The following is a 72,089-nucleotide window of genomic DNA, read 5'->3' on the forward strand; positions in this document are numbered from 1 at the left end:
GTGGACAAAGAAAAGCTGTTCCCATTCGCTGATGGAACAAGGACGAGGGGCGTCACCGATTTATGGTTTTGGGTCAGAGATGCAGGGGAGGGATGTGAGGAAGAAAATTTTGATGCAGCGAATGGTAATGACCTGGAACTCGCTGCCTACGAGGGAGGAGGAAGTGGAGACAATAAACAATTACAAAGGAAATTGGATGGGCATTTGAGGGGGTTTCAAACAGAAATAGTGACTCTTAACTTCCTAACACCCTGTCACTCTGTGATCTGTGTGAAATTTGAAACCAGGTATTCGCAACAAGTCTCAAAGAGCATCAGCTCACTGGAGGCAAAGTCATGAGACCGGCCAGTCCAGCAGAAAGAAACCCTCCGACCCTCCCCATTGACCAACTGTGAGAATGAACAAAATGCAGTCCTGGCTGTAATTGAGAGCAGAAACAATAACAGCAGAATCCAACCCCTCGAATCACTTGTGAACTCGCTGGTGTCTCCGCAGGTGGGATGAAAGACTGAATCTCTTCTCACACACAGAGCAGGTGAACGGCCTCTCCCCAGTGTGAACTCGCTGGTGTATCCGCAGACTGGATGAATCACAGAATCCCTTCCCACACTGAGGGCAGGTGAACGGCCTCTCCCCAGTGTGAACACGATGGTGTTTGTGCAGGTGGGATGACTGAGTGAATCCCTTCCCACACTGAGAGCAGGTGAATGGCCTCTCCCCAGTGTGGACTCGCTGGTGTTTCTGCAGGTCATGTGACCGAGTGAACCCCTTCCCACACTGAGAGCAGGTGAATGGCCTCTCCCCAGAATGAATGTGCTCATGTGTCCGCAGGTTGGAAGGCCGAGTGAATCCCTTCCCACACTGAGAGCAGGTGAACAGCCTCTCCCCAGTGTGAACCCACTTGTGTGCCCGCAGGTTGGATGAACAAGCGAATCCCTTCCCACACTGAGGGCAGGTGAATGGCCTCTCCCCAGTGTGAGCTCGCTGGTGTGTCTGCAGGCTGGATGACTGAGTGAATCCCTCCCCACACTGAGAGCAGGTGAATGGTCTCTCCCCAGTGTGGCTGCGCTGATGAGCTTCCAGCTCTGATGGGGCTCTGGATCTCTTCCCACAGTCCCCACATTTCCATGGTTTCTCCATGGTGCAGGTGTCCTTGCCGCTCTCTTGGGTGGACAATCAGTTGAAGCCTCGTCCTCACTCACAACAAGATTACAGTCTCTCCCCGCTGTGAATGTTGCGATACTTATTCAGACTGTGTAACTGGTTAAAGCTCTTTAGTCAGTGCATTGGAACACTCTCACTCGAGTGTGGCAGTGTGTTCGTGCTTTTCCAGTCACACTGATGTTTGAAATCTTTTCAAATCAACAGACTGGACAATCATTTCTCCTTCCAGATTCAAAGGCCGATGATATTCAGCTCCCAAGGAATATGACTCTGTCAGATCTCGATGTGACGTTTGAGATTTCAGTCTGTGATTCCTCTTTCAATATCCTGTAAAACAAGTTTATAAAAGTCATCAGTGTCAGTACAGGATAGAAATTCAGAACAGACAATTCCAATTTCTATGGAACATTCTTTCCTATTTCAGTCCCAAAAAGCTGTAAATCTCCATCCCACACACTCTCCCTCCATTCTCACTCTGCTGTATCTAATATTCACCCTCCCAATTCTCCTGAAGGTGCTGATTGAGGCTGATTAACAGATCCATGCTCACTGCTTCCTGTCCTGGACACAGAGACCATTACAAATAGGAGCTGCAGTCGGCCATTTGGCCCATCGAGCCTTTTAAACTATTCAATGAGATAATTCGTTCATCTACCTCAGCATCATTCTCCCCACACTAAACCCATATCCCTTGATATCTTCAATATCTAGAAACCAATCAATCTCTCTCTTGAAAATAGTTGATGACTGAGGCTTCACTGTCCTCAGGGGTTGAGAATTCCAAAGCTTCACCAGATCCTTGAGTGAAGAAATCCCCTCACATCTTAGCTTTTGCTCCATCTTCTTGTCTGTTCCCCATAACCCTCAACACCCTTGTCAGTCAAAAATCTGTCTAATTGGAATATATTCAATGATCCTCAGCCTCCACTGGTCCCTGTGGAAGAGAAATCCAAATGACTAACAACCCTCTGAGGGAAGAGATTTCTGGAAATATATAACGGAGCTACAGTTCCATATTACAAGATATTCAGATCCCAAGGAATATGACTCTGTCTAGACGTGACGATTGAGATTTTTGCCTGTGATTCCTCCTTCAAAATCCGATGAAATGAGTTTGTAAAAGTCATCACAGTCAGTATAGGATAGAAATTCAGAGCAGACAATTCTAGTTTCTATGGAACATTCTTTCCTATTTCATTCCCAAAAAGTTGTAAATCTCCATCCATATCTATGGATTCTATTTAAAAATGAAAGTGGATGGGCACTTGAAGGAAATAAACTTTCAGGAGAATGGGATATAGAGTGAGAATGGGACTGGAATGTTATGCAGAGAGTCAGAATGGACTCGAGTTACCAAATGGATTCCTTCTGTGCTGTAATGACTTTATGACTGGAAATGTATAACATCGCTGCAGCCTTATATTACAATGCAAGAAATAATAATAAATGTATTTTATTACAGCAACATAAATATCTAATCTGGGTACCATATACACTAGACATATAGAAACATAGAAAAACTACAGCACAAACAGGCCCTTCGGCCCACAAGTTGTGCCGAACACATCCCTACCTTCTAGACCTACCAACAACCCTCCATCCTATTAGGACCCATGTACTCATCCAGGAGTCTCTTAAAAGACCCTATTGAGTTCGCCTCCACAACCACTGACGGCAGCCGATTCCACTCGCCCACCACCCTCTGTGTGAAAAACCTACCCCTAACATCTCCCCTGTACCTACCCCCCAGACCCTAAACCTGTGTCCTCGCGTAGCAGATATTTCCACCCTGGGAAAAAGCCTCTGAGAGTCCACCCGATCTATGCCTCTCAACATCTTATACACCTCTATTAGGTCTCCTCTCATCCTTCGTCTCTCCAAGGAGAAAAGACCGAGCACCCTCAGCCTATCCTCATAAGGCATGCCACTCAATCCAAGCAACATCCTTGTAAATCTCCTCTGCACCCTTTCAATCTTTTCCACATCCTTCCTATAGTGAGGCGACCAGAACTGAGCACAGTACTCCAAGTGGGGTCTGACGAGGGTCTTATATAGCTGCATCATTATCCCCGGACTCCTAAACTCAAACCCTCGATTGATAAATGCCAGCACACCTTATGCCTTCTTAACCACCTCCTCCACCTGTGGGGCCGATTTTAGAGTCCTATGGATCCGGACCCCAAGGTCCTTCTGATCCTCTCCAGTACTAAGAGTCTTTTCCTTTATATTGTACTCCTTCATCCCATTTGACCTACCAAAATGGACCACGACGCATTTATCTGGGTTGAAGTCCATCTGCCACTTGTCCGCCCAGTCTTGCATCCTATCAATGTCCCTCTGTAACTTCTGACATCCCTCCAGACTATCCACAACCCCACCAACCTTCGTGTCATCGGCAAACTTACCAACCCATCCCTCCGCTTCCTCATCCAGGTCATTTATGAAAATGACAAACAGCAAGAATCCCAGAACAGATCCCTGGGGCACACCACTGGTGACCGACCTCCATTGAGAAAAATACCCATCTATACCCACTCTCTGCCTCCTTTGGGCAAGCCAGTTCTGGATCCACCGGGCAGCAGCCCCTTGGATCCCATGCCCTCTTACTTTTTCTGGAAGCCTTGCATAGGGGACCTTATCGAACGCCTTGCTAAAATACATATAAACCACATCTACCGACTTCCCTTCGTCAATGTGTTTAGTCACATTTTCGAAGAACTCCACCAGGCTCATAAGGCACGATCTGCCCTTGACAAAGCCGTGCTGAGTATTCTTGAGCATACTAAACCTCTCTAAATGCTCATATATCCTGTCCCTCAGGATCTTCTCCATCAGTTTACCAACGACTGAGGTTAGACTCACCGGTCGGTAATTACCTGGGCTATCCCTATTCCCCTTCTTGAAAATAGGAACCACATCCGCAATCCTCCAATCCTCCGGCACCTCTCCCGTCTCCATCGACGACGCAAAGATCATCGCCAGAGGCTCTGCAATCTCTTCGCTCGCCTCCCACAGTAACCTGGGGTACATCCCATCCGGACCCGGCGACTTATCTATCTTGATGCCATTCAAAGATTCCAGCACAACCTCTTTCTTAAAGTCCACATACTCAATCCTTTCAGTCCACCGCACGCCCGCAGTGTCCTACATCTGTCCTATATTAATTTACATAGAAAGCCACAGCACAAACAGGCCCTTCGGCCCACAAGTTGCGCCGATCACATCCCCACCTCTAGGCCTATCTATAGCCCTCAATCCCATTAAATCCCATGTACTCATCCAGAAGTCTCTTAAAAGACCCCAACGAGTTTGCCTCCACCACCACCGACGTCAGCCGATTCCACTCACCCACCACCCTCTGAGTGAAAAACTTACCCCTGACATCCCCCCTGTACCTACCCCCCAGCACCTTAAACCTGTGTCCTCTCGTAGCAACCATTTCAGCCCTTGGAAATAGCCTCTGAGAGTCCACCCTATCCAGACCCCTCAACATCTTGTAAACCTCTATCAGGTCACCTCTCATCCTTCGTCTCTCCAGGGAGAAGAGACCAAGCTCCCTCAACCTATCCTCATAAGGCATGCCCCCCAATCCAGGCAACATCCTTGTAAATCTCCTCTGCACCCTTTCAATGGCTTCAACATCTTTCCTGTAATGAGGTGACCAGAACTGCGCGCAGTACTCCAAGTGGGGTCTAACCAGGGTCCTATAAAGCTGCAGCATTATCTCCCGACTCCTAAACTCAATCCCTCGATTAATGAAGGCTAGTACGCCATACGCCTTCTTGACCGCATCCTCCACCTGCGAGGCCGATTTAAGAGTCCTATGGACCCCAAGGTCCCTCTGATCCTCTACACTGCTAAGAATGGTACCCTTCATTTTATACTGCTGCTCCATCCCATTGGATCTGCCAAAATGGATCACCACACACTTATCCGGGTTGAAGTCCATCTGCCACTTCTCCGCCCAGTCCTGCATTCTATCTATGTCTCGCTGCAACTTCTGACATCCCTCCAAACTATCCACAACACCACCTACCTTGGTGTCGTCAGCAAACTTACCAACCCATCCCTCCACTTCCTCATCCAGGTCATTTATGAAAATGACAAACAGCAAGGGTCCCAGAACAGATCCCTGGGGCACTCCACTGGTCACTGACCTCCATGCAGAGAAAGACCCCTCCACAGCCACTCTCTGCCTTCTGCAGGCAAGCCAGTTCTGGATCCACAAGGCAACAGCCCCTTGGATCCCATGCCCTCTCACTTTCTCAAGAAGTCTTGCATGGGGGACCTTATCGAACGCTTTGCTGAAGTCCATATAGACCACATCCACCGCTCTTCCTTCGTCAATGTGCTTGGTCACATTTTCAAAGAACTCAACCAGGCTCGTAAGGCACGACCTGCCCCTGACAAAGCCGTGCTGACTACTTTTGATCATACTAAACTTCTCTAGATGATCATAAATCCTGTCTCTCAGGATCCTCTCCATCAACTTACCAACCACTGAGGTTAGACTCACCGGTCGGTAATTTCCCGGGCTGTCCCTGTTCCCTTTCTTGAATATAGGGACCACATCCGCAATCCTCCAATCCTCCGGAACCTCTCCCGTCTCCATCGACGATGCAAAGATCATCGCCAAAGGCTCCGCAATCTCCTCCCTCGCCTCCCACAGTAACCTGGGGTACATCCCATCCGGTCCCGGCGACTTACCAACCTTGATGCCATTCAATAGTTCCAACACATCCTCTTTCTTTATGTCCACATGCTCGATCCTTTCTGTCCTCCGCAATCCAGCAGTACAACCACCCAGATCCCTTTCCACCGTGAATACCGAGGTAAAGTATTCATTAAGCACCTCCGCCATTTCTAACGGTTCCGCACAAACTTTTCCCCCTTCACCTTTTAAGGGTCCTATGCCTTCACATCTCATCCTTTTACTCTTGACATATTTGTAGAAAGCCTTGGGATTCTCCTTAATCTTACCCGCCAAGGTCTTCTCATGACCCCTTCTCGCTCTCCTAATTTCCTTCTTAAGCTCCTTCCTACATCGCGTATACTCCTCTAAATCCTTAACACCTCCTAGCTCTCTGAACCTTCTGTACGCCTCTCTTTTCTTATTTACCAGGTTCATCACAACCTTCGTGCACCACGGTTCCCGTACCCTACCAACACCCCCCTGTCTCATCGGAACGTTGTCATGCAGAGCTCCAGACAAACATTCCTTGAAAATCCTCCACTTTCCTTCGGCACTTTTCCCCAAGAATGCCTCCTTCCAATTTACCCGTCTAATTTCCTCCCTGATGACACTGTATTTCCCTTTACTCCAGAGAAACACTTTCCTAGCCTGCCTGACCCTATCTCTTTCCAATGCTATCGTGAAGGAGATAGAATTATGATCGCTATCCCCAAGATGCTCACCCACCGAGAGATCCTCCACCTGTCCAGGTTCATTAGCCAGCACCAGATCAAGAACAGCCTCTCCTCTAGTAGGCTTATCCACATACTGTGTCAGGAAACTCTCCTGGACACACCTAACAAACTCCTCTCCATCCAAACCCCTAGCCCTAGGGATATTCCAATCTATGTTTGGGAAATTAAAATCTCCCATCACGACAACTCTGTTATTCCTACATCTCTCCAGGATCTGTTTCCCCATCTGCTCCTCAACATCTCTGTTACTATTGGGCGGCCTATAGAAAACACCCAGCAAAGTTACCGACCCCTTCCTGTTCCTAACCTCCACCCACAGAGATTCCATAGTCAGTCCCTCCACGGCGTCCACCTTCTCTACAGCCGTGACACTATCCCTGATCAACAGTGCCACTCCCCCCCCTCTCTTGCCTCCCTCCCTGTCCTTCCTGAAACATCTAAAACCCGGCACCTGAAGCACCCAGTCCTGTCCCTGAGACATCCAAGTCTCCGTAATGGCCACCACATCACAATTCGAAGCAGCAATCCACGCTCCAAGCTCATCCACTTTATTCACTACACTCCTGGCATTAAAATAGACACATCTCAGACCTTCAGCCTGAGCACTTCCCTTCTCCCTCACTCGTCTAACCTCCCTCTTACCCTGTCTACATTCCTTATCTATTTGCGAGCTAACCTCCTCGCTCTCAGTCCCCTCATTTCGATTCCCTCCCCCCAACCTTTCTAGTTTAAAGTCTCACCAGTAGCCTTAGCCAACCTTCCCGCCAGGATATTGGTCCCCCTGGGATTCAAGTGCCACCCGTCTTTTTTTTTTTACTGTCCCCTTAAATGTCATGATGTGGAGATACTGGCGTTGGACTGGTGTAAAAACAGTAAGAAGTCTCACAACACCAGGTTAAGGTCGAACAGGTTTATTTGGTAGCAAACGCCACTAGCTTTCGGAGCGCTGCCCCTTCGTCAGGTGAGTGGGAGTTCTGATTACAAACAGGGCATAAAAAGACACAAACTCAATTTACAGAATAATGATTGGAATGCGAGTCTTTACAGGTAATCAAGTCTTAAAGGTACAGACAATGTGAGTGGAGGGAGCGTTAAGCACAGGTTAGAGATGTGTATTGTCTCCAGACAGGACAATTTGTGAGATTTTGCAAGTCCAGGCAAGTCGTGGGGGTTACAGATAGTGTGACATGAACCCAAGATCCCGGTTGAGGCCGTCCTCATGTGTGCGAAACTTGGCTATCAGTTTCTGCTCAGCAACTCTGGGTCTTGCCAGAACTGAGGTCAGGCTGTTGAGGCTGGCGTCTCCCAGAATTGCGGGAACATACAAACAGTGAGGGATGGGGTTGTGGTCGGTGCAGACTCACTGGGCCGAATGGCCTCCTTCTGCACTGTCGGGATTGTATAACTTATTGTCCCCCTCCCCCATCCTCTGATGTGAACCATCCTCCAGTGGCTGAGCCAGGATGGGGCCGTTAACCTGGGCCTGTTCCCGGGAGGGAGGGAGAAGCCCCGCAGCTGCAAACCAGGGAGCTGACAATGATTCTGAAGGGTTTGTTCCAGCTCACAATGCCCGGGGACTGATTGACGGCGGTTCTGACCAATAGGAAGAGGGGGCGGGGCTGGAGGACCGAGCTGGAGTGGCTGGTCCTCCGACCAATCAGACTGAATGAGGGGCGGGGCTGAGCCTGGAGCTCCCTCTGTCTGCGCGTGCGCTCGGCGACACACTGTCAAGATGGCGGTCGTTCACCCGGGCCTGAATCGGGGAAAAAGCCCGAGCAGTTGTCAACGGTTCAAATATCGAATCCGAGCTTCCTATTGGGGACTTGAGGCGTACACGGGATTTTTATAAAGCCTCCAAGCCCGCCCACCCACCGGCTCCATCACTCATTCCTGATTTACCCGTTTTATCGCGTGGACTGAATATTTCCACAACCGCCTCAATCCTCAGTGATCGGCACTGCGCATGCTCCAGATCACCACAGTGCAACTCGCCGTCAGCCCCGCCCCTCATTCACTCCGATTGGTTGGAAGACGAGCCGCTCTCGCTCGGTCCTCCAGCCCCGCCCCTCATTTACTCCGATTGGTTGGAGGACTCGCTGCTCGCGCTCGGTCCTCCAGCCCCGCCCCCTCATTCACTCCTATTGGTTGGAGGACCCGCCGCTCTCATTGGTGTTCCAGCCCCGCCCCCTCATTCACACTGAATGTTTTGTCATGTCCCAAAACCCAAGGCCATCTTTCCCAGAACTCCATATTTGAATTCTTCAATCAGGTTTCTGCCTTGCCACATTACTGAAACAGCTCTTATCAAAGTCCGCACTGACATCCTATGTGACTGCGACAAAGATAAACTCTCCCTTCTCATCCTCGACCTATTTGCAGCCTTTGACAAGGTCGCCCACATCATCCTGCTCCATCCCTCTCCACTGTTGTGCAGCTGGGTGGGGCTGCTCTCTCCTGGATCTATATGGGTGGTATGGTGGCTAGCACTGCTGCCACAAGCACCAGAGACCCGGGTATGATTCTCGGCTTGGGTCACTGTCTGTGCAGAGTCTGCACATTCTCCCCTTGTCTGCGTGAGTTTCCTCCGGATGTTCTGGTTGCCTCCCACAGTCCAAAAGATGTGCTGGTTAGGGTGCATTGACCATGTTAAATTCTCCTCAGTGTACCTGAACAGGTGCAGGAATGTGGCGACCAGGGGATTTTCATAGTAACTTCATTGCAGTGTTAATGTACGTCTACTTGTGACACTAATAAATAAGTAAACTTTAAAACTATTCTCTCTTCAATCAGAGTCAGAGAATCACTGATAATATCTTCACTTCCCATTCCCACACTTACCTCTGGTGTCTCCAGAGGCTTGGCCTCTTATTTCTCATGAACATATTCCCATCAATTACATCATCTGAAAACAGTGTCAGTTCTCACATTTACTCTGTTAAAGAGACAATAAAAATGTAGAGTGCTGTTATTGTCTGATCAAGAATATCACACAAACATTTTAAATGTTCATTCCACATTTCTATTTATTTTCAGAGTCTCAGTCTGGAACAGATCCCAATTTAACACCAATCTCTGACTTGACATCACATTTCCAATATTCACCGTTGTTCTTCCTGACTCTAAACCCAGTTGTAAAGGAGTTTCTGTTCTGCCTCCAGGACCACTGAATCATGGAAGAGCGTGGCTGGGACACATTTCTTACACACCTCAGCTTACACAGCCACATGTTCAGTCCTGGATGTCTCTAAAAGCAACAATGACAAACTCCAAATTCTACAATCATTTGTGAACTCGCTGGTGTCTCAGAAGGTCGGATAACTGAATGAATCCCTTCCCACACTCAGAGCAGGTGAATGGCCTCTCTCCAGTATGAACTCGTTGGTGTCTCTGAAGAGTAGATGACTGAGCAAAGCTGTTCCGACACACAGAACAGGTGAATGGCCTCTCCCCAGTGTGAACCCGTTGGTGTACCAGAAGGTCAGACAACTGACTGAATCCTTTCCCACACTCAGAGCAGGTAAATGGCCTCTCCCCAGTGTGAACTCGCTGATGTCTCAGAAGTTGGGATGACTGAATGAATCCTTTACCACACACAGAGCAGAGGAATGGTCTCTCCCCAGTGTGAACTTGCTGATGTGTCAGAAGGTGGGATGACCGATTGAATCTCTTCCCACACACAGAGCAGAGGAACGGCCTCTCCCCAGTATGAACAAGCTGATGTGCTACCAGATGCTTCTTGCTTTTAAACCTCTTCTCACAATCAGAACATTTAAAAGGTCTCTGATCACTGTGTACAAGTTGATGGTCAGTGAGATGGGATGACTGAGTGAATCGCTTCCCACAGACAGAGCAGGTGAATGGTGTCTCCCCAGTGTGACAATGGTAATGTGTTTTCAGCGTTGGGTAATTGAAGCCCTTCCCACAGTCCCCAGATTTCCACAGTTTCTCCATGGTGCCAGTGTCCTTGTGACTCTCCAAGTTGGACAATCAGTTGAAACCTGTATGGTTTCTCCGTGCTGTGAATGCTGTGATGTTCTATCAGGCTGTATAACTGGTTAAAGCTCTTTCCACAGTCAGTTCACTGGAACACTCTCACTCGGTGCTTTTCCAGTCAATTGTTTCAAAACTTTCAGTTTGAAATCCTCAGACAGAAACAGAGAAACATTTCTCATTCCACATTCAAAGGTCCACAATATTCAAGCGCTGATGAATCAAGTGAGTAGATGTTGGATGTCATGTTTGTTTTGATGTTGTTGTTTGGAATTCCTCCCTTTCTCAGAGCCTGTAAAAGGAGTTTATAAAATTAATCCTCGTAAGTACAGGACAGAAATTCTGAATAGACAATTCTGATTCTGTGGAACATCTTTTCTTCGCTTGTTCCCTTATGGGCTGAAGGATCTCTTTCTGTGCTGTGTGACTCTATGACAGCAAGTCCAGTTAGCCCCAAGATCTCAGTGCCTGCTCACCTACATTGATTCCCAGTCACAACAAAAGCAAAAAATGCTGGAAACTCTCAGCAGGTCTAACAGCATCCATGGACAGAGAATAGAACCAACTTTTCGAGTCAGGATGACCCTTCGTCAGATTTCAGCATCTGCAGTACTTTGCCATGATTTCCAGTCAAGCGGAATCTTGATTTTGAAATTATCATTCTTATTTTCAAATACCAGACGCATTGATAGCTGAAATCATTTCCCACAGACAGAACAGCTTCTTTGCACATTCAAAGGTCAATGATCTTGATGAATCGACTGAATCTAGATGCAATGTTTTGAATTGTGAATTCTCTCTTTTGCGTATCCTGTAAATGCATTACTGTCAGCCAAGGGTAGCAATCCACCATTTTCGGTTTTTATTTCAGATTTCTAGCACCCTCAGTATTTTGCTTTTAACATAGAAATGCATAAAGTTCTCTCCTGCTACTGGTATTGCCCCCTATAAAGATGGCAGCGTCCTTACCGGAACATTGCCCCTTATAAAGATGGCGATCGGTGAGCCAGGCCCCACACCGAGAGAACTACCGAACAATCCTCTCGGTCCAAATGGGGGACCGTTAGATTTTTACTCGAACTTTGCGAGCCGAGTCCGGTGTTAATGAAATCTCTCCACCCACCGGCTCTGTTCCCCATCCACACTCGGTGTTTTATTTCACCCGTTGCAAAAGCCACACGAGCTCCTCACGCTTCCGTCAAGCTGCAGCACCTGCATTGCGCATGCTCCAATCACAGCCTGACAGTGCGCATGCGCAGCAGCTCCCGCAGTGAATGCTGGGCAATGGCTCTGCCATTGGATTGTCCCTTTGTGGACACAGATTGGAACAACAGGGACAAGACCATTCATCAGCAATTCACACACTGGTCATGTCTGCCATGTCCTTGGTTATTGGTCGCATGTGGTCAGCACTGCTGCCTCACAGCGCCAGGGACCTGGGTTCAATTCCAGCCTCAGTTTACTGTGTGGAGTTTGCACAATCTCCCTGTGTCTGCGTGGGTTTCTTCCCACAGTTGAGAGATGTGCAGGTTAGGTGGATTGGCCATGGTAAATTGCCCCTTTTGTGTCAGGGCATGAGGTTATTGGGATAGGGCCTGGGTGGGATTGTTGTCGGTGCAGGCTTGATGGGCCGAATGGCCTCCTTCTGCACTGTCAGGATTCTATGATTCTGTGTGTCAAATTTAGTGCTCTGAACATTGCATAATTAAAAAGTAAGCATGCAACCTATTTTGCCAACAGAAATCGAGTACAATGTTGGTAAATGTGAGGTCATCCATTTTGGTAGGAATAACAGCAAAATGGACTATTATTGAAATGGTAAAGAATTGCAGCATGCTGCTGTGCAGAGGAACCTGGATGTCCTTGTGCATGAATCACAAAAAGTTGCTTTGTCAGAGCCACAGGATGATAGTCATTAAGGCACGCTGCCTGGCTTTTCTTTGGCTACATTCACAACCTTTTGTAGTTCCTTGCGGTCTTGGGCAGAGCAGGAGTCATACCAAGCCGTGATACAACCAGAAAGAATGCTTTCTATGGTGCATCTGTAAAAGTTGGTGAGAGTCGTAGCTGACATGCCAAATTTCTTTAGTCTTCTGAGAAAGTAGAGGCATTGGTGGGCTTTCTTAACTATAATGTCAGCATGGGGGGACCAGGACAGGTTGTTGGTGATCTGGACACCTAAAAGCTTGAAGCTCTTGACCCTTTCTATTTCATCCCCATTGATGTAGACAGGGCATGTTCTCCTTTACGCTTCCTGAAGTCAACGACAATCTCTTTTGTTTTGTTGACATTGAGGTAGAGATTATTGTTGCCACACCAGTTCACCAGATTCTCTATCTCATTCCTGTACAGGTAGCAGGTAGGGACATTAGATTGTTGGAAAGAGAGGTTGAAGATGTCTGTGAATACCCTTGCCAGCTGGTCTGCGCAGGACCTGAGTGCTCATCCGGGTACCCTGTCTGGGCCAGTTGCTTTCCATGGGTTGACTTTTGAGAAGGCTGCTCTGATGTCTGCACTGGTGACCTTGGATACATGTTCATCGGAAGCTTCTGGGATGGGGGGCGTGCTCTCGCTGACCTCTTGCTCATAACGGGCATGGAATGTGTTGACTTCAGTGGGGAGGGGTGCATTGGAGCTGGTAATTTTGCCTGCGTTCAACTTGTAGCCTTTTATGTATTGCAGACCATGCCATAGTCGGCAGGAGTCCATGTGGATAGCCTGGGACTCCAGCTTGGTCCGGTACTGTCTTTTGGCATCTTTGATGGATCATATCTGGTTATCTTATATAGATGATGTGGAGATGCAGGCGTTGGACTGGAGTAGGCACGGTAAGGAGTCTCACAACACCAAGTTAAAGTGCAACAGGTTTATTTGGTAGCACAAGCTTTCGGAGTGTCACTCTTTCTTCATCTGAAGGAGTGACACTCCAAAAGCTTGTGCTACCAAATAAACCTGTTGCAATTTAACCTGCTGTTGTGAGACTTCTTACTGTCTTGTATAGGTCAGAGTCGCCTGACATGAACGCCTCAGATCTGGACTTCAGCAGACAGTGGCTCTCCCTGTTCATCCATGGTTTCCAGTTGGGAAACACGTGGATTTGCTTCTTTGGCACACAGTCTTCTACACGCTTACGAATGAGTCAGTTACTGTAGTGGTGCACTCATTCAGGCTGCTCGCAGTTTTAAATACTGTTCAGTCTATTGACTCTAAGCAGTCCAGTAGGAGATCATCCGATTCCTCAGACCAGCATTGCACCACTTTCTTTGACAGATTCTTCTATTTCAGTTTTTGCTTTTAAGCTGGGTGCAGGAGCACAGCCGTGATTTGCCACGGTGTGGGCTGGCGATAGAGCGGTAGGTATGTTTGATATTTGTATAGCAGTGGTCTAGGATGTTTGGGCCTCTGATGGAACAGGAGATGTGTTGCTGGTATCTTAGTAGAACGCCCTTGAGCTTGGTCTGATTGAAGTTTCAGCTAAGATGAACAAGGCCTCAGGAGGTTTCGTCTCAAGACTATTTGTGGTAGTATATATTTCGTCCAGCGTGGTCTTCACGTCTGCGTGGGGTGGGAAGTAAACTGCTGTCGGGCTAAGAGGTGAACTCCCATGGAAGGTAATAGGGGTGGCATTTTAGAATCAGGAATTCTAGGTCCCGGGGTCCAATGTAATGATAATACAGTCAGTCTCTAGTGCACCATAACCAAAGTTTGGGTCTCATTTGATAGCGAGTGATTCATGGTCTATTGATACAATAGATTCCAATTCTGTTATGTGCCACTCTGCCACTTACTATTTGACAATAACCTGCCTGTTATTTCAATTTTGCTGTATTTTACAACTGCAGCTCCTGGGACTGATTGGAATCTGGTGTAACAATAATAATCACAAAGATCGGTTCCAGTGTCTCTGAGGTCATTTTGCCTGCAGGTAATCTGACATTAAGAGAGACAAGAGGCCCAACAAACATTTGATTGTAATAGGAGGACAAGGTGTAAGTGGGCAATGATATTTTGAGGTTTCTGTGTTATGCCGAGTGTCACTGGGAGGTAAGTGGTAAAATAGGAATGCAAACATCATGGCAGAAACATGTGTTACTGACTCTGCTTGACTGAGAGCTGTTATACTCAAGGGGAGAATAATGAGGACATGGGGAACTCCAGAGATTTCTGATATCTGTGCTTTATCTGTTTGAGGAACTGAAAATAATCAGTTCCTTCTCATGGTTATCTGCAATTCTTAAGTTACACAGACACATGGGAAACAGACCTGACAGCTCATCAAACCCAATGTTTTGATCTTCTGTTTGAGACACATTGTGACTGAAAAGATCAAATGTTAACACCTCAGGAGAGAAACATTCAGAATGTCACAAAGATGAATGAGTTGTCCAATTAATCCCATTCACCATAACTCTGTCAATTTACCCTCTGCAAGTATTTATCCAATTCCCTTTGAAATTTACTATCAAACCTGATTCTAGCACCTGTCAGTTTGCATTCCAGATTAAATCAAATTGTGTAAAAACTTATCCTCATCACCCCCTCCAGTAATGTTGTCAATTATGTTAAATCTCTGTGTCCTCTGCTTACCGACCCTCCTGCACCTGGGAAACAGTTTCTTCCTATCGACAGATCCTCCAATATCTGGGAAATAGATTGTCCCCATCGACAGACCTTCCTGCACCTGAGAAATAGATTCTCTCCATCGACAGACCCTCCTGCTTCTGGGAAACAGTTCCTCTCCATTGACACTATCATAACTCGTTTGTCATTTTAAACATCTCTATTAAACCTCCCCATCCTGACCTAAGACAGAAAACCCATGTTTTTCCTGCCCTGAAGAATCATATGGACTCAAAATGTTCACTGTTTCTCTCAAACAGATGCTGCCAGACCTGCTGAGTTTTTCTGCTTTTATCCCTGTTTTTCCTTTTATAATCAATCAGAAACCCTTAAATCGGGTCGCACAGAGACTGAGAGAGATACAGAGGAGAGACAGAAAGACAGAGAAAAATTGAGAGAGATTTTAAAAAACAGAAAGTTGAGGTAGTCAAAGATAAAAGCTGAGAAACAGAGGAAACAAGCAATTCAGAGAGAATGATATAAAATCTAAGGGAGCAGGCAATCAGTTCCTGGCTATGGGGAGCAGAGGGAACTCAGTGACTGATCCACAAATACAGCTCATTATATCCGGAATGGAGACTCTGAACAGAAATAACAGGCTCATTTGTAAATATCACCGCAACGTGATCCTGTGTGATTCTGATCCTGTGTGACTCTGCCCTGTCTCTGTGGATAGATATAAGCCGCACTGACAGATGTTCTCACCAGATTGTGGCCCCTGGATTTATTTTTTGCCCAGAAGTGAGATGTGCGGTTTGCAACCGGCAGCAGAGAAACAGGAAGTTGTATTTCCTGAAAATGAAACAGGCGACATCAGTTTGATGTTATCACAGTGAACGGTCTTCCTGTCTGTGAGGGTGAACTCACTCTGACAGCATCAAGAACAACCACACAGATTGCTGCCGGTCTCAGCATTACATTCACCTCCATTCCCATGTTAAACAATAAACAAAGATTATTTGGGTTTTTAACAGTCAATGAATTGGGAGATGGACTGAGGGTCATCACTGGGAGAGATGAGGGGAAATTATAGAAAGGAATGAGTTTCCCCCAAAGAGGGCATTCAGAAAATGAGAGTGAGTCAGGGCCTGTCAGAGGAAGTGGGAGAGAGAAGTGGGGAGACAATGGCCTCGTGGTATTATCGCTAGGTGTTAATGCAGAAACTCAGCAAATTTTCTGGGGACCCAGATTCGAATACTGCCATGGCAGATGGTGGAATTTGAATTCAATTTTAAAAATCTGGAATTAAGAATCGAGTGATGACCATGAAAATATTGTCAGAAAAACCCACCTGGTTCACTAATGTCTTTTAGGGAAGGAAATCTGCCGTCTTTACCCGGTCTGGTCTACATGTGATTCCAGGGCCACAGCAATGTGGTTGCCTCTCAACTGCCCTCTGAACAAGGGCAACTAGGGATGGGGAATAAATGCTGGCCAGTCAGCGACACCTATTTCCCACGTATGAATAAAAAAAACAGAGATTGAGTCTCTGTAAATTCGATGTTGTCTCAGACAGAGAAGAGAGATTGAGGGTGTTTGGTGCTTTTTTAGAGAGAGATAACCGGAGAATGAAAAAATTGAGTGAGTTTCAGCACTATCTGACATAGAAAAGTTAAATGAATGAGCGTCTGAGAGAAAGATAGAGGTTAAGTGACTTAGACAGTATTTGAGAGAGAGGTTAAGTGAGTGAGAGAAAGGAGCGTGTTTAATTGAGTGTAGGGGTGGAAGGTAAGTGAAGTGAGTGTCTGAGAGGAGAGCGATGTTAAGTGAGTCAGTATCTGACAGAGGAGAGATATTAAGTGAGTACCTGACAGAGAAGAGAGATATTGAATATCTGACAGAGAGGTGAGATATCAAGTGAGTGAGAAGAGGTTCACACAACTGAGGATCACTGAGAATAATCCAAAATAAGGAGATCACCCAGAAAACTACCAATAGGAATCTTCAGCTGAGCACATCATCCATTCTTAAAGGGACAGTTGGGGCTTGATGCTGCTCAGTTTCCAGTTAAAGGGACAGGCACAGCTTCACTCTTCTCTCTATTCTGTTTATAATGGTTAAAGGTTGATAGGAGTGAGGTTTATTTAAAAGGACAGTGTGTGGGAAGCACACAACAAAACTGGGAATTCTTGGACACGCTGCAGCTCCTTTTTATCTGGGAATCAAATTGTTGTCTAATTGTCCCAGCAGTTAACAGGGTCCTTTGAACTCTCCAGCTGCTACTTTAATGCAGACTTCAACCAATTTATTTGAAGCCGGTTTCTGTTCAATAAACTGGCACTGACACAAACACATTAAAATATTTTAGACTTTTCTGCATTTTCAGTCTGGAAATCTAATCCTGCCGTTTCACTCTCAGTCAGGAACAGATCCCAGTTTTGCGCCAATCTCTAATTTAGCAGCACGCTTCCAGCATTCACTGTTGTTCTTCCTGACTCTAAACACAGTTGTAAAGGAACTTCTGTTCCTGGTCTAGGAGCGCTGAAACATGGAAGGGAGCGACTGAGGTTCTTGCACATCTCAGAATTAAACCATATGGATACTTTGCTGTCGTGAAGAGAGATGAGGAAGACCAACGTGCTGTTTGTCCCTCTCTGTGACCCTGAAGGACTGCGTCCTGTTTGCCATATGATCCTCCCCCCATTGTCCTTTCTGAGCTCCAGCCTGGTGATGTGGGGTCAGGTGGGAAAGACAAAAATCTACAACAATTTTAAAAAACAAAGCTGGTATATTTCATATTTATTCAGAATATTAAACCTAACGGATGAAGACTGTCAGAGTGAACACGATTCAGACCTGGATATGATTAACAGCATCAAGAAGAGTAGAATCCAAACCTTGCAGTCGTTTGTGAACTCGCCGGTGTGTTAGCAGGTGGGATGACTGAATAAATCCCTTTCCACAGACATTACAGGTGAACGGCCTCTCCCCAGTGTGAACTCGCTGGTGTTTCAGAAGATCAGATAAATGAGAAAATCCCTTCCCACAGACAGAGCAGGTAAATGGCCTCTCCCCACTGTGAACTCTCTGATGTGTCAGCAGGTTGGATGACTGACTGAATCCCTTCCCACACGTGGAGCAGGTGAATGGCCTCTCCTCACTGTGAACTCGCTGGTGATTCAATAGGTTGGATGAACGAGTGAATCCTTTCCCACACACGGAGCAAGTGAATGGCCTCTCCTCACTGTGAACCTGCTGGTGTGTCAGGAGGTTGTATGAACGGGTGAATCTCTTCCCACATTCAGAGCAGGTGAACGGTCGATCCCCTGTATGGAGCTGCTGGTGTATCAGAAGATTGGATGAATTAATGAATCCCTTCCCACAGTCGGAGCAGGTGAAGGGTCTCTCCCCAGTGTGAATTCTCTGGTGGTTCAATAGGGCAGATGGACGGCTGAATCCCTTCCCACACACACAGCAGGTGAATGGCCTCTCCCCATTGTGAGTATATTGGTGCATTAGCAGATCCTTTTTATTTTTAAAGCTCTTCTCACAGTGGGAACAATTAAAAAGTTTGTCATCAGAGTGAACAAGTTGATGTGTCTGCAAGTGGGATGACTGAATGAATTCTTTCCCACACACAGAGCAGGTGAACGGTCTCTCCCCAGTGTGAATTCGTTGGTGTGTCAGCAGATCTTTTTTGCATTTAAAACTCTTCCCACAGTCAGAACATGTAAACGGTTTCTCATCAGTGTGAACAAGTTGGTGTGTCACAATGTGGGATGAGCGAGTGAATCCCTTCCCACACACAGGGCAGGTGAACGGCCTCTCCCCAGTGTGAACCCGTTGGTGAGTCAGAAGATTGTATGAATGGGTGAATCCCTTCCCACAGACGGAGCAGGTGAACGGTCCCTCCCCAGTGTGACTGCGCCGATGATCTTCCAATTGTGATGGGAAACCGAATCCCTTCCCACAATCCACACATTCCCACGGTTTCTCCATGGTGCTGGTGTCCTTGTGCTTCTCCAGGTTGGATGATCAGTTAAAGCCTGGTCCGCACACACAACATGCATACCATTTCACCCTGCTGCGAAAAGTGTGATGTTTTTTCAGGCTGTGTAACTGGTTAAAAATCTTTCCACATTCAGTTCACTGGAACACTCTCACTCGGGTGTGTGTTTGTCCCGATGCTTTTCCGGTCACACTGATGTTAAATTTCTTTGCCCACAGGCAGAACAGACAAATATTTCTCCTTCCACATTCAAAGACCGATGATATTCAGCTCCTAAGGAACTGAATGACTTTGTCAGATGTGATGTCCGGTTTGAGTTTTCTGTCTGCCGTTCCTTCACTTCGAATATCCTGTAAAAAACATTTAGAAAAGTCATCACACTCAGAACAGGATAGAAATTCTGAACAATTCCAGTTTCTCTGGAACATTTTTTCCTTTCTTGTTCCCCCAAATCTGTAAATCCCCGTCCCACACTCTCTCCCTCCTCCCTGGGCTGAAATCCAAACCCATCTCCACCATTTCTTTCCTCCACTCCCAGTTTTCTCCCTCCCTCTCCTCTGTCTGGGTTCAGTTCATGATGTGGTATTAAGGCTTGATTAGCTGTAAGTATTCGCATTCCAACCATTATTCTGTAAATTGAGTTTGTGTCTTTATGTACCCTGTTCGTGAACAGAATTCCCACTCACCTGAAGGTGCTTAAGGCTCCGAAAGCTTGTGGCTTTTGCGACCAAATAAACCTGTTGTACTTTAACCTGGTGTTGTTAAACTTCTTACTGGGTTCAGTTCTCCAGCTGCTGTCTGCAGACTGACAATAAAACCAATGGGTCTTATTGGGGGTGTTGGGGCCTCCAGCGGGTGTTTGTGAATCCTCCCCGCCCACCTCCCAGGGTTTCCTTCCTTCCCAGAGATCAGAGTCCTCATTGATTTGAGGCCAAAGTGTAACCTCTTATTTATTGTCCCCCTCCCCCATCCTCTGATGTGAACCATCCTCCAGTGGCTGAGCCTGGGCCTGTTCCCGGGAGGGAGGGAGAAGCCCCGCAGCTGCAAACCAGGGAGCTGACAATGATTCTGAAGGGTTTGCGGATCCACAAAGTGTTTCCAAATCCTCCCAGACACCGCCTAACGCTGACTCCGCTTCTCCGGGACAAACAAGCGCCAAGGCCAGCAATGACACTGCGCATGCTCCACATCACAATGCCCGGGAACTGATTGACGGCGGCTCCGGACCAATAGGAAGAGGGGGCGGGACTGGAGGACCGAGCGGGAAAGCGGCTGGTCCTCCAGCCAATCGGAGTGAATGAGGGGCGGGGCTGGAGGACCGAGCGGGAGCGGCTGGTCCTCCAAGCAATCGGAGTGAATGAGGGGCGGGACCTGAAGCATGCGCAGTGCGGGTAATGGCGACGGACGGACGGTTTCAACTCGGAAGCGAGATCAATACGAGGTAGAGGGCGGCGCGCGGGGAATGATAAATGTGGCGGGTGGGTGGAGAGGTTTCGTAAACATGTTGTTCAAACCCAAACCCCGGAAATGAACTTCCCGGTCCCCCACTTTGTACCAAATGGAGCGGCAGCTTGTGGTGTTAGACCCGGGCTGACTGCCGCCATTGAGGCTGCATGTGGGAGGCCGGCAGGGATTGTGATCGGAGAGTGAAGCCCTGACGTCACAATGGAATGGGTGAGAGTGTGAGGTCACAATGGAATGGGTGAGGGTGTGACGTCACAATGGAATGGGTGAGGGTGTGACGTCACAATGGAATGGGTGAGGGTGTGATGTCACAATGGAATGGGTGAAGGTGTGACGTCACAATGGAATGGGTGAGAGTGACGTCACAATGGAATGGGTGAGAGTGTGACATCACAATGGAATGGGTGAGAGTGTGATGTCACAATGGAATAGGTGAAAGTGTGACGTCACAATGGAATGGGTGAGAGTGTGAAGTCACAATGGAATGGGTGAGAGTGTGACGTCACAATGGAATGGGTGAGAGTGTGACGTCACAATGGAATGGGTGAGGGTTCCAGATGAGCTGAGACTGGGCTGGAGTCGGGCGATGGCACTGACATGTGACCCGGTGGCACAGTGGTTAGTGCAGCTGCCTAACAGCGCCAGGGACCCGGGTTCAATTCCAGCCTCGGGTCGCTGTCTGTGCAGAGTTTCTACATTCTCCCCGTGTCTGTGTGGGTTTCCTCTGGGTGTTCTGGTTTCCTTCCACAGTCCAAAGATGTGCCGGTTCGACGGATTGGCCACGATAAATTGCCACTTGGTATCAGGGGGATTAACAGGGAAATATGTGGATAGGGCCTGGATGGGATTGTTGTCGGTGCAGGCTCGATGGGCTGAATGGCCTCCTTCTACACTGTATTTTATTATTCATTATTGTTAATTAATTACTATTAATGCTTCTATGAATGAAGGTGGTCTTGATGATGATGTGGACATGTGGCTGGAAGCTCATCTTGGGATGAACTATTTCACCCTGGTTGTGAACAGCCTGGTTCAGCCTCAGACAGTTGCCAGGAGGAGAGATAAAGTTGTTGGCGAGGGAGTGGAGTTTGTAGTGGGGACTGAACACAATGGGTTCAGTCTTCCCAGTATTTATATGAAATAAATTTCTGATCTTTCAGTACTGGATGTCAGACAAGTCAGGATGGTGTGTGAGTTGGGGAGGAACTTGGAGCTGATGGTGTTCACAGGGTTTGGAAATTCTGTCAAAGTTCCTGTTGAGTTGTAGATGTATAAAATCTCTCCTCACCTCCGGCCTCTCCTACTTCTCTCAGTTTCCACTCAGAGTGTGGAGATGCCGGCGTTGGACTGGGGTAAGCACAGTAGGAAGTCTCACAACACCAGGTTAAAGTCCAGCTACCAAATAAACCACAGCAGGAGGTTTATTTGGTAGCACAAGCCACAAGCTTTTGGAGCGCAGCCCCTTCATCAGGTGAGTGGGAGTCGTGATCCCAAACAGGGAATATAAAGACACAAACTCAATTTACAAGATAATGGTTGGAATGTGAGTCTTTACAGGTAATCAAGTCTTAAAGGTACAGACAATGTGAGTGGAGAGAGGATTAAGCACAGATTAAAGAGGTGTGTATTGTCTGCATGTGGAGATGCAGGCGTTGGACTGGAGTAAACACAGTAAGAAGTCTGACAACATCAGGTTAAAGTCCAACAGGTTTATTTGGTAGCAAACGCCACTAGCTTTCGGAGCGCTGCTCCTTCGTCAGATGAAGGACAGTTAGTGAGATTTTGCAAGCCCAGGCAAGTTGTGGGGGGTTACAGATAGTGTGACATGAACCCAAGATCCCGGTTGAGGCTGTCCTCATGTGTGATTGACAGATCCATGCTCACTGCTTCCTGCCCTGGATGCAAAGAGCTGAAAATACTGCGGGTGCTGGAATCTGAAACAGAAACAGAAAATGCTGGAAATCTCAGCATCTGTGGAGAGAGAATAGAGTTAATACTTCCAGTCTGGATGATCACAGATGCTGCCAGACCTGCTGAGGTTTTCCAGCACTTCCTGTTTTTGATTAAGTGAAGGTTCAGCAGGGAACGAAGCAGCGAACTGAACACACTGAACCCAGGGGGAAGGGGTGACGCAGGATAAGGGACAAGCGCAGCTCAGTGAGGCTCTGCAAAGTCCAGCAACCCATCCACATTGAGAGCTGAGAGCGCCAAGGGGGAGGGGAAGGAGAAACTATTTGGGGCACAGCAGGAGGTCACCCCCCCCCCCCCCCCCCCCCCCACTCTGTGGTTCCACCGACCTCCCACACCTGGACAGGGTTGGCTCAAGGTGCAGGAAGCTGCAAGCTGAGAGGCTGAGCTGTGAACTGGGCCAGGTTGGGGGTTTGAGTGATAGTCCTGGGGTTATATCAGGACAGGAACAGCCACAGATTCCCCCTTTTTCCTGGGACGTTTCACTGGAGCTGTGTTGGTGAGTGTTTGTATTCTCTGTCTCACTGTCTCGGTAATGGGGGTGGGTTGTAGATTGCTGTGAGTGTTAGACTAAATAACCTCTCCTCATGCTGCCAGTTCCAGTCTGCAGACTCCATTTCTCAGTCCAGTCTGCTGCTCTGTCTCTGTCTCTCTGTACTTTGCTGCAGTGCTCCACATTCTGAGCAACATCCATTGTTATCACCCAAAATTTGCAGCAAACTTCCTTCACTGTGGCACAGTGGTTCGCACTGCTGCCTCACTGAGTCTGGGTTCGATTCCAGCGGTGGGTGACTGTCTCTGTGGAGTTTGCACAGTAAGGGTACAGAATATATTGTTGCGGTTGTAGGCAGGGTGAAGAAAAAGGTCAGGGTGGGGATTAGCAGAGTAAGTGCGTGGGGTTACTGGGATAGGAGGTGAGCCTGGGAAAGATGCTCTCAGAGTCAGTAGAGACTCGATGGGTAAAATGGCCTCTTTCTGCACTGTAAGGATTCTATGATTAGTGAATTACGGTGAGCAACTTTGAATAGAGGCATTTCTGGGGCGCAGAGCATTGTGGGAAATGTGACCGCCATTAGTCAGTGCCCGACTCCAGATGTTTCATTATAGACTGAGGGCAAGTCAGCAACCTGAGTCCTCAATAATGTTTGTAACTCTCACAGGCTGCCTAGTCTGCTGAATATCTCGATGATCCTCAGTTCCTGGCCTCCTGCGTGTTTTTTTTTATTGTTGCTTCGGTCTGGACTCTATTCATCACCTGTCTCTGTGGGTTTTCTCTCAATCCCCTTTTTTCTGTTTTGAATCAGTTTCCCAGGGACTAGAAGGGGACGATTTGCAGTCAGGAAACTGAAAGTAAATATCATATCAGGAACTGCCAGTCGTCTAATTTATCATAACTGAATCTCAGTGGATTTTGAACATGGAAGGAAAAAGCACTATTCACAGTGGGGAGAAACCGTACACGGGTTCTGTGTGTGGACGAGGCTTCAGCCGATCCTCTGGCCTGTCAAAACGTAAGTGCAGTCACTCCATGGAAAAACTGTGGAAATGTGTGAACTGTGGGAAGGAATTTAATTCCCCATCCCAGCTGGAAACTCATCAGCGCAGTCACACTGGGGAGAGGCCGTTCACCTGCTCTGAGTGTGGGAAGGGATTCACTCAGTCATCCCACCTACTTACTCATCAGCGAGTTCACACGTTTGAGAGACCTTTTAAATGCTCAGACTGTGGGAAGTGCTTCAAAAGTTCTTGGGAACTGATGTCCCATCAACGTGTTCACACTGATGAGAGACCATTCAGGTGCTCCCACTGTGGGACTGGGTTCCAGCATTCACATAACCTCACTGTACACCAGCGAATTCACACTGGGGAGAGACCATTCACCTGCTCCTACTGTGGGAAGGGATTCACTCGGTCATCCCACCTATTGACACACCAGCGAGTTCACACCGGGGAGAGACCTTTTAAATGCTCTGACTGTGAGAAGTGCTATAAAAGTTCTGGTGAACTGACTTCCCATCAACGTGTTCACACTGATGAGAGACCGTTCAGGTGCTCTCACTGTGGGACTGGGTTCAGGCGATCATATGATCTCATTCTACACCAGCGCACCCACACTGGGGAAAAGCCATTCACCTGCTCTGAATGTGGGAAGGGATTCATTCAGTCCTCCACCCTGCTGAGACACAAGCGAGCTCACACTGGGGAGAGGCCATTCAGCTGCTCTGAGAGTGGGAAGAGATTCACTCGGTCATCCTACCTGCTTAGACACCAAAGAATTCACGAGTAACCACAGTGATTGGAATCTGCTGCTAATCCTATCCAGGACTGTAATATGTTCATTGCGTTTGTTTTTGTTGATGTTAATGAACTCCAGCCAGTTATACGGTTTAATATTCTGAATAAAAGTCAAATAAATTATCTTTGTGTTCAGTACTGTGAATCTTTTTAATATCATCAGCACAACTGAATTCCTTTTGAGTTGCTCTCCCATTGTCCCTCTCCCATCTTCACCTCCCCGCAAGTGCTCATTGGGAATAAAACTCACAATCTTCTTTGTCACTAAGTTTGAGACAATCCAATCAGCTGCCTCTCCTGCTTCCCTCCTTCCGCTAACCCACTGGAACAAACCTCCTCTAACGCTGCCCTTTATCTGAGCTCTGAACTCTCATCTTTCTGCAGTTTCTCTCCTACCTCCCCTCATGTCCTCTTAGAGCTCATCTTGCCCATGAGACCCATCTCTTGATCCCTCAATCCTTTTCCCAATGTCCTACTGACAGCACAACTTCTCCATATCAGCTGATATTGCCAATATCTTCCTCTCCTTCAAATCCGATATCATCACCCACTTCTCATTAAAATATCTTTGACACATGCCCTTGTGAACTACCATCCCACCTCCCTTTCCTCTCGAAAGTCCTTGAATGTTTTACCTTCCACATATTGTAACTTGTTTTCCCTTTATCATTGTGTATAGTAAAGTTTATTTTGTTTGTGCAGAATCTGTGGAATCTTTTGCCTTTATTCACTTGTTAAGTGTCTTGAATCTCCACCTTTGTCAATTTTATACAAACTCACCCAAATCTAAAAACTATTTTGTGGGAATTGGGGGAATAGAACAGAAGATGGGTTTCTGCTGCTAAGTTACAATCCCAGCTGATGTTACTTCTGGACTTCTGGACAGGAAGGTCCCAGAATAAAATCCTGGCTCAATTGACCATCACTTTTACCTTTTTGTTTTAGAAATGTTTAATGATGGATTCCAGCAATTTCCCAACTACGGATGTTAAGCTAACCGGGCTGTAGTTACCCGCCTTTTGTCTACCTCCTTTTTTAAACAGTGGCATCACATTAGCTGTTTTCCAATCAGCCGGCACTTCCCCAGAGTCCAGTGAATTTTGATAAATTACAACCAACGCATCTGCTATTACTTCTGCCATTTCTATCCGGACCCTGGGATGCATTCCATCCGGGCCCGGGGACTTGTCTACCTTTAGTCCCATTAGCCAACCAAGCACTACCTCTTTAGTAATAGTAATCGTTTTAAGGACCTCACCCCCTATAGTCCCACAACCGTCAATTTTCGGTAAGCTATTTGTGTCCTCTACCGTGAAGACCGACACAAAAACTTGTTTAAGGCCTTGGCCATTTCCTCGTTTCCCATTATTAAATCCTCCTTCTCGTCTTCTAAGGGTCCAACATTTACTTTAGCTACTCTTTTCCTTTTTATACATTTGTAAAAACTTTTGCCATCAGTTTTTATATTTTGTGCTAGTTTAGTTTCATAATCTATCTTTCCTTTCTTTCTCGCTTTCTTAGTAGTTCTTTGTTGTTTTTTAAAGCTTTCCCAACCTTCTAATCCCCCACTAGTTTTGGCCACTCTGTACGCATCGGTTTTTAATTTAATACTCTCCTTTATTTCCTTAGTTATCCACGGCTGGTTATCCCTTTTCTTACATTCCTTCTTTAACATAGAAACATAGAAAACTACAGCACAAAACAGGCCCTTCGGCCCCACAAGTTGTGCCGAACATATCCCTACCTTTTAGGCCTACCTATAACCCTCCATCCTATTAAGTCCCATGTACTCATCCAAGAGTCTCTTAAAAGACCCTACTGACTTTGCCTCCACCACCACTGATGGCAGCCAATTCCATTCGCCCACCACCCTCCATGTGATAAACTTCCCCCTAACATCTCCCCTGCACCTACACCCCAGCACCTTAAACCTATGTCCTCTCGTAGCAGCCATTTCCATCCTGGGAAAAAGCCTCTGAGAGTCCACCCGATCTATGCCTCTCAACATCTTATATACCTCTATTAGGTCTCCCCTCATCCTACGTTTCTCCAAGGAGAAAAGACCGAGCTCCCTCAGCCTATCCTCATAAGGCATGCCACTCAATCCAGGCAACATCCCTGTAAATCGCCTCTGCACCCTTTCAATCTTTTCCACATCCTTCCTGTAATGAGGCGACCAGAACTGAGCACAGTACTCCAAGTGGGGTCTGACGAGGGTCTTCTATAGCTGCATCATTATCCCCGGACTCCTAAACTCAATCCCTCGATTGATAAAGGCCAGCACACCATACGCCTTCTTAACCACCTCCTCCACCTGTGGGGCCGATTTTAGAGCCCTATGGACCCGGACCCCAAGGTCCTTCTGATCCTCTACAGTACTAAGAGTCTTTCCCTTTATATTGTACTCCTTCATCCCATTTGACCTGCCAAAATGGACCACTACGCATTTATCTGGGTTGAAGTCCATCTGCCACTTCTTCGCCCAGACTTGCATCCTATCTATGTCCCTCTGTAACTTCTGACATCCCTCCAGACTATCCACAACCCCACCAACCTTCGTGTCGTCGGCAAACTTACCAACCCATCCCTCCATTTCCTCATCCAGGTCATTTATGAAAATGACAAACAGCAATGGTCCCAGAACAGATCCCTGGGGCACACCACTGGTGACCGATCTCCATTTAGAAAAAGACCCATCAATACACACTTTCTGCCTCCTTTGGGCAAGCCAGTTCTGGATCCACAGGGCAGCAGCCCCTTGGATCCCATGCCCTCTCACTTTTTCGAGAAGCCTTGCATGGGGGACCTGATCGAACGCCTTGCTAAAATCCATATAAAGCACATCTACCGCTTTCCCTTCATCACTGTGTTTAGTCACATTTTCGAAGAACTCCACCAGGCTTGTAAGGCACGATCTGCCTGTGACAAAGCCATGCTGAGTATTCTTGAGCATACTAAACCTCTCTAAATGCTCATAAATCTTGTCCCTCAGGATCTTCTCCATCAGCTTACCAACCACTGAGGTTAGACTCACCGGTCGGTAATTACCTGGGCTATCCCTATTCCCCTTCTTGAAAATAGGAACCACATCCGCAATCCTCCAATCCTCCGGCACCTCTCCTGTCTCCATCGACGATGCAAAGATCATTGCCAGAGGCTCTGCAATCTCTTCCCTCGCCTCCCACAGTAACCTGGGGTACATTCCATCCGGACCCGGCGACTTATCTATCTTGATGCCATTCAACGATTCCAACCTCTTTGTTAAAGTCCACATACTCAATCTTTTCAGTCCACCGCAAGCCCACAGTACATCCACCCATGTCCTTCTCCTCTGTGAAAACCGAGGCAAAATACTCATTAAGCACCTCTGCCATTTCTACTGGTTCCGTACTGATTTTCCCGCCTTCACCTTTTATAGGCCCTATTCCTTCACGTCTCATCCTTTTACTCTTCACATATTTATAAAACGCCTTAGGGTTTTCCTTAATTCTACTTGCCAAGGCTTTCTCGTGACCCCTTCTGGCTCTCCAAATTTCCTTCTTTAGTCCCTTCCTACAAGCCCTATACTCTTCTAAATCCCTATCTTCGCCAAGCTCTCTAAGCCTTTTATACACTTCCTTTCTTCTCGACTAGGTCCCACATAGCTTTCGTGCACCACGGTTCCTTTAACCTACCAACTCCTCCCTGCCTGCTCGGAACATTGTCCTGTAGAACCCTAGACAGACATTCCTTGAAAAACTGCCACCTCTCTTCAGTAGATTTCCCCGAGAATCCCTCCTTCCAATTTACTCCTCTAATTTGCTGCCTTATGTCTTCATATTTCCCCTTTATCACAGGAATATATTTTTGCTGAGTACTGAGAAAAATCTCCTTAAAAATCCACCACTGTTGCTCAGCTGTCCTACCAACTAGTCTACATTAGCCAATTCTGCCCTCATCCTATTGTACTCCCCTGTGTTCAAGCAGAGGACACTGGTTTGGGACCCTATTTTCTCTCCCTCCATTTGTATTAGAAATTCAACCATATTGTGATCACTCATTCCAAGATCCCTCACAAGAAGATCATTAATTTTACCTGTCTCATTACACAGGACCAGATCCAAGATGGCTTGCTCCCTCGTAGGTTCTGTAACATACTGTTCGAGGAAACTATCCCGACAGCATTCTCAGAACTCTTTCTCAAGTCCACCGTGTCCGACTTGAGTCAACCAATCAATATGCAGGTTAAAATCCCCCATGATTATTGCTGTTCCGTTTTTGCACGCACCCATTATTTGCTTGTTTATAGCCCGACCCACCTCAAAGTTATTATTTGGGGGCCTATAGACCACGCCCACCGGTGACTTTCTCCCCTTACTATTCCTTATCTCCATCCACAACGATTCCACATTCTGCTCCTTAGAGCCTATATCGTCTGTCACTACCGCCCTGATGTTATCTTTAATTAACAGAGCTACCCCACCTCCTTTTCCTTCCTGTCTATCCTTCCGAAATGTCTGATACCCCTGGATATTCAGTTCCCAGTCCTGGTCACCCTGCAACCACGTTTCTGTAATGGCCACTAGATCATACCCATTTGTACTGATTTGTGCCATCAACTCATTCACTTTGTTTCGAATGCTACGTGCATTCAGGTAAAGTGTCTTTATGCTAGCCTTTATATGGACCCGATTTGTTAGTGCATTCTTTTGATTGCATGCTCTGTCCCTACCTGTCTCAAACTGGTTATCCTTCCCCAGACCATCTCCTTGCACTGCGTTAACCACCTCTCTTCTTGTGTTTGTCACCTTTTTTACTCTGCCTGAGCCCTTTACTCCTTTAACTAGGTGAATGTCCTCATCATTAACCTGCACTCGTACCCTCTCCTTTACCTTTGATTTTATAATTCCCCATGCCCCTGAACCCTCCCTCCCTCACCCCCCCCCCCCCCCCCCCCACCTCACTCTTCAGTTTAAAGCCCTATTTACAGCCTTGGTTATACTATTCGCCAGGACTCTGGTCCCAGCACGATTCAGACGAAGACCATCCCATCTGAACAGGTCCCATCTTCCCCAATACTGGTGCCAATATCCCATGAATTCAAACCCATTCCTCCCACACCAATCTTTGAGCCACTCATTTACCTCCTTAATCTTATTGATCCTACGCCAATTTGCTTGTGGCTCAGGTAGTAATCCAGAGATTACCACCTTGTTGGTTCTGCTTTTTAATTTGGCTCCTAGCTTTTCATACTCCCTCTGCAGAACCTCTGTTCCTGTTCTGCCTATGTCGTTGGCACCTACGTGGACCACTACAACTGGATTCTTACCCTCCCACTCCAAGTTCCTCTGCAGCCCAGATGAGATATCCTGGACCCGAGCACCAGGCAGGCAACACAACCTTTGGTATTCTCGATCTTGGTCACAGAGAACAGTGTCAATATCCCTAACTACACTATCCCCAATTACCACTACATTTCTTTTTTCTTCTTCCACCTGAACGGCTCCCTGTACCACGGTGCCGTGGGCAGTTTGCTCATCCTCCTTGCAGTCCCCGTTCCCATCCACACTGGGAGTAAGAATTTCAAACCTGTTGTACAGATTCAGGGACTGAGGCTCTTGCAACTCTACCTTCTGGATCCCACTTCCTGCCTCGCTCGCAGCCACACCCTCTTGTCCCTGACCCCCGGCTGAATTAGTTAGTCTAAAGGGTGTGACTGCCTCCTGAAACACAGCGTCCAGGTAACTCTCCCCCTCCCGATATGTCGCAGTGTCTGAAGCTCAGACTCCAGCTCATCGACCCTGAGCCGGAGTACCTCAAGCAACCAACACTTACTGCAGACATGCTCACTGGGAACCACAGTGGGGTCCACCAGCTCCCACATCATGCAGAAACAACACATTATTTCCCAAGAGGAAGTAAAGTTTTGCCCCCTCTCGTCGGGAATGAGAAATTCCTCCTGAATACACTCAACAAATTTCGCTCCATCCAACCGTCTAATACAATGGCTGTCCCAGTCAACCTCTCACACAGTTTCACCTCAAATGCCCAAAGCGAAAATCATGCCCCTAGACCAACGAGTCTACGCAACCGGCGCTTTCACCGAAATATAACTGGTTTGCTTGTATCCAAAGCAGCTCAGAAATCCTTGGTAAAGGCCCGAAATTGTTGAACAAACGCAGCATGTTAGTATTTTGCTAACTCGACTGTTTGGAACTGGGCGCTGTCGTGTATAAAATACAGATGTTACCCGCTACACTACACAAAGAATGTCGAGTGCCAAACTGAATGAACGTGAATATTTTCTTATGAGTCCACCTCCTCCAAAGACAACCTTTTTCCAGATATGGGTCACTGAGATTCTGTCACTCGGCCGCTGTCCTCAGCAGTAAAGACAGAAGGAGAAGCGGTGACTTTACAATATTAAATTATACAATTATATAAATCGCGGCATATATTAAATTTATAATATTAAATTTTACTCTCTGAAAAGAGGAAAATTCTAAACATATCAACTGAGTCGCCTTTGTACCTTCTTGTTTGTAAGCAAAATAAACCAAATTAGTCTGTTGATCCCTGGCACTATTCTGATTTATAACCATAAGCCTTTAAGACGATAAGATATAGGAATAGCATTAGACCATTCGACCCATCAAGTCTGCTCCGCCATTCAATTGTGGCTGCTCAGTTTCTCATCCCCATTCTCCCGCCTTTTCCCGGAAACTTTGATCCCCTTACAAATCAAAAACATATCTACTCAATGACCTGACCTCCACACCCTTCTGTGGCAATGAATTCCATCGATTCACCACCCACTGGCTGAAGAAATTCCTCCTCATCTCTACTTTAAAGGATCGTCCCTTTACTCTGAGGCTGTGCCCTTGGATCCTCGTCTCTCTGACTTACACGGAAATATCTCCCCCAGCACCGCACTTTTCCCAAAGTCTTGGTATGCTCTGGACTTCGGTGTACCCGGGATTTGAACAGAGAATTCCAGGAATGATGCCCGCATCATTTTACGATGTAAGTAGGAAACGTAACAAGGACTTTCTACAGAGCACCAATTCGGATTCCTGGGCAGCATTTGGGCCTTGGTATGTGTTGGAGTAAACCCTAAATCGACTCAACAGCCAAATGCGAACTTGCATTAAACAACATTTGTCAGCAAAGGGCGCCAATCTCGAGCCCGGTTTTGGAGTGGGGAGGGATGTTGGGGGGAGGGGCGGTGCTACAATCTCACGTGACATTATCACTGGAGCCTGTATGGATGGTAGGCGACTGAGGTCACAATAGACTCCACTTCCCCTCCCCTCAATTACACCCACACAGACAAACTGACTCACACTCACTCACACTGCAATCAACGGAGCAGAGTCTGGGTTCCCGCTCTCTTTCTCACTCTCTGACTCCTCCATTCTCATTCACTGAAATAAATTCACTCGGACATGTTTCTGATCATTCTGGCGGCGCTCTTGCACAGTAAGTACCGGATAACGTTCATCAAACCACGGAAACATATTTATACACAAAGATGCCAATTTAATTAACCATCAAAAATATCCATGTGACGTGTAGATGGGAGGTTCCACAAACTATAAATTTACATGAACTCTTGATTTTTAATTCCTCTACCTTTACAGATGGACTGTGCGCAGATCCAGTAACTCAGTCACCGGTGACAATAACAGCATCAGAAGGGGATTCGGTGCAGTTGGATTGTAACTATACAGACAAGGATATGAGCGACATGCAATGGTATCAGCAGAAACCGGCACAGCCACCGAGATGGATTATTACCAATGCATTAGTAGTGGAGGAAAATGAAGTTTCAGGACGATATCTGGCGGCTACTGACAAGTCCACACAGAGCGGCTCCCTCAATATAAGCGCCCTCAGTTTGGAGGACGGGGCGATCTATTACTGTGCAGTGAGGCACAGCGTTAGATTACAGCTAAACCCCGTACAAAAACCTCAGCGCGTATTTACAACTCCATGAAGATGTTTTGATCACGTGTTCACGAAGGCGGCGATTCTATTTACCAGACAATTTGACCTTGTTCAAATCATCATAGAAGCACTTTGGTAAATCTCGAGACTAAACCCCATGCCGCGATTTATATAGTAAGCAGATACCAGGAGTATCGAGCTATCAGTTGAAGGATGCGCTCAGAAGTGGAGGCAATAGAGCAGAAAATTACCGGCTGTTCATCCAGAATTGTTAACTCAGATGAGCCCACGGACACCGACTCCTCGGCATTCGTCCGATAACTCAATGCAGAATGGATCAAAGTCTGCTGAAGTTCATAACAAATGAGATGTAGAATAACCTCCACACAGATTCACTTAGCAACACAACTATTATTATAAATCCGGGACACAGAGACTCACCTCGCAGCACGAAGATAGTCTATTCCCACAGCTGACATTGGTGTATTGTGTGGTGGTGAACTGCCTTCTTGTGGTCCCTGATGTGCAGGTACACACACTGTGCTGTTAGTGAGGGAGTTCCAGTGATTTGACCCAGTGACCGTGAAGGAACAACGATATATTTCCATGTAGGGATGTAGAATAACTTGGAAGGGAACCTCGAGGTTGTGGTGTTCCCATGTGCCCGCTGCCCTTCTTCTCCTAGATGGCAGTGCTCGTGTGTTTGGATTGTGCTGCCCAAAAAAAAACCTTGGTGAGTTGCTGCAGTGTATCCTGCAGATGGTGCACACGGCTGTCACTGTTCGTCTGTGGTGGCAGGAATGAATGTTCATGCAATGGGTAGCAATCAAGCCGGCTGATTTGTCCTGCATTCTGTCGAGCCTCTTGAGTGTGGTTGCAGCTACACTCATCCAAGCAAGTAGAGGGTATTCCATCTCACTCCTGACTTGTACCTTGTAGATGGTGGACAGGCTTTGGGGAGTCAGGAGGTGAGTTACTCGCCGCAGGATTCCTAACCTTTGATCAGCTCTGGTAGCCACTGTATTTATATTCCTGGGTCCAGTTTTCTGTCAACTCCCAGGATGTTGATGGGGTGGGGGTTTAATGTCTATTAAGTCCCATCTTATGTGTACCCATATACAGATGGGTACACATAAGATGGTTGCCTGGCACGCAAACAGTCACCCGGGAAAGAGACATTAAAGTCAAATCGGTTCTATAGTGTCGTCCCTCTATTCTGGGGTTGTGTGCCGTGTAAACCCTTTCAGTATTCCTGATGGCAGGTGATGGGAACGGAACAGATGCCTGGTCAACAATACTGCAGAGGTCAATGGCAATCCGCTGGAATAATTTGAAATAAACAGTCACAGAATGATAAGGACATTCATGGTCACCAATGCCCTCTTAGGGCATGGTAACTGGAAGAGCAGGAGGTGGATGGCACAAGAGGCCTAGAGAGTGGACTCTATAATTCATTGCATTCCAATGTCTCTGGGCAGACTGGGCAGCAATGTTTGCACAACGTTTCTCATCAATAAACAAATCTGCTTAAAAATAACGGCGTCCACAGTTCCTTATCTGTTAACCAACAAAACCACAATCCTACACTAGAAGTTAATGCATATACTTTACATTGTGATTATATTAATCCGTCAAGCCTGCTTCGACAGCACCTTGCGAACCCGGAATCTCTTCCATCTAGAAGGATAAGAGGAACAGCTGCATGAGAACACCCCTTCAAGCCGCACACCATCCTCATTTTGAACCATATCATAGAATCATCGAAACACTACAGTGCAGAAAGAGAACAGTTGGCCCATCGAGTCTGCACCGACCACAATCGCACCAAAGCCCAACCCCATTTCCCTGCTAATTTTACCCGCTAATCCCTCTAACCTACGCATCTCAGGACACTAAGGGGCAAAGTTAGCATAGCCAATCAACCTAACCCGCACATCTTTGGACTGTGGGAGGAAACCGGAGCACCCGGAGGAAACCCACGCAGACACGAGGAGAATGTGCAAACTCCACACAGACAGTGACCCAAGCTGGGAATCGAACCCAGGTCCCTGGAGCTGTGAAGCAGCAGTGCTAACCACTGTGCTCTACGTAACGCCGCTCCCTTGCGTCAAAATCCTGGAATTGGTTTTCGGTTTAAGATTACGGGCAGAGGACAACAAATCAGAAAAGTATGAAAGGAGAATTGAAGGAAAGTGAGACATTACGAGTGCGAAATACAAAGCCAAAAGCTGTGAGAAAGACAGAAAGGAAGAGATTCAGAAATGACCCTGAATGCATTGTGCTTTCAAGTTACTCATATTTCACTCACGTCTATTTATATAGTTGCATTGTTTGAAAACACGTCCCTCAGTAAAAGCCCGCTGGAGACGGCCCATCGACAACCTTGCACTTGCGGACAGCGTCACTTAACCTGAGTCACCGCCAGAGGGCGCAGTCGTCACATATTTCTCCCAACTTGACATGATGGCGGCAAAACCTCTGGCACCATTCGCATATCGCTGCTATTGGCAGTAACCACGCAGTCCCATTTTTCTGCTCTCACCTCATGTATCCTGTATTAGTAAATGGGCGACACGGTGGCACAATGGCTGGCACTCCTGCCTCATAGCAAAGGGGGCCCAGGTTCAATTCCGGCCTTGGGTAACTGTCTGTTTGGGGTTTTCACCTTCCCCCGTCTCTGCGTGCGTTTCCTCCCACAGTCCAAAAATGTGCAGGTTAGGTGGAATAGTCATGTCCCTTAGTGTTAGGGGGATTAGGAGATTAACACGTGGGGTTACGGGGATAGGGCCTTGGTGTGACTGTTGTCAGTGCAAGCTTAATGGGCTGAATGGCCTCCTTCGGCACTGTAGGGATTCTATGAAGAGATTTCTGTTGATTTACTTGTTTGGCACTGGTTGTATCAGAAATGCGGGTGGATCTATGAGCGTTGTGGGGGCGTGAATCTGTGTTTCCACTCCAGGAGAATATTTCCTGAGCTGCAACGTTACTGATTCGGGAGAAGGACCTCTGCTCGTCAATATATCACTTTTTCACTTAGCGTTTCCTTCCCAATTAAAAGTAAAGAATATGCTGTTCTCCTGACTGCTGTAATTTAGGTATTACTATTAATCAAATGATGACTACTCTTTTTAAAGAAAAATATTTATTGGGTGTCGGTCACAAGTCCAAGATTTTGTCGATCACTAATTGTCCTCGAAACGGGCTGGGCTATTTGAGAGTTAGTTATGTGACTACAGTTGTTCTGTAGTCACACACAGATCAGGCTAGGCTAGGAAGGCAGATTTCCTTCCACAAAGTGCATTAGTGAACCAGGTGGATTTGCAGTGATAGCGTTCGGAACGATCATTGCGAGTAGCTTTCAATATCAATTAATCACATTTAAATTTAACCAGCTGCTGGGGTAGAATTTTGACTACTTTTCTCGTAAATCGAATTTAAATGTAACCAGTTGATATGATGGGATTGAACTACTTTTCCCAGAGCATCATTCTGGGTCCGTGAATTACTTTTCCAGTGACCCCATGTTGACAATGATTAAGTTAAAAAAGCGGAAGTTCTTGAAGTTGACACTTCCCAGTATATTATATGAGATGGGGCCACAACTACCAAGTGCATCTTGTTGTCCCTGAGTGGACCTTTGAAGAAAAGGCAATGTCATAATTAGCTGCACTATAACCATTTGATATCCTAATCCTGCTGATTTCAGGCACGGTCAAGTTTCAGTACAACATCCACAGTACACTTTTTACATTATCTCAGGAACAATAAACAGGCAACTAGAGCTCACTGATCGACTTCCCTGTTCCTTTAGTAAAACAACGAAGATTGCAAAGTATCTCACAGCCCATCCGCTGATATCTGAACATTCGAACACAAAAATTAGGCTGCCTGCAAATCTGCTCTACCATTCAGTCAGATTACAGTTCATCTGATCTTCTGTTTAAATCCACTTTGCTGCCTTGATCTTCTTGAACCGTGGCATAAATTTTAGTTAAAATGTTGGTTTCACTCAGCTTTAAAATTATTCTGTGGCCCTCAGCCTCCACCGTTCTCTGGACTCTCACTGGAGTCTCAGGCACTAATGCTCGGATGCGAAAGCTAAGAAAATGTGCACAGAACATTGATTGGAAATCCACCAAATCAATCAACACTCCTTGCTCCTCCGTTCCAATAACAAAATGAAGTTTTTTTTTCTTGACATCCCGTTTCCAAAGCGGAACAATTCGCCCAACAGGGACACCGAATGGAGGACAAGTTGGAGAGCTTCCATTCACTAACAGTCATCTGAGCAATTATCAATCTCACGGAGCCACTGGCGAGACACGGAACTGACGCGTGAGCATTCTGAGACTCGTCATCAGATTAATAAGGGTGGGGATTAGAATGGGTGTCTTCAAATATCCGATTCCTCCTTTACAGAGCGGACAGAGACAATGCGGGTACTCGGCATCTGGATTGTGTGGGGGGCATTTCTAACAGGTATATCTGGACATCACGTTTGTTTTCTCATTTCCAAAACTTGGGTTGAATCTTACTGTTGAGTACACGTCACTCTATTCTTTATCTATTTGAACATATTTTCCAGGTCTGAGCCATGGAGATTCTGTCACTCAGTCGCTGTCCTCAGATGTTAAGACAGAAGGAGACGCGGTGACATTAAACTGCAACTATGATACTGCAGAAACCTACTATTATTTATACTGGTACCGACAGCATCCAGACTCCCAGCCCGAGTACATACTGTGGAAGTACTCTAGGGGTAATGAAGATAAAGTAGATTTTGCTAAAATCCGTTTCTCGACTGACCTCCAAACCCCGAAGAAATCCATCAGTTTGACTATCTCGGATCTGCAGTTGTCTGACGCGGCCGTGTATTACTGCGCTTTCAGACTCACAGTGATGGAAAGCAGCCTGACTCCTGTACAAAAACTGTCTCAGCAGGATAAGTCAGAGCTCCTCGCTGCTGTATAGAACTTCTGGCAGATGCAGCCACAATGAGCAGCGGCGCTGTCAGCCGCTCAAACACAAACCGACAGGAAACCATATTCACCTCGGATCAACTGTCACCGAACTGTTTCCAGGAGAGGCCGAGAAAACAAACTGCAGAACCGTTTTAGGCCGACAAGTCCATCACATAATGAATGTGTCAATTAAATCGTCCCTTCTGCTGCTAATCAACTCTGTATTCCTCTAAAATCAGACCTGGGTGATAAAATCCCAAACATCCGTCAAACCTGGCCGTGAAGCGCCACACACACAGCAGACGGACAGTTCTCCATGTTTGTGTGACGTCCTCTGATCCCGAAGTCCCTATTTGTCCTTTCCTTATTTTTCCATGCCTGCTTACCATATTGAACACCACTCGCTCCATCTCCCTTTTCAGTTTCTGGGCCTTTGAGGGTGAGCTGTTCATAGCGTTTATTTGATCACTATTGCTACATTCCAGACAGCTTGCACACCCTGAACACATTTCATAATGTTGTGACTTTGATTTCTCAAACAAATCCGAGCAGCCAATTTCCACATCTCCCTGACTGTCTTCACCTGATACCAGGGTAGCATTAAACTTCTTATCATATCTGGCTTGTTCAACTGTTTGTCGCTGCTCCTTGATTCTGTAAATCAGATGAATATTTGAATACTGTTTGGGAAACATTGTGAAATTCAATTGAATGATCAAAGTCAATGAGTTCTGAAATCTGTTCATTTTTCATAAACTGTTTCTTACGCAACAGCACAGTCTGATCAAAAAAACCAGAGAACTGGTCTTGGGCCAAAGGCTCCAGAAATCTATAAGGGGAGATGAGGAAGAGTTGTTTAATGTTACAGAGAGGCACGGAAACAGCTTCAAAACACTAAGTGAACGAAATAGATCAAATAGATTTATAAAGGCGAGTTTAATTATGAACGCGAGTTAAAACCAACTAATACAATTCCGAACGTGTCCTTCACCTCTTCTTATGGGGGATTATATTTTGTTCTTTTCGGAAGATTCCTGTGACTCTCACTGAGTTTAATTCTTGTCCCTATTTATTGGTGTGACAGCGCCATCCTCTGGCCACCAACTGGAACTCCAATTCTGGGGAGTTTCGTCTACTGGATCCGCTCCATGTATCTATGTGTCTCCATCGCACGGAAATACACGGCACTATTCGACAGAAGATATAAAGGAACTGTTTTGTTTCCCTTCAGCAAATCTGCAGAGAACCTCGGTTTGGGGACCTTTCTTCACCCCCTAAGCTACATTTCTTCAGCAAATATCGCGGAGCTTCCCCGGAAGACTGCATGTACCAGAGGAGAGTGGGGGTTGTGTAGATTATCAAGTAACGGCAGTCCAGTCCACACTGTCCTTCCCCAATTGTCAATTCGAAATGAGCCTGGAACACTGAAGTTTTGCCACTCATTCATGTCACACAAATACAGATTAGCTCAAAAGTCAGGGTTTAAAAATAACCACTGGATGACATGGTTACCATTTAATAATGGACCCGCCGGGCAGCAAGATCATTATAATCAGTAAGGAGCATGGAGAACACATGGTTTCCGGGTATACATCTCGATACGAAGTAACAAAATGCTCTAATTCTGCCGATAATTCCAATCCAGTGTAAAGGGTAGCCCCTGTTATAATCTGGTTTTATTTTTTGAGGAACTGAGGGGCATTTCCCAGAGACAGGATTGGCTACTCTGCCGGAACTGATGGATATTCCCCGCCAATAAATGAGAGCTGTGAAGAATCGCATTTTCTGGTTCCTTCTGTGTCTTATACGACTTTCCTCATAACTCTGTCTCATTGCTTCCGTCTCTCTGTTATACCAACCTCTCATTTTTTGTAAACCTCCTTATCGCTATCAAATGACTGGAAATTAATTCAAATAATTCAAAGGGTGACAACAGAGTTTGACAAACTCGACAAACAAAGCTACCCGAAACCACCAGCAGGTGGCGTGACTTACCGTCGTTGCGGAGTTTTCACATTGCTACCTGACAATCAATGTGCCCTTTGTATTTGTCTCATTTAATGAATCCGTCATTAGTAGAGACCATGAGACTGGCGGTGTAAATAAGAAGTAGAAAGCTAAAGTTAGCGACATACATTTAAAGTCACGTGTGTTCTCTGCTCTTGGATTGGTTGGAAATGGATAATGTTCACCGGATTTAAGCAGTCATCCTTCCTTGTTGATCAGCCCCACTACTCGCCATCAGCAATTGCTGAAGCGATTCATTCCGCTGCTGTCTGCACCCGGGCAAAGACGGTGAAGGCAAAAGTAGCGGAGCAGACCACGGCTGCATTTCGCGTTTTATCGACAGTCATCCAATGGAGCAGCACCACCTTATCCTCACTGCTCACTTCCGCACAGCGAAGTGTGTAAACCACCAAGGGAATCCTGTAAATCCATAACATTTGCAGATCGTGCGATGGGCCATTCACCCCATCGTGCGTGCTTGGCTGTCATTAAGTGGTACAGTGGTGTCACAGTGGTTAGCACTGCTGCCTCATAATTCCAGGAATCCGGGTTCAGTTCCAGGCTACGTGGAGTTTGCAGATGTTCCCAGTGTCTGTGTGGGGTGCCCCTTTTCCTCCGACAGTTCAATGATGTGCAGGTTAGATGCATTTAGCATGCCAACTTGTCAAAAATTTGTGGGTTGGAATTAATAGCCACGATAAATCTGTGGGGTTACGGTGATGGAGCAGGGGAGAGGACCGGGAAAATATATTCTGTCGGAGAGTCACTGCAGACTCGAAGGATCTGATGGCCTCCTTTTGCAATGTATGGATTCTAAGACAATTGTTGATCTCTTCATCAACTGCATTCCCTAACCTCCATATTCCTTATGCAAACGTAATTGGAGCAGCGCTGGTAAGCTTACTTCCAGCAATGTAGCTCAAACATACATGAGAGTTTCTTTATTGAATTTTCAGTCATCTACCTGAATCACTCAAACATTCTGGTTCACTGTGTACCGTTCAGGATACCTGTCACTGAATCAAGTGGTTAGTTGTTTTCCGTCAAACACTTAGTCATCTCGGACCTCTTAATGAGGAAGTATGATCTGTATTGCTGAACGTTCCCCTCCAGTTATTTCTCTGATCTGATCTGCTTTCTTCCTGACTACAAGATACAATAGTAAATCTTCCCTCGTTGGTGTTTTGCCCAGCATTTCGGATTATATAAGCATCTGAAACCAATCGTAGGAAGCTATTCGTTTACCTCCTTTACCGACTTCTTGCATGGAATTAATACGAGACAATATAAATCTCCATTACTATTATTGCATAACTTGTCTGCATATTTCTTCCACTATCTGCCTTCCCGGTACAGAGACATGGTGAGGGACACAATAAGTTCAGAGATAGGGTTGTCGAGGTGAAGAGCTATAGAGTGACACGAAGATGTACAGATTCCGAAAGATACTGAGAAAGAAACTCCTGATATTGAGTTTGATGTAACGGTTAAAATGCACTCAGTGTAAACGTTTCCATCGCATCTTCTGATTCTGATTCGCACGCTGTCTCTCAAAGGCAATCAAGAAAGACTTCCATTTATATACCGCCGTTCATGACATCAGGACTTCACAAAGAGCTTTACACCCAAAGAAGTCTTCGAATTTTCATCACTGCCTTAATATAGGAGAAGTGGCAGTTAATGGGCGCGCTTCAAACTCCACAAAGAACAAAGTGATAATCAGGTCATCGATTTTAGTGATGTAGATTGGAGGGCTGATGGAAAGTGACATCTGTCAGAAAACCTGTCATTCTGTCATCTAAGTTGCCATTTCCGCTCATCGGTCGCACAGATATACATTCAAGTTCACATTTCAGGTTTTGGCTCATTTAGTTCCACTATTGAGGTGGAGGGTGGGTGATGCAGGCTTTGTAAACCTATTACTAAGGGTCCGAAGCTGTGTTGCTGCTGTGTTCTGTATTCTGATATCATGCAGCATTTTCTCTGTTTGACATCGGTATTCATCCTTCTTATTCAGGCCAGTGAGGAAATGGAGGCAGTGTTTCAGGATCCACCGAGTATCAGAGTGAGTTATGGAGACATTGTGAAGCTAAACTGCAATTATTCGACATCACATACTTCTCCTGCTTTCTTCTGGTATATTCAGCACCCAGAGAAACACCCTCAATATCTATTGGAAAAAACGAGCTCTGGAAAAATTGTGACTGCCTTTGGGAAGCGGCTGCTTTATGCTACTTTAGATAACACAGCAAGAACTGTTCCTTTAACCATTCACTATGCGCAGTTCTCTGACAGTGCGGTGTGTTACCGTGTACTGGGACACACAGCGTTACCAGGTCAGTAGAGACCCGTACAAAAAATGCTCCTTCTTTCTAATACGACGTTTTGACTCCACACAAGTTGTGATATTTTGCAACTGCCGCAGCAATGTGATGTACATTCTATTAACTACATTCAACAGTTAAATTTGTCTGTATCTGGTTCACTATCTCGTCGGTTGGGCTTTCTCCACCTGCTCAGATTCTTTTCGCAAATCTCTTTATGTGGTTCCCGCATGCCTGACTGCTAGGTTTGTCATTCTCTCTCTCTCTCTCGCTCGCTCGCTCCCTCATTCTCAGTTTTCTTTTCTCACATTCCCGTTTATATCACCTCCATCAGACGCATTGCACTCGGTCTCATCTCCCGTTGATATGCAATGGTATTAATTATCTCCGAGTATTATCATCCTCTGGGTTGGCATTTGACAGAAGCTGAGCTGAATTATTGTGTGTGTGTGTGCGTGTGCGTGTGCATGTGTATGTGTGTGTGTGTGTGTGTGCGTCTGTCTGTCTATGTGTTGTGCGTGTGTGTGTCCCTCTTTCTCTTTCTATTCTTTCTGTCTATCGTTTTCTTTAGTTCTCCCTCTCGATTTTCACTCTGTTGTTCTCCCAGCTGGACTTATGTCGTGCTCAACGGTTTGCAACTGTAACAGAATTAATTTTCTCTTAACCACACCCACTGATCCAATACATTAGTGCCTAACGGTATTAGATTGCAGTTTACTGGATCAATATTTCTCCTCAAATCGGTGACACGGTTTCTCAGCCAGTTTTTATTTTATATTGTCCCACAAATCTTTCTATTGGTAACATCAATTTCTGATACTATGATCACTATTGCTGAGATTTTCTACTTCACCCACCTCCTTCCACATGGAATACAATCACAGAATCATTACAGCACATCCAAGCTTTCGGCCCTTCCATTCCAGGCTCGCTCCTTGCAATAACAATTTACCTATATTCACTAGCCGACAGTTCCTAATAACTGTGGAATTTCATTTCATTCAGCTGTTAATGCTATTGCTCTTTGAAAACCATATGCTCATCTGCCTTTACCACCAATCAATTTAACTGTAGAATTAAATCTACCATCCTGCCTGCGTCCTGTATCCTTTGACTCCGTTGTAGATCAGAAAAATGTCCAATTCAGCATTCGATATTTGGAAGGCCACAAAAAAATCTGAGAGAAGATATTCCTCCTAATCTCTGCTAAGTTGGAGGCCTCTTATTTTGAAATTGTGCCACGAGTTCTCCTTTCTCCAATCTCCACATCTACGTTGTGAAACACGCTGAGAAAAAGTTATGTTTCCAAATGTTCGTCTCTCATTGATCTATATTCAAGTGTATGCCGGCACTTCTAACTAAACATATTGCCATAATTCAAACATTTGTTCCCTGGAAATAACGTAATGAATCTTCCCCGAAGAGCTTCCATGCACGTATAACCCTCCTTAAATCAGGACACGAAAATTGTGTTGAGGTATGATTTCACCAACACTCTGTATAGTCAGAACATTTTGTTTGCCTTCCTAAATATGTACCGTATCTGCGATGCTAACGTGTTGTGATTTATATACGTATGTGCCTTGGTAACGTGCAGTCTGTAGTCTCTCCCAAAATAGTCTTATTTTCTATTCAAACCAGTAATCTGGACAATTTCATTTTTGCCCCATTTGCCTCAGGGACAAATGTCAATGTAACCTAATTTTTGGTGATAAACAGTGGTTGCTCCCCCAAAGTTTAGTGCTAGCATCACTGTTCTGCACTATATATGTTCCGTGTTCTTGTCATATTGATTGAAATTTCTAAATATTTCGAATTGTGTCAGAGATTGAGAATTGTACCTTTCAGCTGCAAACGGACCGGTTCAGGCTTGCAGAATTGGTAAATGAGTGAAAGCTGGAATTTTAGGTGATGCATCTTGACAAAAGGCGTTAACGAGGGCTGATATATGTCAATGCATGGAAGGGGTTCCAATGAAGGAGTTTGCTATGCCCGAGATCATGCCACGTTCCATCTTTGTTATTCCAAATGTCGTCCTCAGTTGACTGTGTGCATTCGTTTTCTGCTTTGTCCACTATCCAGGAGCGCAACTCCCTCTGCACATTCATTTTGTTTTACTTTTATGCCTTTGTTCCATTCCCTAAAGGATAAATCCTTCAGATTGGCACAAGGGTTTTCAACACGAGGAGCCAGGAAACAAACCAGAACGCAACGACGATTTGTTAAGAACTGGGAAAAATTTAGATTAGGAATAAACTTATTAAAACAAAAGAAAATTAGGTAATATAAATTTAAAAAAGGAAATTTATGAGGACAGCTGGAAGAAGGGGGTATTGATAAGTGAACTAACATGCCAGTCAGAAAAGCAAGGGTTTACATATATGATTGGGGGAATACAATCAGGTGTGGAAGAGGTAACTTCAATGTGATCGTTCAGGGAATTGGAACTTATATGCTCTAGATGCTCATACAGTTGTATAATATTGGTTGCTGTTTGGCAATAAGGGGCATGTCAGATTTCAGGAAAAGTTGGTTGTTGGGAAAAAAGGGGTTACTTCATGTTAACGTGCGTATTTATAGCCATTAGTGTAGTTACGTGCACTGTATTGGTGTTTTATCGTCATGCTTGTCATGCGCTTTTCTTTTTATGTTAATAAATGTTCTTTGTTAAATGATCGCAACAAGACTTGACTGTTCCTCCCGGGTTTGCATGTCGTACTTCATGGACACCAAATTGAAATATAAACCATTAAGCACCAGTGTTCCAAGTTACACCTCTAGGTTCTGGGATACCCTCGTATTTAACATTAGCAGGGTACATAACAGATGTGTATTCGAGGCAGACAATGCGTGAGAATTGCGAAGATTAAGAAGCCACTTGGTTGAAACCTTGAAGATCCTGAGGGCTGTGACCGGCTGATTTTCTTCCTGATGGCCTTAATGTGTGGAACATTTTCTCAAAGAAAGAGTACCTGCATTTCTACTAGTTCAATGATTCATGCAAGGACAAATCATCAAATAATTTTTCTCACTGATTTATTTTAGCACTTCACTTCTGACCTACGAGGTCACTTGATACTTGATACTATCCTTTTTGTATCCGGAGGCAGGAACTGCGAGAGGGACGGGGTGAAAATTGAATAGTATGGGTATTTAGTGTCTGGATTCAAATCATGAGAAGTTCTCAGTGACATGTTTCAACTCCTGTTTGAAGTTAACAGCGTGAATACTCAGAAGCTATTTCTCCATCCAGATAGTGTGAAGGATGAGAGTTTCAGATTAACGAAGAACGACTGGAATGATGAGAAATAGCTGCGCTCCAATTGTTGATAATTTTGGATTTCACTATGTGATCGCTGTGGTTTTTCAATCGTTGAACATGTTCAGGATTGATGTTGATGGATTTTGGGGCACTGAATGGCTTACGGGATAAAGGTACAGAGCAGATTTATTGTTTCATGAAAAAGATTGGTCCCAAACATGTTAAATGACAGTACTGATTGGAGGAGCCGAGTGGCCTCTCTTCTCCCGATTCTTATTTTCTTAAGAGGAAATCTCTAAGGAAGGATGGAAACAGAATGGAAGGGACAGGTTACATTGGCCTGGTGACCAGAAAGCAGCTGCCATCTTTACATGTGATACAACTTTCTTCAATTGCCGTCTCAGTGGAATAAAAGGGAAACTCGTGGTAGTTTTCTTACAGAGCTGCTGAAGACCAATTTCACCTTACAAGTCAAGGCGAAAAATTCTGTGATAAAAATATACATTTCGATTTGTAATTTAAACCAAACCTTTTGGATTTTCTACTTTACTATGCTTACAACGAGACTGCCAATATATATTGCTGCATGTTTCAATTCTTCTCGGAATTTCCTCTGCGTCACTGCATAAATACACGTGTTAGTGCAACAGCTCAGCAGCTGCAGCATGTTTCCACTTTCTTGGCGAATGAATTTTGGGTCATTGAAATTGGATCCTCCGAAATATGCTTCATTTGTAATTTTCACATAGAGGAAATCCACAACGTATGTCATCCACAACAGAATGAAACTTCCCGAAATGGCGAAGAGTAAAACAACAGATTTCTTCCTGTTCTTCATTTCTGGATCACTCTGATTATCTGCACTGCTGTGAGCCCGGAGTCGACGGCGGGATCTACTGGCCGCCAGGATGTGTCTGACGGTCAGTACATTAAACAACAAAATCAGAAGGAATGGCAGAATGGGATTTAATATACGTGCAAACCAATCATAGGCTGTCCATGAGAAGGAAGTGTAGAAAGCTGACTTTATATTACAAAACCATGGCACATTGTTCATTATATAGAGCGGTTCATACATAAAATACCAGGGAATGCTTTTTAAACAACTCAACAAACAGACCATTCCAATCACCACAGCTGCAGTTTTCTCGGTGCAATAGTTTGCTTGCAGTTTCTGGCAGCAAATGGCTACATAACGATCAAAGGTGAAAACGACGGTTAACCAGACAGAACTCTCCGTGGCTGCATATATTATCACAGTACTCAGAGTACAGGCTGGAGTCAACGACATAAAACCTACTGGAAAATAAATGCCAATAATCCGGTTGAATATCACAGCAGTGACAACGACAAGGAGATCCGTCACTGCCATGGAAACCAGATATCGAGTGATGCATTTGGAGAGACCACACCTTCCTCGGGAGAGGATCACAATAGCCATCAAGTTAACTGAGAGCAAAAGCAAAATTAAAGTTGTAAATTTATTCAACAAATTCCAAGCACACGCATGGGTGCTGCGGGTTTTTTTTGACACTTTTGCTGGTTTATCTTCGTTATGGAAGACAGCTATTCTTGGCTTTTCAAGGTTAATTATATTTCAAAAAGAGCTACAAGGGCAGACTCCATTTATGTTGCAAATTTAACGCAAAGGGTGTCTCAAGTCGCTTCACAGGAAAGCAATGCAGCAAAATTTGACACCTAATAACATGAGGCGATATGAAGTTAAATGCTGAATAACTTGACAATGAAATACACTTAAGGAAACTATATAATGAGCAGAGTGAGGAAGAATGGCAATGGCAGCAATTGCAATGTTCGGGACCGAAAGGCTGTAGATCTCCGGGTTGCATGTAAAATTCGGCATTCAAGCTTTGGACCATGTAACAGATAAGCAGAATAGCCTGTAAATACGCTTGACATATTAGTTACACCTGTGTTGTTAAAACGTATAATGTGATAAGGATTCGGTTTGGCTTGTTAGGATTCCACGGGAATATTTTCAGTAAGTATGATGTGTCAAGTTAACACAATTTAAGGAGCATCAGATGTGTTTTAATCAGAAATCCCGCTTGCTGGGAAAATACATTTCCAATCTGTTGAGCAATGACACTAATTGTTCCGTAATGAGAAGTGAAAAAAAGGATATATATTGTCTGGAGTTTCGAAGAGTAAAGACGATCTTGTTGAAACAAACCAACTTCTTGAAAGGCTTGACAGAGTAAATACTGGAAGGTTGTGCCCGCTGATTTTGGAATCATGCCCAAAGATTGTATTGCTGGAAATGTTTTCTCACGTTATCCCTGTAGCTGAATGCCCAGGAACTATAGGTTACAAAGATATGAATAACCTCACCTCGGTATACACATACTGGCAAGAACAGCCACAGAGTATTGAATGTGTCAGAGACTTAATGAGTAAGGCTTAAGTTTAAATAAAATACATACTTAAGTGATGAAAAGACAGGCTACCACTGAGCAATAATGTTTTAGAAGAAAGCTGGAAACAATTATGTCATGTTCTTTATTACCATAATGAGCGCTAACTTCATAAATCAATGATGCGTCAAGTTAATGATTTAGTACCACGACTTACCCGGAACCCCAATGGCAGCAAGAATTGGATAGTAAATGGCATAAACTACACCAGATATTCGCCCGTGCATTCTGTATGAGAAACGATGACAGTTAAACACAAAGATTCTCTGTCACAAAGTCACAGGCACCCACATTAATACTGTTGGAAATCTACAGGGACGCAATTAATTTCCAACATTATTTACACTGACTTGAACAAACAGATTCAGCATTCATTTTCCAGGTTCATTCTGGGAGGGGTTAGAATATTGCGATATTCCAGGGAGGGGACGATCTAGTCTTTATGTCTCCTGCAGCCTGGGTAATTTTGAGTTGAATTACTTAATACTTGGGCAAAAGTAACGGATGTTTATCATGTGAAATGTTCATTATAATGATACAGCTAAAAAATATTATAGCTACGAGGCAGCAGGCAGCATAGCTCAGTGACATTAGAACTGATGAAAATCGGAATGATAGTAAGATTTTAAAAACTACTGAAGCTGGAATCTGGAACAAAAACAGAAAATGCTGGAAAATCCCAGCAGGTCTGACAGCATCTGTGGAGCGAAGCGGTCTGACAAAGGGTCATTCAGACTCGAAACATTGGCTCTATTTTCTCTCTGCAGATGCTGTCAGACCTGCTGAGATTTTCCAGCATTTTCTGTTTTTGTATCGAAATGACAGTGACAGTCACATGCTATCGAATGGCCTCATATAACAGAAGTAGGAGTCCCATGCAACATGTAAGTTCCTCATAAAATGTAAGTCATTCCCAGACAGTACAAATGATGCCGACAGACTCCACCGACCATCACGTCACAATAGCATGCATTCTCACAAACACATTCACACAGCACCGGAAACATCATGAAACTGCCCAATGCGCACCACGTGGGAGCTGTCAAAAAATCCGACAGAAGAACATATGGAAATTAATACATATGTTGATAACAATTCCAGCCGTCTTGACTATTCCAGTCGTTTCTTTCCATGTTTATTTTTCTCTGGACCCCATTTCTATTGTGCTAGCTAGATTCTCCTTGTTTTTTGGTGGTTCTAAAGCTCTAGTTATTTATTTCGTAGTCGTTCTGTCATTCATGAATTCACTAGGCTCTCTCTATAATATTGCTTCATCATGGTCCCCTGTTTGATTAGGATACAGGGATAAACAAAATCGAAATCGTCTCTCCCGTCGCGGTATTACGTTACATAATGGCATGCACCCCTCAGAAAGCATTCATTTTGCTTTGCATGTCGATTGTTTGAAATCAGTTTTAATGGACCCTAACATTCATTCCCTCCACCACCAATGCAGCCGTCTGCATTACATACACGATGCACTGCAGGAACTCACCAAGCCTCGTTAAGCGGTACATTTCAAGCACACAACAGCTGAAACCGAGCAGGACACATTGGAACACTATCACTTTCCAGACTTGGAAATGTACTCGATTCCTTCACTGTCCCCTGGAAAATATTCTGGAATTCCCTCCCTAGCAGCGCTGTGTGTTTACATACACCGCAGAGACTGCAACCTCTTAAGAAGGCAGTTCACCACCACGTTATCAAGGGCAATTAGAGATTGGTAATGTCTACTGGAATAGGCCCGTGAGCCTCACATCTGTAGTGGGTAAATTGTTGGAAGGTATTTTGAGAGACAGAATCTACAGGAATTTAGAGACGCAATGACTGATTAGGGACAGGCAGCATGACTTTGTGAGGGGAAAATCATGTCTCACAAATTTGATTGAGTTTTTTGAAGAGGTAACCAAGAAGGTAGATGAGGGCAGTGCAGTCGATGTTGTCTACATGGACTTTAGCAAGGCCTTTCACAAAGTACCGCATGGTCGGTTGTTGCATGAGGTTAAATCTCACGGGATCCAGGGTGAGGTATCTAAATGGATACAAAATTGACTTCTTGATGGAAGCCAGAGGTTGGTTGTAGAGGGTTGTTTTTCAAACTGGAGGCCTGTGACCAGCAGTGTGCCTCAGGGATCAGTGCTGGGTCCACTGTTATTTGCCATTTATATTAATGATTTGGATGAGAATATAGGAGGCATGGTTACTAAGTTTGCAGATAACAGTAAGATTGGTGGCATAGTGGACAGTGAAGAAAGTTATCTTCAATTGCAACGGGATCTTGATTGGGCCACTGGGCTGCCGAATGGCAGATGGAGTTTAATTTAGACAAAGGCGAGGTGATGTATTTTGGTAGTTTGAACCAGGGCAGGACTTACTCAGTTAATGGTAGGGCGTTGGGAAGCGTTACAGAACAAAGTGGACTCAAGTGGAGTCTCAAGTGGTCCACCTGAGACTCCACTTTCAAGTGGAGTCTCAGGTGGACAGAGTGGTGAAAAAGGCATTCGGCATGCTTGGATTCATCGGCCAGAACATTGAATACAGGAGTTGGGACGTCTTGTTGAAGTTGTACAAGACATTGGTAAGGCCACACTTGGAATACTGTGTGCAATTTTAGTAACCCTATTATAGAAAGGATATTATTAAACGAGAAAGAGTGCAGAAAAGATTTACTAGGATGCTACCGCGACTTGATGGATTGAGTTATAAGGAGAGGCTGGATAGACTGGTACTTTTTTCTCTGGAGCCTATGAGGCTGAGGGGTGATCTTATGGAGGTCTTTAAAATAATGAGGGGCATAGACCAGCTAGATAGTCAATGTCTTTTCCCAGACTTGCAGAGTCTAAAACTAGAGGGCATAGGTTTAAGGTGAGAGGGGAGAGACACAAAAGTGTCCAGAGTGGCCTTTTCTTCACACAGAGGGTGGTGAGGTAGTAGTGGAGGCGGGTACAATTTTGTCTTTTAAAAAGCATTTAGATAGTTACATGGGTACGATGAGTATAGAGGGATAAGGGCCAAATGCGGGCAATTGGGATTCGCTTAGTGGTTTAAAAAAAAAAGGGCGGCATGGACAAGTTGGGCCGAAGGGCCTGTTTCCATGCTGTAAACCTCTATGACTCTATGACTCTACTGGCATCGCCAGCGAAGCCCACATCCATTGAATCAATAACAATAAATAATCTATTCGAAACCAAGTCGAGCACGCCACCCACAACTGTCGATCACCTGCTGAAATTCTGGATTCTCGCTGCCGGGAGTTTCGACTGAAAATTCACAGCTCAGTTCCCCATTTAAATACTGGAGTTTCATTTTAAACTGTGGGCGTGGCTGAATTCACCGATGTTCGGGTCTGAAAGACTTCAGTGCAGCTCTGAGAGCCAGTCTCCCAGAGCAGTCCAGCTCTGTAGCCTCAGCTCCCTGGCATATAAACCGTCAGCTCCAGACAGCAGAACAATGGGAATCCTTCTTGTTTTCACCCTGTGTGCCTGTTTACCCTGATGAGTACCGATCAAACTAACCCACATTGCGTGGATTGAATATAAAGCTGCCTCGTGTCCATCTCAATTACAGACACTGTCTCGGATTTTAGCCCCTTTGTTTGGTTCGGCTCTGATGGTCCATTAAACTCTCTGTGTTTAATTTCCAGGATCTTTCAATCTGCCAGTGACACAGAGCCTGGCAGCGTTGACCAGGAAGGAGTGTCAGTCTCTTACCATCACCTGTGTTTTCTGTGAAGTTCATGATTTAGAAAATGGTCAATTTTTCAGACAAATCCAGACCGGGACGGAGCAGGAGCGGATCTCCAGCGGAGGGAGATTTATTGTATTGGCGAATAAAGCAGAAAAGACATTTTCACTGGAAATTCGGGATGTGAGAGTTGAAGACAGTGCCACCGATTACTGTAAAGTTCAGCACTGGTACTACTCACATAGGACACCGCACTGGGAGAGAGATCGACAAAACCCTCAGGACAATCAAAACAGTAATTCCCAGCAATTCCCATGTTCGGTAACTTGACTTGTCGGGTTGATGTTATTCCCAGTTCAATCTAGTTTAATTTCATTTTAATTTCCACCTATCAGTTATAATTCTTCCAGGTTTTTCGCCATTAATAAGAATCTTGCATCTCTGCTCCTGTTCCTGGGAAATTTTACCAGGAACTCAGAGAGTCACAAGGAAAAGTTTGGTCCAATGAGGTTTTTTTTAAACATCCAATGTTCATTATTGATTCAAATCCCCTGAATAATCGAGAAACACTGATTGCTCGGTAATGGCTGCTCGGCAGTTTGAGGTGTCAGTCATTCTTGTGCTGGGCTGACTGAGAGCGCTGACACTGTGGGGAGAATGGAGATTGCAGATGGGTCTGGGATGGTGGTGACTATCACAACCGGTAAGTGACTCCTAATCCCATTATGTTGCAGCCTGTTTAGGTTAGTGTTCACCGTCAGTTTAAATTCGTTATCAGCATCACTTCAATTCTCTGCTTCTAAAGCAGGGTGTTTTCCAGTGGAAGATTTTCAACTGCAGATTTAGACCTGGGAGCAGATTAAGAAACCGAAGAGTCTCACAACTCGAAGAGTCAGGCTATGAGACCAGATTGAAGCAATGTGAGACCCCGAAGGACAGGTATCCCACAGGGAGGGAGGTTCAGTTTACCCAATCTGGACTATTATTGGTTTAAGGAACAGTAAAACGTCTCCCAACGCTAGATTAAAGGCCAACGGGTTTATTTGGAATTACGAACTTTCGGAGCACTGCTCCTTTCTTAGGTGAGTGGAGAGTTGGGTTCACAAACACGGCATATATAGAAAGAAACACAATTGCAATGCAATGGTTGGGATGCAAGTCTTTACAGGTCATCAAGTCTTTACAGGTGCAGACAACGCGAGTGGAGAGAGGGATAATCACAGGTGAAAGATGTGTGAATTACCTCAAGCCAGGACAGATGGTAGGACATTGCAAGCCCAGGCAAAATGATGGAGGTTGCATGTAGTGTGAAATGAACCCAAGATCCCGGCTGAGGCCGTCCTCAGAGACTCGCATTCCAACCATTACCTTGGAATTGCGTCTATGTCTATATATACCGTGTTTGCGAACCCAACTCTCCACTCACCTGAGGAAGTAGCAGCAGTCGGAAAGCTCGTGATTCCAAATAAAGCTGTTGGACTTTAACCTGGTGTTGTGAGACTTCTTACCGTCCCCACCCCATTCCAACGCCGGCATCTTCAAATCATGGATTAAGGAAGGCATCGGTTAATCCTCACAACAGCCTGCACTCTCACTCTCCTAACTGGTTTCAGTGAGCGCCCATTAGGGGAGGCCGTGACCAAGAGGAATTATCACCGGACAATGAATTCAAAAACACAGCTAAAGTTCTGGGAGCCCGCCAGGGCAGATGGAGGAATTTCAATTCAATGAACATATCTGGAATTAAGAATCGACTGATGACCATGAAACCATTGACGATGGTCAGAAAACCCCATCTGCTTCACCAATGTCCTTCAGGGAAGGAAATCTGCCGTCTTTACCTGTCTGGCGTACATGTGACTGTAGAGCCACAGCAATGTGTCTGACTCTCAACTGCCTCTGGGTAACTGGAGATGGGCAGCGTCGACACCCATTTCTCATCAATGAATAAAAAGCACCTTGTGGACACTCCGAACCCCGCTCCCCGCTGGGAGAAAGCGGAGCCACTGAGCACAGGATTTCTCTCTGCTCCAGGAAATGTCAATGAGGTACCGGGAGAGGCAACCCAAAATTGCAGCGGCAGATCCAGTACCTGCAGTGACAGGAAAACAGGAACAAGACCCAAATAGCTTCAAGAGCTCTATAGTAATAGAGATGTGGAGGAAGAAATTGCTAAGCAGATTATGGATATGTGTGGGGGTCACAGGGTAGTTATCATGGGGGACTTTAACTTTCCAAATATTGATTGGAGCCTTTGTAGGTCAAATAGTTCGGATGGGGCAGTTTTTGTGCAGTGTGCGCAGGAGGGTTTCCTGACACAATATGTGGATAGGCCGACAAGAGGTGAGGCCACATTGGATTTGGGACTGGGAAATGAATCGGGCCAAGTGTTAGATTTGGTTGTGGGAGAGCACTTTGGAGATAGTGACCACAATTCGGTGTCTTTTGTTATTGCAATGGAGAGGGATATGGCCGTACGGCAGGGCAAGGTTTACAATTGGGGGAGAGGTAATTATGATGCGATTAGGTAAGAATTAGGGGGCATAAGTTGGGAACAGAAACTGTCAGAGAAAGGAACTAATGAAAAGTGGAACTTTTTCAAGGAACAAATACTGGATGTCCTTGATAGGTATGTTCCTGTCAGGCAGGGAGGAAATGGCCGAGTGAGGGAACCATGGTTCACGAAAGAGGTGGAATGTCTTGTGAAAAGGAAGAGGGAAGCTTATGTAGGGATGAGGAAACAACGTTCAGATGCCTCGATTGAGGGTTACAAGTTAGCAAGGAATGAGCTGAAAAAGGGGCTTGGGAGAGCTAGGAGGGGACACGAGAAGCCCTTGGCGGGTCGGATCAAGGAAAACCCCAAGGCTTTTTACTCTTATGTGAGGAATAAAAGAATGACCAGTGTGAGGTTAGGGCCGGTCAAGGACAGTAGTGGGAACTTGTGTATGGAGTCAGTAGAGATAGGCGAGGTGATGAATGAATACTTTTCTTCAGTGTTCACCAAGGAGAGGGGCCATGTTTTTGAGGAAGAGAAGGTGTTACATGCTAATAGGCTGGAGGAAATAGATGTTCGGAGGGAGGATGTCCTGGCAGTTTTGAATAAACTGAAGGTCGATAAGTCCCCTGGGCCTGATGAAATGTATCCTAGGATTCTTTGGGAGGCAAGGGATGGGATTGCAGAGTCTTTGGCTTTGATCTTTGAGTCCTCGCTGTCCACGGGGATGGTGCCAGAAGACTGGAGAATGGCGAATGTTGTTCCTCTGTTTAAGAAAGGGAATAGAAATGACCCTGGTAATTATAGACCGGTTAGTCTTACTTCGGTGGTTGGTAAATTGATGGAAAAGATCCTTAGAGATGGGATTTACGACCATTTAGAAAGATGTGGATTAATCCGAGATAGTCAGCACGGATTCGTGAAGGGCAAGTCGTGCCTCACAAATTTGATAGAATTTTTTGAGGGGGCAACTAAGTGTGTTGATGAAGGTAGGGCAGTTGATGTCATATACATGGATTTTAGTAAGGCGTTTGATAAGGTCCCCCATGGTCGGCTTATGATGAAAGTGAGGAGGTGTGGGATAGAGGGAAAGTTGGCCGATTGGATAGGTAACTGGCTGTCTGATCGAAGACAGAGGGTGGTGGTCGATGGAAAATATTCAGATTGGAGGCAGGTTGCTAGCGGAGTGCCGCAGGGTCAGTGCTTGGTCCTCTGCTCTTTGTGAGTTTTATTAATGACTTAGAGGAGGGGGCTGAAGGGTGGATCAGTAAATTTGCTGATGACACCAAGATTGGTGGAGTAGTGGATGAGGTGGAGGGCTGTTGTAGGCTGCAAAGAGAAATAGATAGGATGCAAAGCTGGGCTGAAAAATGGCAAATGGAGTTTAACCCTAATAAATGTGAGGTGATTCATTTTGGTAGGACTAATTTAAATGTGGATTACAGGGTCAAATGTAGGGTTGTGAAGACTGCGGAGGAACAGAGAGATCTTGGGGTTCATATCCACAGATCTCTAAAGGTTGCCACTCAAGTGGATAGAGCTGTGAAGAAGGCCTATAGTGTGTTAGCTTTTATTATCAGGGGGTTGGAGTTTAAGAGCCGTGCGGTTATGCTGCAACTGTACGGACCTTGGTGAGACCACATTTGGAATATTGTGTGCAGTTCTGGTCACCTCACTATAAGAAGGATGTGGAAGCGCTGGAAAGAGTGCAGAGGAGATTTACCAGGATGCTGCCTGGTTTGGAGTGTCGGTCTTATGAGGAAAGGTTGAGGGAGCTAGGGCTGTTCTTTCTGTAGCGGAGGAGGCTGAGGGGAGACTTAACAGAGGTTTATAAAATGATGAAGGGGATAGATAGAGTGAACGTTCAAAGACTATTTCCTCGGGTGAATGGAGCTATTACAAGGGGGCATAACTATAGGGTTCGTAGTGGGAGATACAGGAAGGATATCAGAGGTAGGTTCTTTACGCAGTGAGTGGTTGGGGTGTGGAATGGACTGCCTGCTGTGATAGTGGAGTCAGACACTTTAGGAACAATTAAGCGGTTATTGGATAGGCACATGGAGCACACCAGGATGATAGGGAATGGGATAGCTTGATCTTGGTTTCAGATAAAGCTCGGCACAACATCGTGGGCCGAAGGGCCTGTTCTGTGCTGTACTGTTCTATGTTCTATGTTAAGAGCTAATTTTATAGTTGTCGGCGACATTTCATGCGCAATCAGTGACTAAAAATAATTATATCCTGTCGGATTTTTATTTCCTTCCTATAAACAATTATTTTGGCAGAATTCCAAAACGTTAGAATTGAATTCTCTTCCACATATTGATCGCTGATGGTGGAAAAATCTGTTTGCATTATGTTTTTTGTCGATTTCAAAAACATGCGATTGTGCTCACTGAAGCACAATGAATCCCTCAAGAATTGGGCTGTGTCGAGGCTGAGGGTGCTGAACCGTTCCATGGATTTTATTTTTGAGTACTAATGGAATTAATGGATTTGGAAATAGGACGCACAGTTAGCATTAAGGTAGATGATCAGATCTGAACATTCCTGAATTGTACAGCGGGTCCCCAAGGTGGATTGGTCTACCATGTTTCTATTTCTCATGTATCTTATTATCAGCATGAATTTCTTACACTCCAGAGAATATAAATAATCAATCATGTGTATGGATATCGAAAGTTTGCAAAAGCTTTGACTTTCGCTCTCGAAGACCCGTAAGGCATGAAAAACGGCATTGAAACACCGAACATTATATTGTAGTTTCAAGGAGTTCCATGTGCAGAAACTGGTCCTTCGGTGGGAGAACTGTTTCTTTCTTTAAATCATTCGTGTGACATGGCGTCGCTGGTTGGCCATCATTTATTGTGCATCCCTGGTCGCCCTTCAAATCAATGGCTGGCTGGGCCATTTTTAAGGGCAGTTGAGAGTCAATCACATTGCTGTGGCACTTTCTAAACATCGGAAATGGTTTCACGGTCAGCAGCAGATACTTAACTTCAGATTTTTAAAATTGAAGTCAAATTCCACCAACTGCCGAGGCAGGATTCGAACCAGGTTCCCCAGAAGAAGTAGATATTTATATATGGAATATGAAATGTCTATCAGGAGAGATAGAAACATTCGGGTATATTTACACGGAGACACATCAGAATGTGAAACTCGCTCTTTGGAGAAACGGCGTGATGAATTTATGGAACAGCTTGGGAGTGAGGAATAAAAAGACACACAGCTCAGGATGTAAATGGTTATTTCCGGTTCGAGAGGTGAAGGGGCGGACGAGGACAATCTTCGACCAGCTGAACCGAGTGGCCCATTCGTGTTAAGTGGAAAGTGTAGAATGTTCACTCAGAGACTATTGTGTTCAGAAAGAACAGGGAACAATCAGCCAATGGACTAAAAGGATTGAAATTCTCACATACCCTGAAGGCAGTTCCCAGTGAGTAAAACCACTGCGGAAACTGAACAGACTGAACCAACCGACAACTGAGAGAAATTAGGGCAAGTTTTCATGACGGTTAGAAACCGGACGGACGGATGCGAGTTTTGAATGACCATTCACTTTCATTGGAGTGAAATTTACAATAGTTTGCTGCAGTTAAAAATTAGGTAATTGGAGGGAAAGAACTTTCGATGTTTGTAAGGAAAACGCTGAAGGTGTTGGTTCAAATTGCACTTTAAAAATCAGATAGAATTCTTGCCTCTATTTATAATGTGCAAATGCAAAAACAAAAGGTTTTTCCAAAAATAATCAGGCTTCGCATGAAGTATGTCAACCAGAGAGAAAGAAATTTAATATTTTGAGTCCATATGACTCTTCTACAGAATCTGAACAAAAGTCATATGGACTCCAGACGTTAACTCTGTTTCTGTCTTCACAGATGCTGCCAGACCTGCTGAGTTTCTGCAGCAGATTCCGTTTCTATATGCTGATTGAAATATAAATTAAAGTAAATTTCATCTTAACTGTTAAGAAACTGCATGAATATTTGAAGGTCGGAGATTTTCAGTGCAATGCGGAAAGAACAGACTGCGGGATAAAATAGTAACTCCTTCGTCTGTCAATGCGGGTAATATATACTGAATGTTCTCTTTATTTGTTGTAACATTCAATGATTCTATGTCCAGGAGAATGAATGAATGTTGACTGAGGTTCCTCATATTTAAACATATATCTGTTTTCTGGTTACCTTTTGAAGGACTGTGTTATTCTGATATTGTTAAGCAAACTGCACCGTCAGTATCATGTTTGGAGCAAGAACGCATGTTGTTGCCCTGTTCATTCTCCACAGACAGCCGCCGCTATGATCTTCTCTGGTACCGACAAAAACCGAGGGAGGAGCCGGTATTTTTAATCAAAAGGAATTCGGAGGGAGAAGCAGAGAAAGCTGAGCGTGTGGGAGGCCGATTCTGGTCAAAACTCCGAGTATTGGATCGTTTCTTCAGTTTAGCCCTGACAGATGTACAGCTGAGTGACAGTGGGGTGTATTATTGTGCGCTGATCATTCACAGTGATACAAACTGATACAAGCCCCGTACGGAAACTATCGCTGGAATGCAACATCAGCCGAGAGATGGGAGTTCAGTTTGTGAACTCTGAACCTTCACCTCTGGCAGTTGCAGAATCAGACCGAGACCGTTTATTGCTGTGTGAATGTAGTCAGAAATAGAGTTAATCGGTGTGTAAACGCATTCTGAATGATTGAGGTCCTGAGAAAATAGGGTGACAGAAAGGCAAGGAAAAATAAACAGGAAGAAAGAACGGCAGCGAAAAAAGGGAGTCAAAGGCCGTGAGGCACAAAGAGGTAGCGCGCTGGACGCCAAGATGGACGCAGAGAGTAAAAGAAAGAGTTAGGATCAGAAAAATAGAAAAGAAGAAAGTAAGAAGAATAGAGAAGAGGGAGAGGGAGAATTAGGGAGATAACAAGAGAGAGCGAGAGGGGCCTGAGACAAAGACAGAGAGGCCAACATGCTCTTTAATATAATCTTATTCGATTTCTGATGTGTGATTATATTTTATCAGTGGCCCCATTTAATATAATCACACATCAGTGGAACAAGATCAGTGGCCCCAGGAAATGAATCACAGACCTCAGTAAAGACAGTTAACTTGCTGGTTTGAGTGCACTCACTGAATGACTGATCCCACCAGGAAATATTTAATCCTTTCGGTGAAAGAACATCAGCTAACCCAGGCCCCCAATTTGAATCTGATTTAAGTATCTTGTGGATTGTGTCATTGCCGGCAAATGATGGCAGGAGGAAGAGATTTTGACCAATTCAGTCCTGTGTGTTTTTTTAACTGGTCCGGGTTTGACATTATAAAGGGAGAGAGAGGTTCGGGCTCGGCAGCAGCCGTGCAGATATTCAGATTCTGGATTGTGTTTGGGATGATTTTGGATGGTGAGGATGATTTCATCAGTGTTCCATTCAAACTAAAGTGTTACGTTTTTGTTAATGTCCAGTCTTGTCTTGAGGGAGCTAGGGCTGTTCTCTCTGGAGCGGAGGAGGCTGAGGGGCGACTTAATAGAGGTTTATAAAATGATGAAGGGGATAGATAGAGTGAACGTTCAAAGACTATTTCCTCGGGTGGATGGAGCTATTACAAGGGGGCATAACTATAGGGTTCGTGGTGGGAGATATAGGAAGGATATCAGAGGTAGGTTCTTTACACAGAGAGTGGTTGGGGTGTGGGATGGACTGCCTGCAGTGATAGTGGAGTCAGACACTTTAGGAACATTTAAGCGGTTATTGGATAGGCACATGGAGCACACCAGGATGATAGGGAGTGGGATAGCTTGATCTTGGTTTCAGATAAAGCTCGGCACAACATCGTGGGCCGAAGGGCCTGTTCTGTGCTGTACTGTTCTATGTTCTACCTATGTTCTATGTTCCTGAACACGTTGCAGATCAGAGTTATGGAGATTACATTACTCAGTCCCGGGCATCAGTGGGCGTCAAAGAAAGTGAAGCCGAGACTATAAAGTGTACCTCTAGCACTACAGAAGTAAGGTATTATGTATTTTGGTACCAACAGCAAACAGCGAAAGAGCCCCAGTTTGTTGTGTGGAGAGGCCTTGAGATGTTATGGAATGGAAAGGCTCGGCGTTAGGGAACCGTTTTGCTTCTGACTCCAGTTGTCAGACTCCACCACAAAGTTAACCATCGTGGACCTGCAGCCGACTAACGCCGCCGTTTATTACTGCGCACTGGGACTCACAGTAATAGAAAACAGTACCAACTCAGTACAAAAACAGTCTTCCGACTGAAACTGCAGTTCCTGCCTGGTGAAATTGTCCAGAATTTCGGAAAGGTGCAATCACAATGAGGCTGTCAGCCACTGAAACACATAGAGAGGGGCATCCAATTACCCTCTGTTAATTGATATATAGAAAAATAGGAACTAGAAGCAGGAGTAGGACATTTGGCCCTTCGAGCCTGCTCCGCCATTCATCTTGATCATGGCTGATCATGAAATCCAATATCCTGATCCCCCATTCTCTCCACATCCCTTGAACCCTTTAACTCCAAGAGCTATACCTAATTTCTTCTTGAAATCAGACAACGTTTTGCCCTCAACTACATTCGGTGCCAGTGAATTCCATCCATTCACCACCACCCCGACTGAAGAAATTTCTCCTCACTTCAGTACTAAATGGTTTACCCCTTATCCTCAAACTATGACCCCTAATTCTGGACTCGGACAGCATTGAGAACATTCTTTCTGTATCTACCCTGTCTAACCCTCTTAGAATTTTATAAATTTCTGTGAGATCCTCTCTGACTCTTCTGAACTCCAATGAATATAATCCTAACCGACTTAGTCTCTCCTCATATGACAGACTTGCCATCACAGGAATCCGTTTGGTAAATCTTCGCTGTACTCCCTCGATTATAAGGACTTCTTTCCTCAGATAAGGACACCAAAACTGTACACAATTCTTCAGATTTGGCCTTTCCAAAGCCTGATACAACAGCAGTAAAACATCCTTATCCCTAAATTAAAATCCACTTGCTATGAAGGCCAACATGTCATTTGCCTTCTTTGCTGCCTGCTACACCTGCGCGCTTAATTTCAGCAATTGATGCACAATGTCCAAGTCGCCGTTGAATATCAACCTCTCTCAATTTATACCCATTCAAGTGATAATCTGTCTTCCTATTTTTGCTACAAAAGTGGATAACCTCACATTATACTGCATCCAAATTATACTGCATCTGCCATGCACATACCCACACACTCAGCCTGTCCAAATCACGCTGAAGCATCTCTGCATCCTTCTCACAGCTCATTACAGCAACATTTTCTATCATCTGCAAACAGCAGACCTGGTAGGTAATCCCAAGAACTCTTCATCGCTTATTCACTTAGGAACATGTGGGCCTGTCGGTGCCGGTCACTTTCAGCAGCTGACTGTTTTCCATTGCACTGCATTGCTTTATGATATACTGTAACATTTCCATGATTGCTCTTCCCCATCTTTTACTCAGTTCTCACCGCTTCACAGCACCCCCTCTCTAACTCCCACACAGGGAGCACAATAACAGCTGAAAGTCTCGAGTTTAATGCTGCCATCTTTCCGATTTCTGAACAAGCATTTGTCAGAATAAATTGCCCATGTTTGCAAACAACCAGATAAAACTCGGTTGAACACGTATATTTCATCAGGTTTTTTTTTCCTGATTGGTATAACTAACATCCTGTGGTTTTCGCTGTCCTTCGCTCAAAGAATAGCAACGAGGTCATTAAAAACACTCTTGTGCAGAATGTGGATGAGGAGAAGATTGAGAAGAGAGCTTGAGCAGGATAATGAGACAAATGATCTGAAAGGTGAAGGAAAGCGGTTTGGAATCCAGTGAGATATTGCACGCGAGGAACTAAGGACCTTTCAGAGGACTGAGTTCAAGCGCTGTCGCTGGATTGGTACAGAAACCAAAGTTCGGTTATTTGAAAACTCAGCATCCCAGGACCGGGCCTAAGGCCCAGTCAGGCAATTGGCATTGTTTGGATGAGTGATGAGTGGGAAACTGAAAAAGATGTTTGCAGGCCCGCAAGTTGCATTATTTTCTATTGCTGCCAACAATGACAGACAGAGAAGGACGGCCGAGTCCATCCAGCCTGCCCGCAACAAATATGAAATAAATCTGAAGTGCAGTCACTATTGTAATGGAGGAAAGAGTCGCTATGAACAGAACAAGATCCCACGTAACATGATCATCTACTGTAGCTTGTCGACGGAGGTGTAAATGTCTTAGAGAATTGCCTTGCTTTAGAGGTGAGTGCGGTCAAGTGTTTACGACCCTCCAGAAAGACCAGGCGGATCCTTTATTTAGTTCTTTATCTGAGCAATTCACTGCGGCGACGCTCCGACTCCATTTGTACTGGCAGTGTAAGTGGCAGCTGAATGTGCGCTCAGGTCTCTGGAGGGAGACCTGAACCCACAGTTTCCTGAATTAGACGCGATAGAATTCGGAAATGTAAGTTAACACGGAACCGCGGATAGAACTTGAACTGGCGACCTGGTGTTGTTAAACTTCTTACTGTGTTTACCCCAGTCCAACGCCGCCATCTCCACATCACACCACCTGTGCCAGTTCTGTTTGATGAGGTTTATGTACAGCGATAGATGAGTTTTAAACCTCTGTGTCTCTCAACGCGCAGAAATAGACAGCGGTATCTTGGATTTCTGCTCGAGTAAGCGTTAAAGGAAAATTATTTTCTGCATTCGTCTGACCGGCCTCGAATTTTCCCTTGGCAAAATCTGCGTCTCTTCTGCTGCTTCTATCTCGGTACAAAATAAAATGCGGAGCCTGGTCCGTGTGCTGTCTGTACCAGTAAAGGTCGGGATCGCTGTAACTTGTCGTGTAGCTGCAGTCCATTTTCACTCTATCTCCTTCAGTAATATACAGTTCAGTCTGAGGTTGCGACACAGAGTCTGCTTGAATCAGCCCTGAATAGAACACAAGGAAAGTTTTAACGCAATACTGAGCGGCGGGACCATTAGCATCACAATGCTGCCAGCAGATAAGAAGTTATGGTTTTACATACCGAACATCAGCCACACTATAACCAAATGACAAAAACAGAAGTGCCCCATTATTTCTTGGCCAGTGATCTCCTTGAATCGCATGTTGGAGATATGGATGAATTTACTATTGTAATCTTTTAAATTAAGCGACTGTTGTACAGAAAGCTAAAACAGAAGGAGAGGAAGTGTCTCGGGAAATCGTTTACTCATATAAAGTAGCAATGCGATAACTGGGGAGCAGCATGTTAGTAAGAGTGCTGGCTGCTCAGATACAGTCTCTCCAGGTCCTGTTACACCATCTGACCGCGTCACTGCTCTGGGCGGGGCTTGTGTTTGGAATTCAGCCCCGCCCCTTCCCCCCTCACGCCACTTGTTCAGAAAAAATAACAATTGGCCATGTAATTTGCCATTGAACTTGATTATAGATGCAAAGAAGTGAATGAGAGAAACTGGCAGAGAGGAAACAGGCCTGAAATAAAGGAAAACATCGAGAGCGAACAAGACACAATTAAAAAGGAACGGATGAATTATGCGAAGCGAGGATGAAATTATGTGCTGATTCTCATAAGGTGCCATATATTTTTGGTTTGTTCTATCTCTTCTCTAGTTATCGGCGATTACAGCAAGACCACTATTTATTGTCCATCGCGAACCTCACATAAACACGTTGTGGTCTCATCCTGCACCACGTCAGTGTGAATGTGGAAGGTGCTTCCAGGTGTTATTCTGGAGGCACTCTTAGGATTCTGAACGAGAGACAACAGCAGGAACGGTTGTTTATGCCGGAGTTAGGATTGGATATGATTTATTGAATCACTGGATAAAACGACACAGAAGGAAGGCATTCGGCTAAGTTGTTTGTACTTCTCGTCTACAAGAGCTATTCCTTCAGATCAGATACATATTTTTTTGTCCTCTACTTTGATCTTTTTCCAACATGCGCCCAGTTATTTATCACTGCAAATGCTTCCACCAGTCTTTCAGGCAGTGTTTTGAAGATCATAACGGCGCGCTTTGAACATAATCATAAATTTCTCCAGCATTTCTATTTACTTATTATTTTTAATCAGTATCTTTTCATTGTCATCCTTGCTGCCCATTTAAATAATTCCTCGTCATATATTATTTAAAAACCTTTCATTAGTTTTGACACTTCATTTTAAATTCACCTGGACCTTCTCTTTTCCAAGGGGACAAATTCAGTTTCTCTATTCACTAAACGGAACCGATGCCTGTAAACCTTGACAACAATTTGTCAGAACAAAACTGTTAGGTTTTGTGAATCATTATATAAACGAGGGATTTTATTTTTCATGGTTGGAAGATGCCTTTGCTGATCTCCCCGACTTCGTTGCGTTTTAACGAGGTTTTTGTTCGGGTCGCAGCCGGTTTGAAGCATCATGATACTCAATCCACAGAAATAGAGGGCGCTGTCTTTAGTCCCCACTGTAAAAATTGACAAAGTGAAAACCTGATATTGACGGAAATGTCGAGCATCGAATTTTCCTTCGGAAAACTCGGCGTTCTTGGTGTTATCCCGATACAATATAAACTGGAGTGGCTGGTTCCAGTAGCGATCCGGATCAACAGAACTGACGTTCAATTGCACATTAGCTCCCTCAGATACCTTTAACTTAAGTTGACACTGTGGAACCGAATTCCCTTGGATTTTACCTGCAACATAACATGTAAAACATTACATAACCACTTTATTGATTACGAGCATATCTCTCCCTCTTCGAAAATGAGGAAAATCAATCGCAATCTAACTATTACAGGAGGCATCTGGATTATATACAATAGAGAAAGGAGTACGTCTCAATATTTATATAGTAATGGGGACATACTGACAATTCGCATCAATAAAGGCTTCACATATTCTATTATACCCATTAGAAAGGAAATCAGGAAAAGTTGAACAGGTGTCATTTCTAAAGTGCTGTCAATATATTCCAGAATCTAATGTGCAAGTCTTTTTGACCACGTGCCCACACTGAGTTTAGTTTCGTTGAGACACGATCACTCCATTGATGCTCCGAAACGCTTTTCAAAACAAATAGCAGAAATGACTCAATGAAAAATAGAAACAAGAAACACGTATGAGCGCTAGTCCGTTTAGATGGCAAAGATCACGTATGTGCCTGCTTAAGTTATGGTCCAGTGCAGTATTAGTTGACACAGAAAGCAGAGTAATATGAACAGACAAATAGTCTAGTGTTTTATAAATAAATGCAAGGTATCTTGCTGCAAAATAAAGGCAGACCTTGTGTAATATAAACAGAATCAATGTCTAATACATTTTAGCAGGAACATATTCTTGTAAAGCACTAACTGATATCTATTATGTGTGTGTGTGTGTGTGTGTGTGTGCGCGCGCGCGCGCGCACGCGCGCGTGTGGATGTGTGCTGTAATTGTATTTTAGAAATAATGGATCAGATATGAGTGGGAATGGAGGGATACAAAAGAATGGTCTAGTTGGGACCAGGGAGCGGCGCGGGCTTGGAGGGCCGAAGGGCCTGTTCCTGTGCTGTATTGTTCTTTGGTCTTTGTTCTTTGGGTGTCACTGGTCAGACCTGCATTTATTCTCGAACCTTAGTTGCCCTTGAGAAGGTTGTGTTCAGCTGCCTTCTCTTGAACCTCTGCTGTCCCAGAGGTGTAGGTACACGCACAGTGTTGTTCGGAATCTGAGGAATCGTCTGGTATAATTGAAACGAAGACATGGTTTAGTTCTGATTTAATTGACACAGGGGCGATGTTTACGGACTGACAATCATTTAGGAATGGAAAAACATATTTTATTCATTGCAGTAACTACTGATACAGGGTCCAGTGTACTCGGGACACGGACATGTCTAATACAGTGATAACTGCGACACGAACGGGACAATATCGACAAGATGCACCTTTTTCTAACGTAAGTAGTGGCATTATCTTCTGCTGTAATAAATGAGCCAGGTCCAAGCGCAATATTAGCAGCTGCCACGCTCGAAACAGGGCACAGCAATACAGCACGGTAACCATATAAGTTATAGATAGGAGACATGGTGCAGAGATAACAGACAAGTCGGCAAATGACATAAGCAGTATCCAATACAATAGAAATGTAGACAAGCTGTACTGTCGTAGAACAGAGACAGGGCCTAGTCTTTTAAAAACTGCTACATGTTCTGGTGCGCTCATAGCTGAGGTAGGGTTTTAGTATAATACAAATGGAGGTAATTTGTGTGCATTAACAATTGGGGTAGGATGATTGTGATATAAACGTTTGTACGGGATAACATTAATAGATATAACACCATATAGTGTGATATAAACAGGGTGCGATATGAACAGATAGAGAATCTTGTGCAGCAGTAATTGGGAATGGCCTCAAGCATTGTGAACAATAATTTGTTATAGTCCACGAAGTAATCCAGGCATAAGAGTAACACAAGGAGATCAATGAATCAGGTCCCAGTGTAATAAATCTGACGCACAATTCAGTGCATTCATATCAAAGACCTGGCCACCCTCCGCTCACATTGTCTGTATCTTTAAGACCTGGTTGGTTGTAGAGATTCGCATTCTAATCAGTATTCTGTAACTTGATTTTGTGTCTCTGTGCCCTGCTTGAGAGCAGATTTCCACTCCATCTGACGAAGGAGCAGCGCTCCGAAAGCTAATGGCATTTGCTACCAAATAAACCTGTTGGAATTTAACCTGGTGTTGTTAAAACTCTTACTGTGTTTACCCCAGTCCAACGCCGGCATCTCCACATCATGACCTGTAACATTAACAGAGATGTGTTCTATATATGCCGATGCTTCTCTCATGCAAACAGGGACACAGTTGAGCAGAATGCATGAAAAAGCGACGACCTGACTTTACAAAGAGACATGGAGTGATACCATATAGTATAAACAGAAAGTTGTCGAGTGTAATATGAAATCAGACAATGACCTCAGGTAACGTGGGCAGGGGGAACGTCCAGTACAATAATAAATTAGCTAAGACATATAATAACATGTAAAGATATATTTTGTTATTTACAACAAACACAAACTGCCAGTTAAGCATAGGCAAGATCCAATGAAGTATTACGTAAGGCAGGATCTGGTTGTTATCATCAGAAGCCTACTCACATGTCAGAATAAAAGAGGACTTCCTGCAATATCAATAGCAATACAATCTGGTGCAAAGTGACGAGAGACATTGACTAGTGGAGCAAAAACTGGGAGAGAACATCCTTTAAAAATCATTGACATGGAAAAGCTCTACAGTCTGGAAACATAGCTGTGATCCAACTGCGACCAGGTGGACGCAGAATGCTATGACATGAGTTTCTCTGACCTCGACTGCAGCTGGATTTCTCCGGTCCCGCTGCAGCAAACGTAGATTTGGCTGAGCACCAATTTCTCCGCTCTCGTTCGCAGTGGAATTCCGACTAAAATCTTTCACCCAGGCCCGAACAACATGGTGTGCAGATATTAGGACTTCCCTGAAGAAAGCCTTGACCTGCCTCTCGCGTTCAGAATGGAGGCCACCCCCAACTTCCGTCCCCAGAACATTACAAGATTTATAAATATAAAGATTTACGTTCAAATTTGGATAAAATAAGCTGGAGGATTGGATTAATAAAAGTACATCTGTCTGAAGGGGTTTTTGATATGCGAATTAGCAAAACCGCAGGAAAACAAATGTGGACTTGAGTAATTATGGATTGAAATGAAGAGATGTAAATAAGATAGCATAACATCAAAAGGAATGGAAACTATAGCCATGGGAGCTGCGTACAGGAGGAGAGGAATAGCGACTACAATACCCACAGCCAGCTGGAGAAAGCAGACTCTGCAGAAAGGCAATGTACAGAAAAAAACTGCTGTTTAAAAAAAAACTCTAACAGAGAAGAACCGCTACGCTGGGCTGAAGAAAGTTTTCCCAAGCTGGAAAATGACCCGTGGCTGGTCTCTATAATCTGCATTGAACTCATTTGGTCATATAATTTCGAATGATACTAGGGAGAGGGGCAGTTCTCAGAGGTCAGGAACCTGGACAGCTGGGAAAAGGGGAGATACTCATGAAATACTTTGTGTGTGTGGCCATTATTGAAGTTAAGTGTCCTGCTGAACTGTCTTTCCTGTTGTGTGCCGGCTTTAATTTAATAACTATCCATTATTAATTATTTGCAACAAGGCTGGGCCATGTCTCACTCATTTCCTTTTTTTATACGTTGTATCAAATTGAAAATTCCCACAATTAATAATTTGTGTTCCAATTAATCATTTTGTACTTTGGGGTACCCTCACATTTAACATCAGCGAGGTTCTTAACAAACAACACAGCAGTGGGTGCCTTTACAGGTCAACTTCAATCGAACAGTTCCATTTAGCGGCCACATAATGTTCCGAGAGATCCATTTTCTTTCTGAGGAGGTCAACCTTCCGGCCTCAGAATTTCTATTTACCTAAAATAACCCCATCCACCACTCTCGGAGGCAAAGTGTTCTGGATGCTTAGTACTCACTGCGGAAAAATGTTCCTCCTCCATCGCCCTCCCCCCTCCGTCCACTGCCCATAACCTTAAAAAAATGTCCCCTTCCATGCCCCGACCCGTTAGCACCACGAGTTAATGGGAACATATTTTCTTTATCTACCTGAGCAAAATCTGTCCTAATCTCATCCACCTCGATTACATCTCTCCTAATCTCCTCCGCTCCCTTGGAGAACAACTACAGCATCTCCACCTTCTGGCTAATTTGTGAACGTTTCAAAACGAAACTTATTCAAAGATATTTCTCCACGGGGTTTAACTAGAATTGGTCAAAATTTGAAAAACTGGTATCGAACTGAAATATCTTGTGAACTTCTTAGCACTAAACATACTTGAAATAAGTTCTTCCCAAGAATTTGACAAGTGTTGGTCAACTTTTTGGAAACTAGTTTCAGCATTTTCCGAAATAACTTTTCCATACCATCATCCAGACGGCTCCAACTTTTTTAAAAATAGCTTAAACTTATCAAAATGTTTTCTAAACAATGTAGCAAAAGTTCGTTTAAAAAAGCTCATTTAAACCTACTTAAGGCTAATCTTTCAGTAGAATTTAACTTTAAACAGTCGGTTTCTGTTGAAAAGGAATTACCTAAGATTCATCTCTCCAGAGAAGAAAACTGCAGTTCATCAGCATTTATCTGAGTCGGTCTAAAGTTATTAAAGACAGTCATCGAAAGTAACATGAAATTTGTAAACTTATTTTAAAAGTTGTAACGAGCAAGCCAGAATTCGAACCTGTAACCATCTGACCCATAGTCAGATGCATCATCCATTGAGCTATTGGCCGATATGTAAACTCATGGCAGTTGTTCCATATTGGCTCGACGCTTCAGAATAGGGCAGAAGTTTTGTCAAAATTATTTGCTTACTTGTGAGGATAGGTTCCATCATTGTGATTTTCTTTATTCATTTATAGTCATCCCTAATTGCCCTTGAAGAGAGTTGATTAGTTAATCTACCATGTTGCAATTAAAGACAATAACACTGTCCAACCATTAACCACTCCCCTCACTGGATCAATTATCGAATATTACTTGAGGTGGAAATGCCCGGCGTTGGACTGGGGTGGGCAAAGTAATAAGTCCCACATCAGGTTAAAGTCCATCACGTTTATTTGGAATTTCCAGCTTTTGGAGTGCTGCTCCTTCATCAGGTGAGTGATTTCAAATACACCTGTTGGACTTTAAGCTGGTGTTGTGAGACTTCTCACTGAATATTACTAGAAAATAATATTTTACAAGCATATGACATTGGCTGTTACATATGCCTCAAGACGCGTTCAGAAAATAGAATAGAAGTGCTGAAAATCCACTGCACACTGAGCACGAAAAGAGATGCTCATATTGTGGCTCAGCACACATTTTATCTGTTCGTGCAGTGGCTACAAGAGCAGGTCAGAAGCTGGGAATCCTGCGGTGAGGAATTCACCTCCTGAGTCCCTAAAATCTGTCCACCATATACATGGCACAAGTCAAGAGTCTGATGGATTATTCTCCACTTGTCTGTATGATGCTTGAACTCACCAAATGCACCTCAGAGAGCAGCTTCCAAACCCAAGACCGCTACCACCTGGAAGCTCCCCTCCAGGCCAATCACCACACTGCTTGGAAATATATCACTGTTCCTTCACTGTCACTGGGACAAGGTCCTGGTATAACGAAACCCTTCCACCCCATACCCAACAGCTCTATGGATGTGTCTAAACCAATAGACTGCAGCAGTTCAAGAAGGCAGCTCGCCACCACCTTCGCAAGAGCAATTACTGATGGGTAATATTGCTGACCCAACCAGCAACACCCACATCTCGTTATTGAATAAAAAGAAACATTCGGCCGGATCCCTGAACGAGCAGTCGTGGGGTCCCTTGAACAGGTGAATGGTGAAAACATGAATGTCTCCGTACAAGTCAACCCTTTTGAGAATATTTTTCGAGCGAGTGTGTTGTGCTGACGGATTCCCTGCAGTTAGTGCTCAGGTTCTCAGACCAAACCCCATGTGAACGAATCTCGAAGTCTCTACCGGAAAGAAATGAACAAAATCTGCGGATTGGGCAATAGAAATCAACATTGCATGGCTCGCCCGAAACGACTGAGCGTGCCCTTCCGGTGCGTTAACCATAATATAACTAATTTGTTTGTATCCAAAGCAGCTCAGGCACCTCTGATAAAAGTCGTTAGTTTTGGAAAAAAATCAGCAGCTCAGTATTTGAGGACTGAATGCATAGTGGTATTGTCACTGGACTAATAATCCAGAGACCCAGGGTAATGTTCCGTGGAACTGCGTTTGAATCCCACTCTGGCATTCATATCAGAGTTATGCACTGATGATAGTTTTGGGAGACAAGATGGTGCAGTAGTTAGCACTGCTGCCTCACAGCTCTAAGGACCAGGATTCGATTCCCGCTTTGGATCACTGTCTGTGCGGTGTCTGCATGTTCTCTCTGTGTCTGCGTGGGTTTCATCGCGGTGCTCCGGTTTCCTCCCACACTCCAACGATGTGCGGGTTAGGAGCATTGGCCATGCTAAATAGCCTCCTAGTGTCCCGGGATGCGTAGGCTAGCCTTGTAAATATGTGGGCCTACGGGGATAAGGCCTCGGTGGGATTGTTGTCGGTGCAGACACGATGAGCCAAATGGCCTGCTTCTGCACTGTAGGGTTTCCATGATGTTGCTAACTCGACTGTTTGGTACTGGGCGCTTTTGAGTATGAAGTACACATTTTACCCGTTACACTGCACAAACAATGCCGAGAGTCAAGCTCAATGAACGTGAATTATTTCAGCATACCAACAGTAATATCAACCTTGACAACTCATCAGAATATATCACGTCGAACAATATAAGCTTGCTATCAATGCTAAAATAATATTTCTGCTTCGACCTTTGTTTTTAATGACATTTTCTCCATATTGTTACTGGCCGCGCTTGTGAGTCTGCAATTCATGTATCTTTCAGAGTCCATGTACCTCAATACAAGAAGGCAACCGTTACTTTCAACGTGATGCCTCAATTTATCTGGAATTTCAAATTGTAACTACTTTCGTCCCGCAAATGTCTAAGGGAACAATGATTTCTGCTGTAAATCATAGAATCATAGAATATGCTCCGTCATTAATGCAACATTCTCATCTTCCGTCGAACAATTTCAAACAGTTCTTTCCAGTATTTGTTTTTTATTCAACATTTAATATCGATACATTTAATTAACACATATGTCCTCATTCCGAATTGAATGTCTCTGAAATATACAACATTGAAATGCAAACATGACTGATCAACAAAGCAATTGAGCCACCGGGTAATACACATCCCATGGTGTTCATTTGTGATTGACCACAGTTAGCTTTTAAACAAAATCAAATCTTAAAAGGGAAGAGATTTCAGAATGATCTGTTAATTATACTTGATCGCTCTTTATTCTGTGTGTGAAACATTCTGGTTCGTTCATCTAAAGGAAGTCCAGCAGGTCCGCGCTGATTCTTGATTTCCTCATCTGTCTGAGTGTTTTTTTCCCCCCATTTCTTTATTATGAAGAACCATTTTTAAAAGATGCTTCTGG

General features: G+C 44.8%; 2 protein-coding genes across 2 annotated transcripts; one reads left to right on the forward strand and one right to left on the reverse strand.

The window, feature by feature from the left end:
* Positions 1-15,587: 15,587 nt before the first annotated feature.
* Positions 15,588-20,283, reverse strand: LOC144485696 (uncharacterized). Its single transcript, XM_078203810.1, has 3 exons — positions 19,837-20,283; positions 18,039-19,500; positions 15,588-15,993 (listed from the first exon to the last, which is right to left on the reverse strand). Exons 2-3 carry the CDS (start codon positions 19,138-19,140, stop codon positions 15,926-15,928), a joined length of 1,170 nt encoding a protein of 389 aa, XP_078059936.1. The 5' UTR covers positions 19,141-19,500; positions 19,837-20,283; the 3' UTR covers positions 15,588-15,925.
* A 245-nt stretch (positions 20,284-20,528) lies between these two features.
* LOC144485700 (uncharacterized) lies at positions 20,529-24,990 on the forward strand. Its single transcript, XM_078203811.1, has 2 exons — positions 20,529-20,591; positions 23,887-24,990. Exon 2 carries the CDS (start codon positions 24,000-24,002, stop codon positions 24,867-24,869), a length of 870 nt encoding a protein of 289 aa, XP_078059937.1. The 5' UTR covers positions 20,529-20,591; positions 23,887-23,999; the 3' UTR covers positions 24,870-24,990.
* The last annotated feature ends 47,099 nt before the right edge of the window (positions 24,991-72,089 follow it).

This window comes from Mustelus asterias, unplaced genomic scaffold, assembly GCF_964213995.1.
Source record: "Mustelus asterias unplaced genomic scaffold, sMusAst1.hap1.1 HAP1_SCAFFOLD_211, whole genome shotgun sequence".
Taxonomy (NCBI): domain Eukaryota; kingdom Metazoa; phylum Chordata; class Chondrichthyes; order Carcharhiniformes; family Triakidae; genus Mustelus; species Mustelus asterias.

Coding starts and splice junctions, on each gene's coding strand:
- LOC144485696 (XM_078203810.1), bottom strand. CDS start 19,140: ATGGAGAAACCGTGGGAATGTGTGGATTGTGGGAAGGGATTCGGTTTC. Junction 15,994..18,038: donor AGTTCACAAACGACTGCAAG/GTTTGGATTCTA, acceptor TTTCATTTTCAG/GAAATACAACTTCCTGTTTC.
- LOC144485700 (XM_078203811.1), top strand. CDS start 24,000: ATGGAAGGAAAAAGCACTATTCACAGTGGGGAGAAACCGTACACGGGT.